This window comes from Pseudochaenichthys georgianus, chromosome 17 (genome assembly GCF_902827115.2).
Source record: "Pseudochaenichthys georgianus chromosome 17, fPseGeo1.2, whole genome shotgun sequence".
Lineage (NCBI taxonomy): Eukaryota > Metazoa > Chordata > Actinopteri > Perciformes > Channichthyidae > Pseudochaenichthys > Pseudochaenichthys georgianus.
Genome location: NC_047519.1, coordinates 15892273 through 15964361, shown reverse-complemented (window position 1 = coordinate 15964361; position 72089 = coordinate 15892273). Strand labels below are relative to the sequence as shown.

At 41.6% G+C, this 72089-nt stretch overlaps 5 protein-coding genes across 5 annotated transcripts in view; 4 read left to right on the top strand and 1 right to left on the bottom strand.

Moving 5' to 3' along the window:
• toe1 (target of EGR1, exonuclease) overlaps positions 1-1264 on the bottom strand; it is a 10486-nt gene extending 9222 nt beyond the window's left edge. Inside the window, exon 1 of the mRNA XM_034104397.2 lies at positions 883-1264. Coding sequence (XP_033960288.1) covers positions 883-996 — 114 coding nt within the window. The 5' untranslated portion in view covers positions 997-1264. The remainder of the gene's footprint in view (positions 1-882) is intronic.
• Positions 1265-1363: 99 nt separating this feature from the next.
• Positions 1364-8678, top strand: LOC117462259 (THAP domain-containing protein 1). Its single transcript, XM_034104398.1, has 4 exons — positions 1364-1945; positions 2719-2878; positions 3349-3524; positions 6272-8678. The coding sequence occupies exons 1-4, from the start codon at positions 1796-1798 to the stop codon at positions 6653-6655; spliced, it is 870 nt and encodes a 289-aa protein (XP_033960289.1). The 5' UTR covers positions 1364-1795; the 3' UTR covers positions 6656-8678.
• Positions 8679-12304: 3626 nt separating this feature from the next.
• On the top strand, positions 12305-24989 carry selenop2 (selenoprotein P2). The gene is made up of 5 exons (XM_034104961.2): positions 12305-12385; positions 20057-20290; positions 22961-23173; positions 23364-23472; positions 23971-24989. The coding sequence occupies exons 2-5, from the start codon at positions 20064-20066 to the stop codon at positions 24322-24324; spliced, it is 903 nt and encodes a 300-aa protein (XP_033960852.1). The 5' UTR covers positions 12305-12385; positions 20057-20063; the 3' UTR covers positions 24325-24989.
• Positions 24990-28730: 3741 nt separating this feature from the next.
• Positions 28731-34644, top strand: elovl8a (ELOVL fatty acid elongase 8a). Its single transcript, XM_034104722.2, has 8 exons — positions 28731-28795; positions 30309-30375; positions 30503-30690; positions 30875-30955; positions 31039-31095; positions 31197-31311; positions 31446-31573; positions 34135-34644. Exons 1-8 carry the CDS (start codon positions 28790-28792, stop codon positions 34303-34305), a joined length of 813 nt encoding a protein of 270 aa, XP_033960613.1. The 5' UTR covers positions 28731-28789; the 3' UTR covers positions 34306-34644.
• A 24589-nt stretch (positions 34645-59233) lies between these two features.
• Positions 59234-62204, top strand: LOC117462914 (gastrotropin-like). Its single transcript, XM_034105281.2, is given in 5 exon segments — positions 59234-59359; positions 59361-59458; positions 59558-59733; positions 59856-59945; positions 62066-62204. Coding segments are annotated over 5 exon segments (510 nt in total). The 5' UTR covers positions 59234-59264; the 3' UTR covers positions 62117-62204.
• The last annotated feature ends 9885 nt before the right edge of the window (positions 62205-72089 follow it).

Genomic DNA, 72089 nt, shown 5'->3' with positions numbered 1-72089 from the left:
ATTGGCCACAGCAAATAATTTATATTAAACATGTAATTTTTACTTTTGAATACTTTAGTACAAAGGATGTCTTGAATAATTTAAGTGATATATGTGTACACATATAAATCATTAGTCAAAACAGCGCTACATTTTATTTAATTAAAAGGTATAATATGTGGTAAACTGAAGAGCCCTTTGGGAGCCGAAAGAGCCGGCTCTTCTTGGTGAGCCAAATGATCCGGCTCAGCAAGAAGAGCCGGAATTCCCATCACTAGAACAATGACTTCTTCTGCGAGGATTTATAAAAGCAGCTGGATAAAAAAAAGTTAGGAAACGCCCCTATAGGAAACGCCTCCTTGCTGCGGTCTGCAGACAGACCCATCTCCCCCGCCCCGCCCCCGTCTAACAGTACAGAAAGCGGCGAGATGCATTTCCTTAGGAATCGACAAGCAGAACCGAAACTAACACTTCTAAACGAACAATGGCGGACACGTACAATTTGCGAATGAGTTCTGCCTTTTGTAAACTGAATTTATCTATAATTTGTCAATAAATCAGGGCGAAAAACGTCACTTGTCCGCCGGACAAGTCAATTGAAAGATCTACTTGTCCGATATTGTAAATAACACGTCCCGGACGGTGGGACGTGTACTTTTTCGCATTTATGTCATTTATGACATGTATACTATTAGTATTCATGTCATACATGATATATTCCACAACAATTTAGCTACTGTCAGCCAATCCCACCTTCTTTTTATAATCTAATCCAGCATAATTTTGGCTTCTCTGTTGCATGGAGACGAATTAATGTTTTTTCATAAATTAAAATGCATAAACGACTGGGACTGAAACATTTTTTCTGTTTAGATATCAGGTTGATAACATGGACAAACTTACCGTGTCCAGTGCAATGAAGGAAGACGTTTTTATGGCCAATATCATGGCAGGCCAAAGCTCGTTGAAGGTATCATTCTGGACATCAATAACGGGAACAACCATAGAGGAAGCCATGTTTACCCCAAAGTAATTTTACAGAAAGCAAAAACAGCTCCTATTCGAGAACGAAAAGTTTCCTGCAGTCACCGACGGATACCTGGAATATTAGCTATCTTAAATTACTACCTTGTAAATATTTCCACTATCAACTGTTCTATGCAGAGCCCTTGATTGTTGTTTGATTATTATATTATCTTTATACATTCGGCATTTGTTTTAGTTAATATATTTGTACTTGTTCTGATAGACAGCTAACCGCGCTTCCACCGTAAACATGTCAACGTGCTTCTCGGGGTCCTGTGACAAAAAGCCCATTGGAGTTGCTGTGTTACCTGAGAGGAAATGTAAAATATTTGCCCGTGAATGTATGCAAAACAATCTTTAGGACAATGAATATACATGTATTAATCGGATGTTCTGTACTTGTTGTTTTATCTTTTAATTATTTCTTGAATGGTGTCTTTTCAATAAACATTTCAAGCAGGCGCCTGCGACAGCTTCACATAAACAATACGTCACTATACCTAACTGTCGGGGTGAAGAGCGCCATTTTGGCTCAAACTAAGTCAGAAACATTTTATCCTCGATAAGATTTTTTTTAAATTGTAACAAATATATACTATCTAAACGCCTGTAAAACACAACTCTGGTTTCCACGAGTTACCGTTTCATTATTGTGTAACTTTCTCTCTTTTATACACCGCATAAGTAGTAAATAAAAGTGATGATAAAAATCCCCAGCTGAGCTTCGTTGGCAGCCAAGCTATCTTGACGTTTGCTATATTTAGATCTGCTGTTTGTTTTAACCGGAGCAATGGGTGGGTGTTCTGCTCCAAACTGCTCTAATTCAACTAGCATAGGAAAACAGCTGTTCAGGTTCCCCAAAGACCCTCTGCGGAAGAAGAAATGGGTGATGAACTGCAGACGGGACTTCGAGCCCACTCCTCACTCCAGACTCTGTCAGGTACATCAATGATCAACAATCATCTCTCTTCAATCAGTCTGTTTTTTGGTTATCTACCAATTTGTTGTTGTTAAACTACATTGAAGTCTTTAAAATGCAACACTGAGTTAATACACTTGCTGTTCTTTAACAACTCAAAAGCATAATATGCCATACATAACATTTGAGTCATCTGATCATGTTAAAGGAGCCTATATTTTGTATTACAGCTATGTTAGGATGGCATGTTTTGTATATATTAATATTAATGTGACAATATATTGTACTGTATGAATAGACAAGTCACATTTATTTACCTGCATTAATACAGCATAGTAATAGTTAAGTCTCAGAGTTCCTATATGTGTGTAACCATCATGTGACAATATCAGGAGTGCTGTTAAAGCAGAGCAGCTTTTACAAGCCGTACAGATATTTAACCTTCATTATAAACCAAAATCGATGTAAGCTACCGAAGTATGTCTAAATCCCAGGGCGATAATGTATCTGAAACAAGTAGCTTTAAAAAGTGACACACTTGATCTTATAGAAATATGTGTGTGCGGAAGTTATAACGTGTTTCCAACATAGTACTTGGCAATGAAAGCAGGTGATAAGTTCAAAAGCAGATTGTTTATAAAGATACATTCTCCTCTGGGTTCACCTGATTGCCACTTCGACAATACTTTTATTCTGGAAGCTCTGAACTTTTCACACACTGTTCTTTTTATTGTGTTTTGGTGTATCATTCATTAAATACAAATGTATGTGTATTTTTATCTTTTTCCCACCAGGACCATTTTGAGCCATGCCAGTTTGAGGAGATAGCGAGGTCTCCGGCGGGGGGGAGGAAGCTGAAGCCCAACGCCATCCCCAGTCTGTTCAAATGTGGAGAGCCTCCTTACCCAGCACTCACTTCTCCTTACATCTTGATGTCAATGAAGCATGAACCAGGTAAGTCGGCAAGGACCAGGGATGAAAATCATTGCATATTTGTATTTATTTTTAAAATAACCGTACAGCCAATACATCAGAAACATATTGCAAGGCATTAGGGCTGCATGATTTTGTGATTATATTGACTGTTGCAATATGATTGACAATATTATTTACATCATCTTTGAAACATTTTTTAAACTGATAATAGTGTGAATCAAAAAGAGATTTTTTCCCTAGATTATCCTTTATAGTCAATTAATTCTCTGTAGCACCACAATATTTAATCAAGATATTTTCACATATTTTGCCTTTACCAAATATTGAGCCTACTGCGATATTTCACTAGTCTATATTGCAATTTTATATATATCATATATCGTTTCTAAGTGTTGCATGAAGTGTAATGCTTGTAAGTTCAGTAACATGTCAAATGCATCAGATTCCAATAAATGCAATACTATTTATATGTTTCTTTGTGTCTGTAGTGGAGAAGGATCTGAATTTTGGAGACCATGGCTATGCCAGACGCACCCCCCTGCCCGGCCTGGAGGGGGAGGATGCAGACGGGACTGGGGAGGACCAGCAGCCCTGCACACAGTGTCAGCTCCTGAAGAAGCAGCTGGAGCAGGAGATGCAGCACACTGCCAGGCTGCAGAAGGAGGTGGGTGGCTGCTGTGTGTCTTTCAAAATCACTCTCCTGTTTGCTTTTCCTTTGAAGAGGCAATGAACAGAGACATTTTAGAGGTTTTAAAAGCGATTAAGGCCAAAGATTCATGAGGGAAGTCTTAGGGGTAGAGGAATGTGAGAATTTGGTTTGGGATATTGCCAAATATCTGGAACAAACTCCCAGAAACCGGCAGGTCCGCTGCAACTCTGACTACTTTTAAATCCAGGCTCAAGACTTTATTTTTGCCGCTGCTTTTAATTGAACTATTCACATCTTACACTGCACCAGAGGTGGGACCAAGTCATTGTTTTGCAAGTCCGAGTCAAGTCTCAAGTCTTTGCGCTCAAGTCCGAGTCAAGTCTCAAGTCTTTGCGCTCAAGTCCGAGTCAAGTCTCAAGTCAGGATGGGCAAGTTCAAGTCAAGTCCAAGTCCTAAACTTTGACAAAACGAGTCTTAAACAAGTCATTATGTGCTTTTCACCAAATGTAATGACATCCATCAACAGAATAATACTTAATAATTAAACTGCTCTTTATTAGTCACATTAATAATTTAATAATCCATTTTCTCTCTGCTGGTAACGTGTTTTTTTCTATTTTAAGAGGGATCAGTAAGGTAAGGCTACCGTGACGGTTTGAGTTTAATGTATAAGATCCCTGATGTTAAGGTGACCAGAATGTTTATTTCCACTGTGTACAACATGTTATAAGGGACCCACAATCTATCTTTATGCAAGGGATAATGTGCAGCGAGGCGGTCTTTATGGGAAAGAGAACACCTGAATCTAGATCCCTCTGCAGGTGGTACTTTAACTATATTTTGATGCTAATACTTTTGTACTTTTACTTGTAACATTTTGAATGCAGGACTTTTTATTGTAACCGAGTATTCCTACACTCTGGTACTTTTACTCAAGTACAAGATCTGAACTTCTCCCACCTCTGACAATAAATCCTGAGTGGTTAGTGGTTACCAAACAAAAACCCTGCTCTGAAGGTTATTTTCATTTTACAAATCCTGCACTCAGCTTTGCTTTCTCCAATATCACTGAAAAGCAGCCAGATGCTGGTTATTTTTTCGGTTTTCACGCATTTCTTGACTTTTTCCGACGCGCTTGCATTTCAATCCGGCTCTCCGTTGCTCTGTGTAGCTGGCCTGTCCCACTACACCTGCTGACTTTGGAGAATCTGCCCCCCACCCTTCTTTCACATAATGGTATGATCCTAGTGTGTCCTCGCATATGATTGGCCGCATGGCAGTGTTGTAGTCATGTCACCAATTCACGAGTCCAAGTCACTCTCGAGTCACCACTCTTCGAGTCAAGTTCGAGTCATCATTACCTGTGTGCAAGTCCGATTCCAAGTCAGAGTCACCCAAGGAGTGTCCGAGCCGAGTCATCATTACCTGTGTTCGAGTCCAAGTCCGAGTCACCTAAGAAGAGTCCAAGTCAAGTCCGAGTCACAAGTCTTCATATATTAATCTTCGTGGATATATGTGTTGAAATGTAGCTGCTCTTCTACATTGCTTTTATCCTGTCATGTTATACTAATCTGTCTATTGAACTGTTGTGAAGCGAGTTTGGCTACAGTTCTTGTAATAGGTGCTATACAAATATAAAGCTTATTACTAATATTAATATTATTATTATATATAAATAAACTATATTTAAAATGAGTTACCTTTTAGAGAAGTGATTATATTTGTATGCCAATATTTTCCTATGGTAAAGTTTTCGTTTTGCACTTTTATTTTGATCGTATAGGGACTCTTATTTTGAAGGAACTTTTATGGTTAAATCAGTTTACTGATAAAGATTTAGCCCCAGAAAGCACATGGCTACTTACCATGCAAAATGACATCATTCTAAATGTTAAGTAGCCATGTGCTTTCGTGTTATCCTGAATCTTTATTTATTGATTAGATCGTTACTCTGATGATAGTGTTCAAGACAGCCTATATGTCTGAACTCGATCCTTAGAGTAATGTGTTACGGAGCCTTCTCTTCAATATTGTTTCCACATAACGAGCATTTTGCGCTGCTCTTTTCCAATGTGGAAGGAGAATGTGTGAAAGCATACAGCAGGATGCGGGGTGTGTCTCTAGACATCTTTAGACTGGAATAGCGGGGCCCAGTACGTGAACTCGCCTCGCAGGTGCACACGCCAGAATAGAGGACATCAGACTCCAGAAAAAATTAGCTCGAGTCCGAGTCATCCTGGGGGGGAAAATTCACGAGTCCAAGTCAGCGTACGCGATAATTCACGAGTCCGAGTTCGAGTCCAAGTCATCGTGCGCGAGAATTCACGAGTCCGAGTTCGAGTCCAAGTCATCCTGTGCGAGAATTCATGAGTCCAAGTCCGAGTCGCGTCAATCAGTGCGCGCGTCCGAGTCGAGTCACGAGTCCCGAAAATCGGCACTCGAGTCCGACTCAGCTAAATAAAGACCCGCCCCTGCCTGCAAGAAATCTCACCAAGAGTAGAAGCGGCTGAAGATTCTTCTCTCCCCGATAGGAGTCTGCTCTTCTAGCGGCATCTCGCGATCGGCGTGTTGGAGACCTCTGAATTAAATTATCAAGTCACCTCAAGCACTTTGAATTGCCTTGTGTTGAAAAGTGCTATATAAATAAACTTGCCTTGCCTAGACATATTTAAAGAGTTGATATTGGGTAAGACCTCTTTCTTTCGTCCTACTGGTCTATTGCCTAATAAACATCCTTAATGAACCGCTTTTCTCTTCGTCAGGCGGAGGAGATGAAGAAGCGCCTTTATCGCCTCGACCGAATCGAGAATGGTCTCCAGAACTTCCTGTACGAGGACCAGATCCGCGCCCTGTCCCTCTCCAAGCGCTCCCGCCGTGCCGTCTGGGCTCCAGAGACCATCATGAAGGCTCGGAAGATCCGCTGCGCTGTCGGCACGAAAGGCTACGAGTACCTGAGAGAGGTGGGGTACCCTCTGCCCTCCTACAGAACTCTGTGTAACCGCCTGGAGACTAAAATCATGGTGACCACGGACATGAGCTGCGAGGAGCTGGCCGAGTTGGGCCTGGGGCTCATGGCCGCCTGCGACAGCCCCACGGAGGGGGGCGGGGACAACGACGAGGAGGAACTCATAGGGGGTCTGTCCTGAGGGGGCAGTTTGCATGACTCTAAACAAGAGAAGAAGCTGCTGTTTCTGTTGATGTGAGTTCAAGTTGAGAACATTGTGCTTCTTTCATGAAAGACTGAAGCATCAGTTGAATGTATGCTTGGCAGTTCGGGACTAAGAATAGGCATGGGATGATATTAGAGCTGCAACGATTTTCAGCCTCTTTAAACTGACTTCCTGTTTTTCTCTGCTTCATAATATTCAAGTGAACATGCCCAGCTTTGAGCCTTCCAAACTAGAAATGTAAAGACCCTTGAATCTGAAAAAGTCGCAGGTGACCAAACCATGAATTGAGGAGAATAAATGGGGGATTTATTGCTAATAAAATAATTGTTAGTTGCAGTCTAGATTATATGAAATTCTCTTGTCACAATTATCCTTGCCCAAAATGAATTACAGATCTACTGAAAGATATTAGAATTAGTTTATATCATCAATTATTTATCAAATATCTTGAAGGCATCACACATTGGACAAACATCATTTTTAGTGGACATCCTTTTAACCCTCCTGTTATCCTTGGGGTCAATTTGACCCCATTCAATGTTTAACGTATCGGAAAAAAGCGTTCACATTATTTTGTTTGCTTATTATTTCATGACGTTTCCTAATTTAGTGAGGACTAATAGGTAAACATAAAATAAACATAAATGTCCTGTATGCACTTTGTACGCATTGGTGTTCCTTGGGGTCAATTTGACCCCAGGCTGTTTTAGTAGTGTAAAACATGTCAATGTCAACATTTTACACATATTTGTGTTGATTGTGTGGGATGATATTGAGGTGACTATTACATGCAAATGTATCATTGTAAAAACAAAACTACCCTCTGCTTTAGTTATTGGTCCTTTAACAACATCAAAAAGATTTTACTTTAACATTTTATTTCAGTACGTGAGATTTTATGGTGATTTATATATTTTTCGATATTCACATAATAGGAATTCTGGATGTATAAAGGGGTCTGTGGGGGGGAAGGTTGGGGTAATGTTTTATTTAAATGGTTATTTAGGTAGTCAACTAGATACCTAAAGCACCAGAGACATACATGTTGGTAAAATGTGGAATTTGATCATTGTCTTGAGTTTTAAACTACTGGGGTCAAATTGACCCCAGAGTATAAAGGGTGTAAAGTAAATCTGAGGATAACAGGAGGGTTTAGTAAACAACAAACATTCTTGCATTGAATTGATGCATGTTTTGAAAAATAGCACAAGCCTGTTTTCTTACATGATAAGTATGTATTTTCATAATCAGGCTCCAATATTCACTTCTCTACCACAACAACTAGCAAGACAGCTTCTTCCTGTCACTGAATATTTCCAGATATATCACTCTCAACCTACCTATCTATCCATCTATCCATCTATCTATCTATCTATCTATCTGCCATACAATGCTATATAAGCCCCGCCCTACTAAGAAGTAATTTGCACAGAGCCTGATGAACTTTGCTTGGTTAATGTGCTTCATGACGGTGTTCACATGCCCAATAATAGCCTGGTATTATTCAGGATACTCAAATGTTCTGAGAGCGGAGGAACTATACTCTGGATTACAGAGTAATGACTAAGGCATGTATATATCTCGCACTATAAACTGTTTCCTGTACATTATGCAAGCTTTACTTTCCCATTGTATGTATCATTTGATGGCCTGTGCATAAGCCGTAAAACACAACTGGGATAACATTGAGTGTCAATGAAGATATTTAGCATTTAAACATAATCAGAGGGGTTTGTTTTCACACTAAGCATACAAATGCTGTCTGCAAAATAAGGGTTAATATCATGTAACCTATTCTGTAAACCATGGCTGTTTTTCCGTTCTTTAATATAGAGCCTGAGAGGTAGGCTACGTATCATCAACAAAGAACATCATGTAAACCCTAGTAGTGCGATTCAATAGCTTGTACTTATCTGACTTGAAGTGTTTGTGAGGAGTTGCAGTGCAGTTGTAGTTACCAAAAAACAATTCACATCAACAACACTGGCGGTGTGAGAAAATAAAGAGCTTGTAAAGAATGATGTGCATTTGTCATTGTTTGTGAGAGAGACATTGTGCATATAGGTCTGCTCTGCATATCAGGCAGCTCACTGTCACAATGTTGACTTGATGGGTTACATTACATCTGACATGAAGGCGCACAACTCTTTATCACAAGTCTTCTGAAATACCCACACTGGCCCATCAAGGAAAGCGTGTAGTTTACCCTGCATAAAACAATGAATGACAACTGACTTTGGCCCAGTTTGGACTTTGAGCCAAGTACTCACAAGAGAGATATTTGTTTTAGCAGTTGGCTTTTTACCTGAGCTGAATTGCAAAATAATGCCAACATGTAAGTAAAAAGATTAATAACGAATGGTGCAATCAGGTTTTGGAAAACTGAGCAATGCAGCATTACAGTTTAATGTACACTCAACAGGTTTATTTCACCAACAATGCAAGTATGCAGTGAGTCTGTCACTGCTGCTGCTCATTGATTTTGGCCGCTTGCTTCTTACAAAAGTGCAACCGTGGTTTTGTTTGTCACATGGAGGCATTCACCTCTACACAGTCAAAAGCCTGAGTCATGAGTAGTAAAGTAAATATACTCAGTAATCAGATCAATATCCCGTACAATGTTCATTTTGACAGAAACAAAAGTGTCAGTAGGTGCCGTGATGCTTTGAGCTAGTGCTAACGTCTGCAGGATGTGCTGTTGATAATGCTAACATGCAAATGTTTAGCAGGTTTACATCTTGGTTAGGTATGTTAGCATGCTAACGTACACAAAACTGTAAGTAGAGCTGATTAGCCAATTACTTCTTCAGATTTCTCATCATGATCCAAAAATTGGTCCAGATAAGATTTTGACCTCAAGTCCTTAGGGTTCATCATCTGGGGTCTGTGTCAATTCATTCATTAGATGCTTCGATATATTTCACTAAAGAACAGAAAAAATGCTGGTAGTCCGATAAATACCTGAACCAAAATGTCATTAATCTCAACAGTTATTTGACCAAGCTGACCAAGCCCACACTCTAAAAACGAATTAAGGCGACCTTTCACCTCCACTTAATTAAATGCATGGTTGCAAGATAAAAATGTGAGTTAATTGATTTCGATAAACATTTGAAGTTGCAAACATTAATTTATAAGTTGTGTGGACGTAATAATGTTGGTAATTACATCAACTTAATATTGTGTGTAATTTGAACTCTGATTTCTGCGTTAATTGACTTAAAACTAAATTCAAGTTGTAGTAAGTATTGCAATTGGCTTGATAACTTAACTGTTCTACACCTTGAGTTAAGGATTTCAAGTCCACTCCCACTTAACATGCCAGCACAAGTTCCAACAGTTAAGACAAATAGAAATATACAAAGGACATTTGCACTTTTGGCCACACCCCAATTATTAATATCTTCAGCATGGATAGCTGTTGACAGCAATGGCATGGGAAAAGGATTGTATAACATTTGGAAAGTGGCTTCTGCTCTTCACTTAACCAGTTCAAGTATTATATGGAACCTGCTAAAAAGATGAGAAGGTACACTAAAACTTGCACGGTTGTGATTGACAAAATCTGTCCACATGCATTTAAACACTAGGCAAAGTACTCAAAAGCACCTCTGTGTGTCTTCAGGACCACATTGCCATGACGACACACACATGCAGACTCAATAGATGAAAACAATACCAGTGTTGCTTTAGCAGCTGGTAATAATGGCTCTGAATTAGCTAAGAGTGACAGTTTAAAAAGTATGCAATTACCTAATTCATTATCTCTTATGCGCTAACCTATTATTTAATGTGCTTCAAAAGGACATGAATATCGCCTTCCACCCCAGGATCTGACCATACGATGGCAACCATCGTGGTCGAGGGAAACAAATGAATGAGCAAGCATTCTGCGTTAAATGTGTTCATACTGTTTGAAATAATGACTGTCGGCAGTGTAAACATCTTTTGTCAAATTGATGTGTGTGATCTGCAGATTGGTGGCCATTGAGAGTTTGTTTCTGTAGTTTTACAAAAACTTTACAGATTTTACACATTTGGCACTGGTTTTAAATATGCAAAGGCCTTTAACTTCATTGTGATGGCAGCATTTATTTGCTGTGCCCCCATGTCCCATGGTAATATGGCTAATGTGTTTATTTATTATTTGTGGGGCAATTTAAATTTGTGTTATTTATCTTTTTTTTCAAGATTGAAATGAAGCTCAGCGCAAGTTCTTTCAGGAAGACTGGGTGTATATACATTCACTCTGCAGCTGCATATAATCAGCTCATCACAGGCGTTCTCTTTAACCTATTACATTTCACCTCATTCTCCAGCAGCCAATCAACGTGCTGCAGCCAAACTATAAAATGGTTCTCCTCTCTCCTGCAGTCAGCTGTGATTTCAGGTGTATCATTGGCATGTGTCAATTAATGTTCAAACTAAATGAATTCTCTCCTGATTGAAACATCATGTGTTGAAATAAACAACTGCAGTTCAAAATAAAAAGTTAATTTCCTAATATTTTTGTTGTGGAATCAATTAATTTCTTTCTTTAAAAGCAAAAACATGAAAAAGCTAAGAAAAAAAACTATTGAATACAATATATTTGGAGCAACTTAATTTATAAATGGTTGTCAACTTAAAAACGTGTGTTCACAATGATGGTAATTAAGTACATACAACTTAAAATTCCTTTTAAATCATGTGGTAAAACTAATCGGAACAACTTCATCTTTTGAGTAATCAACTTCAAAACTTGTGTTTATAATACCAATTATTAAGTAAGTGGTCATTAAAAACACCTCTGATTGTAGAGGTAAAGTATTCTCCCCTAACTCAAATAACTTTGTTGCTTTAAGACAATTTCATTAGAAGTTGTCTTAACTCAATAAACATCGATGCAAACTGTTGCGTTGATTTTCTTTGTTGAGCCAAGGCATTTGTTTTTAGAGTGCAGAGCCAGCTGCTAGCAGGGCTAGAAAAGTGAAAAATTAGGCCTTTACAGCTAAAAGTATGTGATACACTGTTTGTTTAAGAAGTAATAATAATAATAATAATAATAATAATAATAATAATAATAATAATACACTTTATTCAAATAGCAGCTTTCATGCAAGATGCAGCCCAAAGTGCTTTACAGATACACAATAAAGATGGAGGAACATTCTTAAAAACAAGTTATAAACAAAGAGAAAGAGATATATCACCGAACCATAAAACAATAAAACATGAACAGTAATACAACTAAAATGACCCCAAATTAAAACGATAGGTCTTTATTTTACTTTTTAAAACTGAGATGGCTATTCTAAGATCCAAATGTTCCACAGTTTGGGGCCAGAAAAACAGAAAGCAGCCTCCCCAGATTTCTTGTAACAAACTCTAGGTATCAGTCGATAGCATACTTAGTTTGAGCCAATGACAGACCTATACAGGAGGGGGAAACAGCCAATGGGTCATTTTTACTAAATATGATTTAGGTCCTAATTTCATACTGATCACTATTTCCCAGCTCGGGCTGTGTAATATCTATCGATGTGGACTGGATGTGTTTGATATGATGCGTCACTAAGTGCGTGATAGCGAGCAGATACTGGGTCTCTCTCTCTCTTCTCTCTGTCTGTTTCATTTGGGGGAAGTGCTTAGTCAACAGCAGAGGCTTTAAATACAGCAGAGTTCATTTTGCCTGTGTTTATAAGTCACAGGACAGAGTGGACAGAGGTAAGATTGGACAGGGTTTTTTGTTGGGCTTAAGATGAGTATATAACTCTCATTCTTATTTTGAAAGATAAATATTGAAATATGCTAACTATTGTATTTGAGTTTGTAGCATTTGAGGGGAGTTTTGAAAGTAGTTCATTAATTGTAAGGGAGCACTTTTAGCCTCTTAATATAATCTGAATTCAACAGTTAGCCACTGTCTGCAGGACACACACATGTCCTTCATTCATGTTGGTAAAACTGACATTGTAAGGTTATTTTAAAGACTGATATACTCACTGAGATTATACTTGCAATTTAATCACTTTACTTCCATTCACTTTATTTTGACGATGAAAATTCCCATGTATCCATTTCTACAGTTAGTTTGGATGTTTGGATGCCTGTAAATATGTTTGTCCAAGCCTCTCTTTGTATTCTGCTCCCTCTCTCCTATTCTTCTGTGTGTTGGCTGTTTACCCCATAATAAACTCTGTTTGCAGATTATCTCCACATGCGATGAGAGAGACAATGAGGGTTTACTCGTTTAATTATTTGGGGATCAGACTGACTGGACATTTGGTGCAGGGGAAACCTGCCAAAGAATCTGCTTTTATCCCAGCCTGGGCATTGCAGTCTACAGGCTGCTTTCATGTCAACATGATTGCAATATCATATACAGTTTAGAGGCTTTAGCACACAATCTAAGGTTGATTATGACTTTTGTTCAATTATATGCATACCTTCAAATCTAGTTTATGTATGTTTAAGGTGAGACAATAGGCAATACAAAAATATTTCTGCGACTGTAGATTTCTCTTAATTTCACGAAGTTATTGTAATGTTAAAGAATATCTAATTGACAATTACAACAATTATATTATTGACAATGTCACCTACTTTATTTTACCCTATTCCCCTATATTGTCTTGAACATGTATTGTATAACAATACAAACGGTTTTGTTTAATTACTATTTATATTCTGAAGGTTTTTACTGATGGGTTTGTTATCTAATAATTCTTAGCTCTTTCTAAAAAACAAATGGAGGAATCTTTTTTCCGGGGGGGCTTTTTGTTATTGGCTGTATTTTAGGATGTATACGGGGGTTACAAAGAGATATCCAAAATCCCTTTTGTATAGATCCTTTGACCCCATTATGTCAACACATTTAAAGTTTATTTTTCACTTGATTTAATATTCAGATTTCTGTTCAAAAAATGTATGCAAATTGCACGTATCTAATAAGATATTGATGCATTTGTTCAAACAAAACATGTCAGAACACTTGGAACACCAAAAATATTTGTCTGTGATGTAATGAATCCACTTTGGAATGTTTTGAGTCTTTAAAGGTCCCCTAATATGCTCTTTTTCATCAATATATTATAGTTCTCAGTTATATACAAAACATGTCTGAAGTGTTTTGCTCGAAATACCAAACAGATCATGCATTGCAGCATCCCATAATCCCCTCTGTTTCAGCCTTGTTTCAAAAGTGCTGATCCTCTGTCTGTTACTTTAGAGCAGGGGTCTCAGACTCCATTTACCTGGGGGCCGCTGGACGTAGAGTCTGGGCACGTCTGGGCCGCTTCAAGTATTCCACAATTTTTTTTTTTTTTTTTTAAATACAACATTAACAGTTCTTCAACATCTTCTTAATATGAACAGTTCTTCACAACATAACTACTTACAGTTGCTCTTGCCTACTCCTTGCTGGTAGAGACCTGGCAGCGCTTCCTCTCACACAGCTGAGCCACATTTGGTTTGAGGGAGGAAGCAGTTGAAACCCTTAGTATGGCTTGAAGATGTTCATCAGTAAGTCTGGACCTGTACTTTGACTTATTGAAGTTCATGGTGGAGAAGAGCTGTTCACACATATGTGCTCCCAAAAAGGCACATGGTCCGCTTGAACATCCTGGAAAGCTCAGGGAAGGAGGGGGCAATTCTCTCATGAACTGTCCAAGCTTGTCTGCTTTCCCATTCACTTCCCTGAACTTGGCTTTGAGCTCAGAATTGCACTGCAGGTCAATGAGCTCCATTTGAAGCACACCAGGGGCATTTTCCAAAAGGAGAAGGGGTCTGCAAACATTTGGAAAGTGGTTCTGTGTGTCTTGAAGTCTGCAAACCGCTGATCAAATTCCTCCTGTAGCTTTACAATGGCATCAAGATACTTCTCACCACTGAATGCTGTGCCCCTGTCCATGAGAGCTTAACATGCTGGGAAATGGCAGAGGTTTTTCTGAGGGAGCTGGGCTTTCCATAACACCAGTTTTGTAGAGAATGCTTTGACATTGTCATATGCTGCACTGACAAGCTGGCCCTGGCCCGGGCCCTGCAACTTCTTATTCAGTGCATTCATCTCCTGCGTGATGTCAACAAGAAAAGCTACGTCCATGAGCCATTTGGGATCACTCAGCTCGGGAACAGCCATCCAACCCTTCTCCAGCATTAATACTTTCAGTTCTGTTCTCAACTCAAAAAACCTCTTCAGGACGTTTCCCCTGCTGAGCCAACGCACCTCTGTGAAGTAGAGCACATGCTCATATTCTGACTCAATTTCTGGCTGTGATTTAAGCCCCTGGATCTGATATGGTTGATGCATTTCACAACGACAGACATCACATTGTCAAACTTCAAGCATTTGCTGCAAAGGGCCTGCTGATGGATAATGCAGTGCAGAGCAATAGCCTCCTCCACACCCTCCTCCTCCAGTTTTCTTTGAACAAGTGACACCAGCCCATTTTTCCTCCCTGTCATTGATGGCGCTCCGTCGGTCGTAATTCCAACAAACCTCTTCCATGGCAGACCGATATCCACAATGGCATCACACAGTTGCAGGAATATCTCCTGAGCGGTGGTCTGGCCATGCATTGGTTTCACTGTAAGCAACTCCTCTGTCACTTCAAACTTGTCATCAACACTACGGACATACATTGCGAGCTGAGCGGTGTCAGTGATGTCCGTGCTCTCATCAAGAGCCACAGAGTATGCACGGAGAAGTTTGGCTTTGTCGCACAGCTGATCATATATGTCCCTTGATAAGTCAGAAATGCGCTCTGCCACTGTGTTAGCTGTGTTAGCTTTTACAAACTCGCCTTCCGTAAACGGCTTTCCCGCCTTTTCCTCTTACTCACCACATAGTTAGCTTCGACTGCTAAATCAGCCTCATTGCTTCCTTTCTTGAAGAGATTTTGTTGCTTCCATAGAATTTTTTTTAGCTCTGTGACTCTTTTCTCTCTCTCTTCTCCCAGGTATTTTGCATACTCTGCATGTTTAGTTGAGTAGTACTCCTTGTATATTTTCTCTGTGCATATAAGGCACGTTGCGTTTCCCCTGTACACGACAAAAAAATATTCAGTCTCCCACTTCTCCTGAAATTTTCTGTGGTCATCATCGACTTTTCTTTTCCCTGAAAGTTTTGATGTAGACATGACTGGGCGATATATTTTCCTTCCACTCTATCACTCTGTGATTGATTCCGCTGCACATTTGATTGGCGTGTGGCGGAGTTCCCTCGGAGGGGGGAGGGGCAGTTCCCTCGAGTAGTTCCCTGCCAGCAGCGGGATCAATCCAAAAATAACATGTGAAAGTGCAAACGTAAACGCGCAAGCCAGATTAATACTATTACCAGTGGCGACTGGTCATTAGGGGCAGGTGCACAGCCCCACCTAGTGTCAGCAGAAAGTATTAAAAATAATGATTACAAAGAAATGCAAAAAATAAATAAAAAAATATATAAAATATATTTTAAGATGTTTAATCATCTGATTCGTCTGTACATTTCTGTTTTAGTCTGTGCTCTTCTAGTTAGTGTCTACAGTGTGCCTATTGAGCTGTTTAGAGCCATGTGGGACAAAACCCGATCCTGCCCCTCCCTCTCCCTGTTTAAGTCAATGGTGACTGTAAAAACTACACTGCGCATGCTCAGAGTATTGTCCTATTTAATGTGTGTGGCAACAAAATAATGACCAGAGGGGCAGAGAGCTTCCATCCCCACCATACGTCATCTCACATAATTCAGAGCTGATTGGCTGTAAGTACGTGTGCCGCGAAAAGTGTGGTGTGTGAAGAGGAGACGAGAGAGGAGGGCTGAAGTCGAATAGTCCATTTAGCTTAGGAACCTTCCTAAAGGAGTGAAATGACCCGGAAGTCCCTCAGTGGCAGCCATGATAAGTGCCGTTCGAATTCTCTAGAATGATGAGAATGATAGGAAAGGAGGTTTCAAACTTCCTTTATAACCTCCTTTAGCTTAGGAACCACTGGACCTCCCTAACAGACAGGAGAAGCGAAAATGCTGCCCCACAATGCCTTGCAGCCGCAGCATTTGCCGTCACTCAACAGTCGGCCGTTCACGGAAACAACCGATTATGACCGAGAAATGATATCATGAAAGTTACGGTGCTTATTAAGCATTTTAAAACATAGGTGGTAAGTTGCCAAAGTGCTTTGTTTTGAACGTTCATCAGTATTATAATCAAAAAGAGAAATATGAACGTTAGTTTTTACTGAAATGTTCATATAAAGTCAACATTGCAGTCTTTACTGAGCTGTGTGGGGTTTGTTCAACTTTTAAAAGATGTTTGAATGATGATATACACAGTGATGGATGTTAAGGACTAACGTTTATAATAAATACATTTGTATTGATTTTAAGATCTTTAGTGAATACAATCATACGTATTGGGATCATTGGTATTAATGTGGACCGGAGGGAGAGGGGGACGAGCATAAGTTTCACTTTCCTTTTTTATTTCAATTCCAACTTTGGTCATGAAGAATATGTTTCTCTGTTGTCCACGTTCATAAAGCAAAGCAGCAGCATCAGAGCAAGTGCAGAGTCTCCAGATGAGTTCACAGTAGTCCCTTGTTCTTATTGAACATCCATGTTGTAGTCCGCTGTATAGAAAACTGTGGTTTCCATAGTTTCCCCACAGCCGCAGACGCACACAATGACGTCCGCTGGCGCATCATAAACACGTCGGATAGTGAAAGTGCATTCGGATTCTCTAAAGTACCGCAGTCTCTTCTCTCTTCCTTTTGAATTCTCCTATCCACTATCCCTTAACCCCGTGACGTTTCACTCAGAGGTCAAGGTATAGACGATAGGGTTAGAACTTAGGAGCTGATTTTTGGACTATTCGACTGCAGCCCTGCAGTGAGGCGTCCTAAAACCCGGAAGTAAACTGCGCATGGCTTCCCTCGACCTAAAAGCAATGAGATTTCTCCATAGGATTTTAGAAAATAGCTCAAAATAAGATCTGTGGGAAACAAACCTGTTAGATAAATGCACGTTTTGTTCAGCCGGTTAATATCCACATGTCTACCCTACTTTTATAATTTTCGAATCATAAATCTATTGATTAGATTAGATTTATGATAGACTTTTGAAACTACAAGAAGATAAGGAGGACTTTTACAAAAAAGTAATAGAGATTTTTGTCCAGAGGGATAGGCAAATGGACTTCATCTTCATGTCAAGGTAAGACTGCAATTTTATTGAAAATGGGATCTTACTAAGAGAGAACAATTCAATATTTAAATGATAAAATTACATTTTTTGGGTATCCTTTTGTTGAACTGTCTGTTTAAAATTAATTGAAGCATCAGACAAAAAAAGCTTTTGAAAATAATATTATATTTTGATTTAGGTCAAAATATAATATTTGTAAACCTGAAGAGTCAGAGCCAGTGCCTCACCAGCCATGAACCTCACTGCAGAAGCTATAGACATCTAAGTTGTTTGTGCCCCACCACTTTTGTACATATAGAAACGCCACTGACTATTACATGATATCAACAACGGGGCCATGAGAAACTGTCTCGCGGGCCGCGTCTGGCCCGCTGCTTTAGATGAAAATAAGGAGCCACGCCCCTATGAGAGATATTTGGTTAAAAAGAACACACTGGTGCTCTGGGAGGAGATTCAGGTGATAAGGTGGGCTTAAAACTTAAAACTTAATGACATCATAAAGTCACCAAAATCTGATCAGCTGCAGATATACACGCTTTACAACATCAGGAGGATACGTCCCCAGCTGTCCCAGAAAGCAACTCAGGTTCTGGTCCAGGCTCTCGTCATCTCACGCCTAGACTACTGCACCTCCCTCCTGGCTGGTCTACCTGCATGTGCCATCCGACCTCTGCAGCTCATCCAGAATGCAGCGGCTCGTCTGGTCTTCAACCTTCCTAAATTCTCCCACACCACACCGCTCCTCCGCTCCCTTCACTGGCTTCCGGTAACTGCTAGAATCCACTTCAAGACAATGGTACTTGCATACCATGCTTCGAATGGATCTGGCCCTTCCTACATCCAGGACATGGTTAAACCGTACACCCCAGCACGTGCACTCTGCTCTGCATCAGCCAAACGACTCGCTGCACCCACACTGTGAGGGGGACCCAAGTTCCCATCAGCAAAAACACGTGGGTTTGCTATCCAGGCTCCAAAATGGTGGAATGAAATCCACCATTTCCCATTGAAATCAGGACAGCAGAAGGCCTACACATCTTCCAGCGCAGACTGAAAACTCATCTCTTTCGACTCCACTTCGAGCGATAGAACTATTAACAAAGCACTTATATACTAATAAAGGACTGGCTTATCTAAAGCCAGTTGAGTAGCACTTGGAATGTTTGGCTCTATGAAACCTGATGTACTTATATAGCCGCTTTCACACCGCAGGACTTGCGGTACTTTAGTGCCGGCACTAAAGTACCACTAAAGTACCACGGCACTAAATCTGCCAGGGGGCTAGTGCCAATCGCATTCACACCGCAGTACTTTCCCTGAGGCACGATTATGCTGACGTCACTTCGTCTTCTTCTTCTCTGGGTTTACTGGCAGGCCGCAAAACCACTTCACGGCTGCTTTCTGTAGAAGCTGCTGCATCCCGTCCTTGGAGTAAATTGCCAGAAGCGCCGACACTTCCTCATCATTCCACCGCTCCGGTGTTGTAGTACGTGTGGTCATAACTGCTTTAAAGTACAAAAAAAACACTCGCTCAGGTGTGGATGTGGTTTTGTAGCGAGGAAAAAAATGGCTGCCTAACAAAACAAATTCTGAGTCTAACGGGGCGTGGTTTGCAATTCGCCCAGCCAATAGAAATAGAATAGAAATTGGCACTCTTTTGTCACCAGGTTCGTACCACCTCTCTAGCAGGGACTAAAAAGTACCAAAAGAGTTCCAAAAGAGTTCCCGGCACTGAGTAGTCCCGGCGGTGTGAACGCGACATTATTGGTACTAACGGCACTAAAGAACTAAAGTACCAGGGAAAGTCCTGCGGTGTGAACGCGGCTATTGATTCTGTTTTCTTCAAGGTTGTATCTTCCTGGTCGAATGTACTTATTGTAAATCGCTTTGGATAAAAGCGTCAGCTAAATGCAATGTAATTGTAATGTAATGATCAGCTCATTTTCAGACAGGTTTTTATATAAATAGATCAGGACAAAAAGAGTGAATCTTTTTTTCTGAAACTTTCTGAATCTCTTTACAGAGGGGACACATGTTGATGTATAAAATATGTGAAAAAGTGGATTTTGCATAGGTGACCTTTAAATTCATTGTTTTTTATTCCGGTTCACAGTGTCTCCCCTCAAAGGGCTGTATGTAGCACCTGTATTACAGTGTACAAAGTCGCTTTTGGTCAAAATAACAGTTAATACCTCGTGCTTTTCTCGTCTTCTGTCCAGAAGGACAATGAGCGGTGTCTCGTCGCTGTGGCTGTATGCCGCCCTCTCCGGGCTGCTGTGGGCCGCACATGTCAGTCTGCTGGTTGAGGGGGACAATGACGCCTCCAGGATCTGCAAACCTCCCCCCCGCTGGACCATTAAGGGACAGGAGCACATGCAAGAGCTGCTGGGAAATGTGGTTGTTGTGGCGCTACTGAAGGCTAGCTGACAGTTCTGTCTCACTCAGGCCTCCAAGTAAGAAAGAAGAGAACAACTGCCATTTAAAATGAGGAGGTTATTTTTATTAACACATTTGCAGAAATCATGAAACATGTTGGGACAAAGTAAACTCATACAGTCTTGTTTCATACATTGTGCTCTTATAGTAGGAAAAGCACAGCAGTAATAAAATAATGACATCCGTATTATGGCTACTGTTATTAGAAACACCTGTTCTTTCATTAATACGGCAAGTTAAAATGTCTTCTCTCTATCAAAATAATCTATATTAAGGTTTACCGCATGTCATAAGTGAATTCAAGAATATGCTTTTTTTCCGATGAAATTCATTTTGTTGTTGTTGCTTTTCTAAAATTGTTGATGGATGTGATTTAATTAATGATCATTTACATTACTCGTTACTTGGACTTGTTTGTTTTTTCAACAAAAAGAAGGGACTATAAAGCATAAAAAACATGTCAAAGATTGTTCTGGTTTGTCACTGTATTAGGTTAGTTGAAAGCAATAATATGAAGTTATTACACACTGACCTCCTGTTCCCCTCTCTCTCCAAGTGAGGTTCTTACCCTCATTACCTCTGCCCGCCCTACCACCTGTCCTCTGGACCCTATCCCTTCAAACCTCCTTCAGACTATCGCTCCTGATATTCTACCATTTCTCACCCATTTCATCAACACTTCTCTAACTTCTGGTCACTTTCCAAACAGTCTCAAGGAGGCAAGAGTAAACCCTCTCCTGAAGAAACCCACTCTCAACCCGTCTGATGTTATAAACTACAGGCCTGTCTCTCTCCTCCCGTTCCTGTCTAAAACACTTGAACGCGCTGTCTTTAAACAACTCTCCTGTTATCTCCATCAGAACAACCTTCTGGATCCGCACCAGTCTGGTTTCAAGGCAGGTCACTCCACAGAAACTGCCCTCCTTGCTGTCACTGAGGAACTGTACTCGGCTAAAGGAGCCTCCCTCTCCTCTGTCATCATCCTGTTCGACCTGTCTGCTGCATTCGACATGGTGAACCATCAGATCCTCCTTCACACTCTCCAAGAACTTGGAGTTTCAGGCTCTGCACTTTCCCTCCTCACCTCATACCTCAAAGACCGCACCTACAGGGTTACTTGGAGAGGGTCGGAGTCCGACCCTTGTCAATTAACTACAGGGGTCCCTCAGGGCTCTGTTCTTGGTCCCCTCCTCTTCTCCTTGTACACAAACTCGCTCGGATCTGTCATTAGCCCGCATGATTTTTCATACCACTGCTACGCTGACGACACCCAATTAATTCTGTCCTTTCCCCGCTCAGAGACCCAGGTCGTCGCACGCATCTCTGCTTGTCTAGCTGACATCTCTCAGTGGATGTCTGCTCATCACCTCAAGCTCAACCTTGACAAGACTGAACTGCTTTTCCTTCCGGGAAAAGATTGTCCCACTCTTGACCTAACAATCATCATCGGCACCTCTGTTGTTTCCCGACTCAGACTGCAAGGAATCTGGGCGTGATCCTAGATAACAACCTGTCCTTCACTGCAAACATCGCTGCTACAACCCGCTGCTGCAGATACACGCTTTACAACATCAGGAGGATACGTCCCCAGCTGACCCAGAAAGCGATGCAGGTTCTGGTCCAGGCCTAGACTACTACAACTCCCTCCTGGCTGGTCTACCTGCATGTGCCATCCGACCTCTGCAGCTCATCCAGAATGCAGCGGCTCGTCTGGTCTTCAACCTTCCTAAATTCTCCCACACCACACCGCTCCTCCGCTCCCTTCACTGGCTTCTGGTAACTGCTAGAATCCACTTCAAGACAATGGTACTTGCGTACCATGCTGCGAATGGATCTGGCCCTTCCTACATCCAGGACATGGTTAAACCGTACACCCCAGCACGTGCACTCCGCTCTGCATCAACAAAACGGCTCCCTGCACCCTCGCTGCGAAGGGGACCCAAGTTCCCATCAGCAAAAACACGTGGGTTTGCTATCCTGGCTCCTAAATGGTGGAATGAGCTCCCCATTGACATCAGGACAGCAGATAGCTTACACACCTTCCGGCGCAGACTGAAAACTCATCTCTTTCGACTCCACTTCGAGCGATAGAACTATTAACAAAGCACTTATGGACTGGCTTACCTAAAGCCAGTTGAGTAGCACTTGAAATGTTTTTGCTCTATGAAACCTGATGTACTTATATGATTCTGTTTTCTTCAAGTTTGTATTTTGTTGGTCGAACGCACTTATTGTAAGTCGCTTTGGATAAAAGCATCAGCTAAATGCAATGTAATAATGTAATGAAGTTAAACTTAATATTACTGCTTTCAACTAACATAATACAGTTATGTGAATTCTGTTGACATAATACATTTAATTAAAGTCAACGGTTCAGTTTTTTCAGTGTGGATGACAATAAAAGCAAGGACTTTGATTGTTAAAGACCTCCTCAATTTTTAAGTTGTATTACTGCGTTCATGTGCATTCCTAACTTTGATATTATGTTTTACACCATGCACCATATTTGCTAAATGCCTCTTACGTAATTACATTGAGCTGCTGTACATTTAATGCAAGAACGGAGTATGTCAATTGTGGCATTTTAAGTTTTCATTTGAAATTACTATCAATGTCACGCAGATGCTTACAGACCCTTTTAATTTCATCAACAGTGAAGTGAAATTTCTCTAACCGTCCCTTTGTAGAATTGGAGGCCTGCGTGACAAGCTGAACCGCAGCAACCTGACAGACGTGTCTTTTATGATCGTGAATGAGCGCGATGCGATGTCCAGAGCCATGTACTGGGAGCTGAAGAGAAAAGCGGCCCTTGGAGTTCCTGTCTACCAGCAGGGCCCCCTTCAGGATGACGTGTGGGAGGCCCTGGATGGAGACAAAGATGACTTCCTGATCTATGATAGGTAGGCATCCTCAAGACAATATGTATCAAATTAAAACCTTTTATTTATTTCACATTTGTTTAAGCTTTTTGATGTGTGAACATTTTGTACTGGGCTAAGCACCTTTGATTCGAAGGGTTTTTAAGAATCTCGTGCCATGATTTTGATGTTCCTTATTACATTTTGATTAGCTCTTTCCCTTTTTCTCCAGGTGTGGTCTGCTCACCTTCCACATAGTGCTGCCTTACAGTTTCCTGCACAAAGTCTACGTAGAGGCTGCAATCAGAGCCACTTATCTTAAAAACATCTGTAACTGCACTGTGAGTAATAACCAAACACACACTCTACAAACACTACAAACTACATCAGGTTACATTTCTAGTCTCCTCAACTGGATCTAGATGCGACACAAAAACAGAACTCCCTTCTTCTCGTTCCTTGCTTTTAAAACTAGATTCCTCACAGTAAAAAAGGCATCCCAGAATATTGTGCCAAGAATGTTTTGGATGAAAATGTAGGCAAACAGAAAGATAATATTAGGCGCTTTCACACCGAAGTACTTTTCCCACTTTAGTTCCGATATAGTTCCGAAATGTTGCGTTCACACAAAAATATCCGGAACTAAAATGAGTAAATCAGAACCTTTTTACCCCCTTTCTGCCTATTGGTGGGAAACACAACATGAGTGTTAATGCACCATCATGTTTGCTGGGTGTGTAAAAAGGAATACATATTTGAAAATGTTTTGTTTGTTCTGCTGCCTCCAAGTGGCCAACAAATGCTATTACTGCAGTTTTAACATGCTATATCTTCCTTAGGCTAATCATACTTTATCCAGTGGCAAGAACACCCTCATGAAGAACGAGACAACGCAGTTTAATGTCAGCCAGACAACTACAATACCCACAAGTCCTCTGGACACTGATGATCCTCCTCCTCCTCCTCCTCCTCATCATCATCATAATGGTCCTCATCATCATCACCACCAACACGATCACACCAGTCCCGAGAACCTGTCCAAACATCAGCATAGTCAGAATAATACTCTGCACCCTCCTCACCATCATCCTGAGCATCATCATCACCATCCTCATTATCCTGACCATCATCATCAACATTATCATCAGCAACCTGGCAACCACAGTCACAACGAGACTGTGGTTGCCAGATGACTAGGATGCCATCTTACGAGTGTTTTACTTGCTTTTTTCTTAGTATTTTACTTTTGATAACATGTTTTACTTTGGTGGCAGAACAGCTGTTCCCTTAGCAGTTGAATCTGTTTTAGCAGTGATCAGATTTTGGTTTCTCTGCCAGCATGTCCACACCTAGGTCCTCTGTGTGTATGACGTAGCCAATGCCAGCCTATCTTCTCCCATTAATGAAATCTATGGTGTTAAACCTGCCTGCAGGGAGTTATAGACGGAGGTGTGCGGAGAGATTGGATGTGCTGATGGTTATCTATTCTAGGCCACACAGAGTCAGAGGATGTTGGGCACTGCTATAGAGCAAACCTCAGTGTGATTTCTGCCCAAACATTTTCCTTCTGGGTTCAGTTTCTGCTTGTATGCTATGCTATTACGTCACTATGTACGTGTGTCAAGAGTGCGGTCCTTTATTCATTGTAAAGGCATTTTCTTAATACATTAGATTAGAATAATAATCCAATTAATCATTATAAACCACACCTGCAAATGCATTATTGTCACTTTTACCATTTAATCATATTTGCTGTGGATTTGAAGTATTTTTGTGTACTTCCACCTAATTAACTGGGTGTAGAAGGATCCTTAAGATTTGTGTTCTCCATTAAAAAATAAGTACATATCTAAAGTGTTTGTCTACGTGTCTTAAACTATTTTAATTTAGCCAGTGCAGCTACCAACAACGACAAAATGACCAAATAATTTAAGAACACAAAACAACTTAAAAGAGACAAAAAATCCCAACAAAATAATGCAAAATAAAAAATGCAAATGTGAATTATGCATGCCCATTGCCAATGTTCTCATAATGCCCAACACCATAGGTAGCAGGAAAACAAATGCTATCCCCAACCAAACTAAAAAGCTGGAAACTGTGTTTCTTTCCTAGGATGAGATGATAACATGGTTACAACTCGTTTATCTGGCATATCAGCTTGGAGCAGTAAAAGTCTGAAGTTCGTAATCTCATGGTAAAACTCCAAGATATACAGTGTATATTATGTATACCTGTTGTTTAACCCAAACTCGGCCATACACTTTGGGTTATGCTTCAAATGCGTTTTAAACTGGGACTGTATCAAGGAGAAAATACTTTTTCCTAAGGATGGGGACATGGAGAACAAAAAAAAATTATTTGAAAAAAAAAAATGTTTTGCGAGATATCGCAAAACCCCGTTGCAGTTTGTAGACGGTCCCTAAGCACTCCTCTCCCTCCTACAGCTGCAGATTGTGACCAATTCTTGATGTTTAGCTCGGATGACCGCGCTTATCGAACTGTTCTGATCAAAACGACTCTGTAGCTCGTTGTCTACCTTGCTATGATTGTAAAGTCATGTTGTTTGTATTTTTACAACGTTATGTTCATGAGTTATTGATCCGCGAAATTCGAATCTGTCAATAACTCAGCTCAGAGGGACGTGCATGCAGTGGCGTTTCTATATGTACAAAAGTGGTGGGGCACAAAAAACTCAGATGTCTATATATAAGCTTCTGCAGAGAGGTTCATGGCTGGTGAGGCACTGGCACTGACTCTTCAGGTTTACAAATATATTAAATCAAAATATAATATTATTTTCAAAAGCTTTTTTTGTCTGATGCTTCAATTACTTTTAAACAGACAGTTCAACAGAAGGATACCCAAAAAAATGTAATTTTATCATTTAAATATTGAATTGTTCTCTCTTAGTAAGATCTCATTTTCAATAACATTGCGGTCTTACCTTGACTTGAAGATTAAGTCCATTTGCCTATCCTTCTGGACAAACATCTCTATTACTTTTTTGTAAAAGTCCTCCTTATCTTCTTGTAGTTTCAAAAGTCTATCATAAATCTAATCTAATCAATAGATTTTTGATTCGAAAATGATAAAAGTAGGGAAGACATGTGGATATTATCCGGCTGAACAAAACGTACATTTATCTAACAGCTACGTTTCCCACAGATCTTACTTTGAGCTATTTTCTAAAATCCTATGGAGAAATCTCATTGCTTTTTTGTGGAGGGAAGCCATGCGCAGCTTACTTCCTGGTTTTAGGACGCCTCACGACAGCTCTCTCGTCTTCACACACCACACTTTTCGCGGCACACGTACTTACAGCCAATCAGCTCTGAATTATGTGAGATGAGGTATGGTGGGGATGGCAGCACTTTGCCCCTATGGTCATTATTTTTTGCCACACACATTAAATAGGAAAATACTCTGAGCATGCGCAGTGTAGTTTTTGCAGTCACCGTTCACTTAGACAGTCAGAGGGAGGGGCAGGATCAGGTGTTGTCCCACATGGCTCTAAACAGCACAATAGGCACACACTGTATACACTAATTAGAAGAACACATACTAAAACAGCAATGTACAGACGAATCAGATGATTAAACATGATCTTAAAATATATTTTATATATTTTTTAATTTATTTTTTGCATTTTGTTGTAATCATTATTTTAATACTTTCTGCTGACACTAGGTGGGGCTGTGCCCCACCTGCCCCTAATGACCAGTCGCCACTGCGTGCATGTCCCCTCGCTCTGATGCGGCTTTCACACCAGCGCTTTTCAGTTTCTAGCTCCGAGCGGGAGCTTTTCTGGTTCAGCTCCGGTTTCCCTTTTCAGCTCCCGCTCTGTGCACACCGCCCACTGGCGCCCCAGAGCTGCCCTTGCTGCGTCATGACGTCACCGTTTACATCGCTGATTTCCCCCCCAACGGCAGCCATTACGGCAGCTCACAACAACAACAACAACTGCGTCGGATCGATGATCGTGTTGCTTTTAATCACACGAAGCCAGAATAAATTGAATAACGACTTCTCCAACCTTATACTTTGCTCCAGAGTGCCGTGGTTCATTGTTTATTAATGTGTTTCTGCAGCATTTACCGACCGCTGCAGTGCTGCTCTTCCACAGGAGTGTATTCTCCCGTTAGCTCCCGGTTAGCTCACACTGCAGCGGCCGCTCTAAAGTATTCACTGTCCGACTCACACAAGCAGCTGATGCATATCCCCAGTTCCCTTAGCCTAAGTGAATGTGTGTCAGTCTGAATTGACACTGTTTGGTATCACAACGCTGTTATGAAAGTTCCTCTGGTATAAAACGGGTGATGTTAGCATAGCAACCGAAGCTAAACTGACTACTTGCATCCGATAGCTGCAATAATACAAAACAACACGTCTGCCTCTCTCCACAATGATCGATAACAGTGAACGGATGGTCAAAGTAAGGCACAAATAAACAGAATCACACGAAGCCTGGTTAGTGCTGCCTGACTTTATAAAGTGTGTTTATAGGCACTACTGCTTGTAGGCAGGCATAACAGTCGACCCATGGGAGGTGGGTTTAGTTTCCTGCACGCCTCGACGTAAGAGAGACGTAAGCGACGTCACCTCTTAGCTCCAAAGCTCTTGCCTCTGGACCGACAATTTTTTGGAGCTGGAAATGAAGCGGATTCCGGAGCTAAGAGCCGGCGCAGCTCCGGTGTGAACTGGAAAACCCGGCGCTTTTCAGGCTCTAGCTCCGAGCCGGAGCTGAAAAGGCGCTGGTGTGAAAGGGGCTTGTGTGTTCTCTTGAGGTGTCTTCACTTATGTGAAACCCTTTATATATACAGTCTATGTGTGAAACCCGTGCCTATTGCCAAGCACTGATGTTATGTAAGGGATAATGTGCTGCGACGCGCTGATCTAGATCCCTCCACTTCGCGTCGGGCTCCTGATCAGCCTGTCGGTGTTCTTTTCCCCATAATGACCGCGTCGCAGCACATTATCCCTTACAAGGCCAAGCTCAAAGTAAAATCGATGAACCACTCCATTGTTGTGGTTTCTGTGTTGCCGTAGCAGCCGAACTGACCAGGAAGGACTAAATGAAAAGTATTGCGAGATCTCGCAAAGGTTTTGCGATATCTCGCAAAACATTATTATTTTTTTTTTTTCCACATTTTTTTTTTCTTCTTCTCCATGTCCCCTAGGGGGCTCCGTGGAATCCAGTCTTGTATTATGCAATCAGCATTTGCATGATACAAGGGCCAAACTGTGCCCAATTGTTCTATAATATATATAAAAATATCACCTTTTTTGAAATCTTAGGAAGAAAAATAAGATCCATTGTTTAACCAAGAGGTTCACATAATGTTATAATTACAATAAGTCATTCAAAATCATGTTCCCATTTCAAACACACACACACACACACACACACACACACACACACACACACACACACACACACACACACACACACACACACACACACACACACACACACACACACACACACACACACACACACACACACACACACACACACACACACACACACACACACACACACACACACACACACACACACACACACACACACACACACACACAGGATTACCTGCTTAACGGCGGCTGAGATGCAGCATGACTGAGAGAGACTGAGGACAGCAAACAGCCGGCATCAGAATGAAGGTAAGGCTTTTTCAAAGCTCTACTAAACTAAAGAAAGTCTCTTGCAACAAATATTGTAACTATATGGTGATTCTTGTGATTCTCGATCATAAATAATTCAAGCAAAAGTCATCATTTCCAATGATAACCTGCATGTAGGGTCACTGTCTTAACCACAGATTGTATAAGCAGTATTAGCTCTGTACATGGCGTGGCTGTTTAATATGATGATTGAACCCCTTTTGTTTATATTCTTCTACAATTCCCATTCCTTTATATTGTCTTGATATTATTTTCCTGAGATTTAACAACGCCGAAGTTCTAAAACCTGTTGGATAAACCTCAGCAGGTTGTACACGCCTGGCCATGTCAGGGATTTCCCTCTCGAAATCCCTAAGATAAGGCACCTGGAGAAGATAAACTACTTATCCCTGTCTACACAACATGCTGCTTCTACCAATACAGTACTAAGTGCTGGGATTCACAGGTGTAGTATTTAGCATGAAGAGGAAAGATATCTGCTGATGCATGCTCTTTCCAATGAAATCATCATCATCTCAAATCATCAAGCTTTTGAAATGTTATAATTACTTATTTATAAGTACACTTATTTAATTACTTCAACAAAAATTACAAAAGTACTGTAATGTTCTTTTATATCCCCAAATGCTGTATCTAAGCCTCTTCCACAGAATACAATTTTATGGGGCAATAGTACACATTTTTGATATACCGTATTCAATTACATTTGTGTTCAAAATAAAATTAAAATAACCTTCAAAACATATCAAGTGTAATTTGAGTGTAGTTTTATAATGTTAATACCACTATAATTCCCAGAAACAATAACAAAGACTGACTGAATTTCTATATCCATAGGCAACACAAACCTAATCTCAGCTGATTTAGGTAACAAAACCAAGAGGGGAAGCTTAACTCCAGACACGAAACCCCAAACAAATCCACATTTTTAAATAAAGGAAGATGAAGAGCGGAAGATTGTTTGTCGACTTCCCATCTGACAACACTAGATGGCAGCACTATTGTATGTTAATAATCATAAATGAAAAATGAATCACCCTGTCGTCCACATTAGGCAGTCATTCATCAAGGGGATTATTAGTTATTATCCATTATCAAGAGATGAATTTGGATTAGTGAACATAATCCTTGAATTATAATCCAGTGCTTTAATCAAATTTACAGAGGGGTGCTATTGTTGTCAGTCGTTTTTGAGATAATATGTTTTGTGCCTACACTTGTATTTTTTCAACAGACCGTTACAAGTTGTTTTGTGATTTGTATCAAGATTTATAGGGGACCTTTTTTCCCACTTTTTTATGAAGTTTGCGCAGACTGAAGCCTTGATTCAGTCAATACATTATTTGACTAAAATGTAAATTAAATAAAAATACAATCTTATGTTTTCAATTACTGGCTTTAAAGGAATATCCTAAATGTTATTATCAACAGTGTTTTAGTTTTGTACCTACTGTACTAGCTAAAGACTCTTGCTCATGTGTGTCCATCTCAGGGTTTCCATGCTCTCGCCATTTGGCAGAAATTACAATTATTATACCAAGGGATTCTGGGAAATGGAGGTAAGTATTTAATTTCACAATTTTAATTGCTCACATATTTTAATGAAATATCTTCAAATCTTTATATAAGACATTGTACGTGTTTGCTTGATCCATGCTTTCCTCTTGTTTTCTCTATTTTGTCTAGACAAGAGGACAGACAGTTGGCCTCTGGTCTATTCTCCTGTGCCTATCAGCTCCATCTTTCTGTGCTACCTGCTCATTATATGGTTGGGGCCGAAGCTGATGAAGAACAGGCAGCCAGTCAACCTAAAACCCATCCTGATAGTGTACAACCTTTCCATGGTCTGCCTGTCTGCCTACATGTTCTATGAGGTACATCTGTAAACTAATGTTATGAATACGAGGACCGTGTCCGCCTGTCAGCACTCTCAGACACATGTTAATCTTAAGGGATACCACAGTATTTATGTGCCCTGTACTTATTTCAACATGGGATAAAATGTTTTTCGGCTGATAGCAAGGAAGCAGAGATGTGAAGCAGCTTTTGTGTTTACAGTTTACAGCCTCTTCCTGGTTGGCCAAATACAGTCTCCTGTGCCAGCCAGTCGACTACAGTGACAGCCCACAGGCCACGAGGGTACATCTTTTTAGTTCATGATACTTTATTCAACAAAAAATCCAGTGCAAAAGACTGCTAACATATTTTATTCTGTTTGGCAGATGGCCAGGGTATGCTGGTGGTTCTACTTCTCAAAAGTAATAGAGCTCAGTGACACTGTGAGTATAAAGAAGTGAAAATAATTCCCAAATAAATTGACGTATATATTCTTGTCCTTCCATCTATAACCATTAAAACCATTTATGTTTGCATGGTTCAGATCTTTTTTATCCTGAGAAAGAAGAACAGTCAGCTGACCTTCCTTCATGTCTACCATCACACCACAATGATCTTCAACTGGTGGGCTGGGGTTAAATATGTGGCTGGTGGCCAGTGTGAGTACACGCCAACCAACAAGCCCAGTCTCACAGAAAAGTCATACAATTTTTTGCAAATTCAAGACAATTTACAAGAGAAAACATACTCAAGGACATTATATGTAACACTCTTCCTGTGTATCCATCCACAGCTTTCCTGATTGGTCTGATCAACTCCCTGGTCCATGTAGTGATGTATCTGTACTACGGATTGGCAGCTTTTGGACCAAGCATGACCAAATACCTCTGGTGGAAGCGCTACCTCACCTCTCTGCAACTGGTCAGTATGTTCCTTAGTTAGCATGTGTGTGACATTGAGTCTTACATTCACTTTGCCTCAGCCTTCCTTCTCTTTTTTCTTTCTACATTTATTTATAGCTTCTATCAATCGCTATAAATCACCCACTTTAATATGTTAATGTGGCCAAATGCTTCTCGGAATACCACTTGGGTGATTTTAGTGATCAGTTCTCTTTTATGTTTTGGCATAATAGCGTCCGATCATTTGAGGTGCTTTTTGGGTTTGAGCGTTACACCTGTAGCTCAAGGACAGTTTGAAGTCTCAATAAAATCTAGCATTTTTAGCAGCTGGTATGTTAAATGGTGTTGCTTGTAATGTGAAAAGTTGTTCCCTCCATATACTTCTGGTTGCATGTATGTCCAAGAAAGCTTATTGATTCAACTTTGACAAGCCCTACCCCTGCTTGGTTTGTCATTGTTCTGATTGCATATTTAGACATATTAACTAACTACTGGACCATCTGTTTTCTTCTTATAGCGTTGATAAGGAGAACATGCATCCTTTAGGTTCTTTCTCCCTTCTATAGCTGCAGCATATATAGGTCAGTATGGTGACTGACCGCCATTATATAACAATAATTGTACTGACCTTAGAGGTGACCCCCCAAGCCTAATATTACAGTTGGCTTCACAATTTGGTAAGCTGAAGCTGAGATATTTGAGTAAATTGGGTCTTTTGTATTTATGAGTGGTAATTATGATTACATTTTAAGGGGAGGTGTGTGTGTTAGGGTTGGATGGATGCGTTCAAGATATTAATTTATAAACAGACTCTTGGCAAGGACCAGAACCCTATAGAGGCCCCATACTATGTAACATATGGATATAGATTAGTCTACAGCAGGGGTGGGGAACCTCCGGCCCCCGGGCCGTATACGGCCCTCGAGGTAATTTATAAACACACGCAAAAAAGAAAAAATGAAAGAAATCTAGACCGCAAAAAAATTAAACAAGCGAGGGTCTGTTTTTCCTGGCCAAGATCAGGGTCCTTGAACACAACACGAGCTAACGTGTCATCACGTGGTATATGTCTAGTCTGACAGGGGTGTAATGTAGTGTTGACGGAGAGCACCAGAACACCGCTCCGGCAGTTCCAACAATTGCAGTAGCCTACCCATAAGGAGCCGTACACATGCCGCAGTTTTTGTGTGTCTGTGTCTTTAGTTGAAAGCCCAGTGGCGATCTGTTCATCTGTCATACTGATCATACAGTCAATAACTTTGTTGTTATTAGCATCTGGTTAGCTAGCTATGCTGACGAATATAAGAAGCTGTTTCTACAACCAGTGAGGTTAAGGCACATCTTTATATGATCATTATTATAAAAAAACAAGATAATAAAGTAAACAGGTATAAAATACTATATGACAGTAAAAAAAAGTTGTTATTAATAAACAAGAATACAGTTTGAAAGGGAAGTGATTTGTAAAAAAATAAAAATAAATCTGCTTACAGTTCTGTTTCATATAGGTGTTGAGAGATGTATCCATAGAGCTCCTAATTTTGCTCTCAAAGTGCACCAGATTGATGCTTTTAACTTCAACATTTAAAAGAAATGTCCACATGGATTTACACACGGCATCTATTGCACGTCTGTCCGTCCTGGGAGAGGGATCCCTCCTCTGTTGCTCTCCCTGAGGTTTCTCCCATTTTTCCCTTTAAACTGGGTTTTCTTCTGAAGTTTTTCCTTGTACGATGTGAGGGTCTAAGGACAGAGGGTCTAAGGACAGAGGGTGTCGTATTGTCATACTGATATTCTGTACACACTGTGAAGACCACTGAGACAAATGTAACATTTGTGATATTGGGCTATATAAATAAACATTGATTGATTGATAGGAAACTAAATACATTTGCACACATCTTGTGTCCATATCTTTCTGTTTTGGTGGTCATGCCACAACCGTGCACGTGCATGCATGCGCGAGTCATGGTGAGATATCTGGATTAAGAGGTTGCTTTTTCTTTGCACAGCATGAAAGAAAGGCCAAATGAATGGGCTGTGATTTTAGTTTTTTCAAGCAGAGGTCAATAATTTGTACAGCCCTCGGAGGATGTTGAAAACATTTAAATGGCCCTTGAGAGGAAAAAGGTTCCCCACCCCTGGTCTACAGTATATATTACGATAATAACAGACAAATAGTAGTGGCTGGCTGTTGTCTTTTTCCAACAAAATCAGATTCGTTCAAGTCTTTTTTAGTGATTATTGCCTCGCCAAAACTCTTGGTGTGTGTTACAAATATTCAGAAAATAGATATTTTTTAATTATGTTGTCAGGTTTTCCTCAGTACAGTTTTCCTCAGTACAGTTTTCTGTGGCGTTGTTTGGCTTTTTCTGATCAAAGAACTTAGTTTTATGTCTCTATACAGGCGGAATTGAATGAGGTCACCCTATTCTTCTAGGTTGCCAGGTTTGTCCGTATCCACCAGTCTCAATGGCCTTATTAAAGTCACTCCCTTTGTATTTAGTCATGTCTTTCTCATATTTTGGTAACGCAAATGGTTTTTTCTCACTCTTTGTCTGTCTGCTTGTCTTTTCTCAGCTCCAGTTTTTCATCGTGACCATCCACACCACCTACAACCTGTTTGCTGACTGTGACTTCCCCGACTCCATGAACATGGCTGTGTTCGCCTACTCCCTCAGCCTCATCGCTCTCTTCAGTAACTTCTACTACAAAAGCTACATCACCAAGACCAAGACAAAGGAGACGTAAGAGAAACAGAGGAAAGAAAGAAAAGAGCTGATATTAAACATTTGGAAATACATCAAGAGGAAGGAATACAAAAAGTTAATTCATTATTATAATGACTTAATATTAATTACGGCATGATTTCTTACATACATTAATATTTATGGTAAATATTTGTCTGTGTTATGAATCATACAATTGTGCCTTAAACAGACATACACGTGTAGATTTATGAGGGTCTTTCATACCACATTCATTGATTGCTTCTGTTCATTCATCCAGTACAAAACCACCAACACACTCAACACACATTAACCCTTGTTTTATGGCTCCCTTCCCCCATGCTCCTAATAGATGAGACTTTTTAATCACCAGTGGAGTCGCTTTATTCTTCTCCAACACCCATTGGCTGGCGTTCACAGCCAATCAACTGTTGGTTGCCATTAGCTCTATATCCATCTATTCCTCCCCTTCTATAGATAAGGGTCCCCTTCCCCTAGTTTCTAGCATTTAATCCCTCTTACCAACGGGGAAACCACAGACCGCCCCACAACCCCCGCAGCTCCATCTGTCCTGGTGTAGAAGTATAATTGAGTCCAATGCGCCCATCCACTCCCCCGTGTGGACAGAAATAAAAGGACAAACTGAATTAACCATCTCTGTTTCTCTTACATTTGATTTCCTCTGCCATCATCAGGTATTCCCAATGTGTTCACTTCCTATATCTATAATTTGATCTCCATCAGCATATTGTTTTTGACTGTAATCGGTTCGAAACTCAACAGGGAGCCGACAAAATAACAGAATCCCACCTAAAAAAGCCCTTTGAAGGGACCAAATCAAAAGATTTTTAATACCAATCAGCACAACTTGATACTTTTCAGATAATCACCACTTTACACACAACCACAAAACAAAACAAAAAAAACGAGAAAAACAATAAAAACAAAAGCCAGAGAAGTGCTTTGATGCTTTGAGGCCACAAATTATATAAAGTGCTATTTTTATAAGTGGGGAGTGGACCGAACACCCTCTAGGGGGGTCCTCACCCATATTTTTTTTAAATATTGAAGTTAAAAGCATCAATCTGGGGCACTTTGAGAGCAAAATGAAGAGATCTACAGTATGGATCTATGTGCTCTTTGCTTGATTCATGCCTTCCCAGTCCCTTATCACGTAGCCTAGCATGGCGCCAGTTATTGTAGCCAGTTGTGGTGAAGGCATCTGACTTACTTGAACCGAAATGTCTACATGCATAGCAGAAGATGGCATCTTTTTACATGAATATTCCAGCTAATCTCTGTTTTGAAACCATGAGCTGCAAAATGAGCGCCAGAGATGGGGTCGTTACTAAAAAAAAGTAATATATTACATATTACATATTACTTTTAAAAAAAGTAATATATTACACTACTTCGTTACTCTCTACATAAAGTAACTCGTTACTTTACTCGTTACTTTACTCGCAGGGCCGGCCCGCCCCTCCCTGCAGGCAGATCACGCAGACTGCTAAAGTTTCAAATGGTCTCTTTAGTTCAGTTTCCATTGTCGCATAAGACTGATCCAGATCCTGAATGTTTTCCTATCTGACCATGGCTGTCCTCTGTCTCCTGCTATCTGTATATTTTGCGCAGTCTATCTCTGCTCACGCTGTTGCGTCGGCGTGTTCTCCTGCGTGTTGGCCATGTGTTGCACTGGAACCAGACACCGCAAAGCCGAGCACGTACGAACTGCGCATGCGTGAGTGGCAATAACTCTCCTTACCAGCAGGCGGCGGTAGTGTGTATTCGTCATTCAAAACAGGCAACAACCGGAAAACAGAGAAGAAGAACAGACTACGTGATATAAACAAACAACAAATAGCTGTGCGTTAGCTTCACCTTAGCATGTGTTCTTTGCAGGTGTTTGTTGAGGTTTGATTATGACTGATTTTAGTAAGTAACGAAGTAACGCATGTCGGGGCAATGTTAGTAACTGTAGTGTAATTACTGAATTATAAAAGTAGCGCGTTACAATACTCCGTTACCGACAAAAGTAATAATACCCAACTCTGGCCGCGGGTAACGTAATGTCCCCATGATCTGAACTGTTATTATCTGCAGTAGATGCAGTGTTACTGCTGGCGATAAGGGCTGGTTGTTTTAACCATTTTCTGATGTCCATCACTGACTGCTGTGTAAGCACCTTGCAGATGACGAACGTGCAGCCAGAGACACAGGTCACGCACACCTGACATAATAACGTTACTTACCATTTAAATTGACCAAATAAATGCAGCAGACAATGTTATTTAGCCACAATTACAATTTTATTTCAACTAAATTCATCTTCTTCTTCTACTTCGTCTTATTATTATTATTATTATTATTATTACTACTATTATTATTACATTATTGTATGTAATATTTTTCACTTTTCATTTTTCTTTCACTTTCACATTTTCTTTTCTTTTTCACTTTTCATTTTTCAAATGAGGGTGCATAACGACTCAACTGACCCTTATGCACCCCCGTAGAACCGGGCCTGTCCTTAGCGCACACAGCCGAAGTAAACTTAAACAATAAGTGTGGCTTGATATTGAGTAAGAAAAAGGTTTATAACGCTGTGAGCATGGGTCTGCAGAGAGCATTTCTCCGCAATCCCAACTTAACAGCCCGAAAAACGTGTACCCATTTAAACAGTCGTGGTAGATACCTTGTTTGTTTTAAACATCATAAATACACAAACAACAATGAATACTTACAGGTTGTGTACCAGAGTCTCCCGCTGGTCCAAACAAAGTAGGAACAGCATCGTTCTTCAGTGCCCTACGCTGTACATATCCGGCATGAATCGCTGAAAGGTTTGTGAAGCTTTGTTTTCGTGAAATGCTGGCAGAGGGTGTGGCCTCTGGGTGTTCACACGTCACAGTACCCAGGAAGTAAACAATGGAAAATGGGAAATCTCCAACGAGGCGTTTTGGGGCAGCATAGACTGTGTTAAGGCCCTGACACACCAACCCGATTTTGGGAGTCAGAGGCCGTCAGGCATTCGCTGCGCCGTAGTCAGGTTGGTGTGTCCCGCACCGTCGACCGTGACACGCCTTATTTGGACTGCCAGACCCGATGCATGGCCGATTCAACATGTTGAATCGGCCATGCATCGGGTCTGGCAGTCGGACCAAATAATCACTCTGATTGGCTGTTCAGCTAGCAAATCAGTGCATGAGAAGCGAAGCGGAAGTGAGGGACGTAAACAAACGATTTAAGAAGGCACACACAGACTGCTATTCATTTTCATCTCATCATGGCGATCTGGAATGATGCAAACGAAGACCTGCTCATCACCTTGATCCAGGAGAGGCCAGCTCTGTATGATATTACGGAGAAAAGATACTCTTCTTCTTCTCTGTCTTCCGGTTGTTGCCTCTTTTGAATGACGAATACACACTACCGCCGCCTGCTGGTAAGGAGAGTTATTGCCACTCACGCACTGAAGTCGGTGCGGTGTGTTCCCGTGCGACACATGGCCAAAACGCAGGAGAACACGGCCAGGCAACAGCCGACTTCAGCTTTGGCTAGTCCTCTGGTGACTGCTTGGTGTGTCAGGGCCTTTAGAGTTTTACTCGCTACAGGGTGTACTTTGAGGGTTTTTGACTCTGCAGACCGTTCACATGCATAAAAACCTTCATAACACACAAGGGGACGGGTAATAACCGGAAAAGCATGACATGGGCCCTTTAATGTTGAAGGAATATGAGACTGTTTAAAAGCTGCACACTGGGCTAGTTTAAACAGTTCTAAAAAAATAAGCTGTCAGACTCCATAACACTTCACAATTGTTATTATACTCTGGAAAATTACCACCATCATTCACAAGATGCTGTACATGCGTGACAATCAAACGGATTCCAGGCCATCAGTAAGATATAACCAATGCTTATCTCAAGCAAAACATTACAAGAATGTCTTTATTGCCAGATGTACTGTAAAGATCTTCTGAAGGCTAATAATGATTTTGAACACTGTATTTGCGTGCAACACATCAACTTACAGTATGGCCAGTAATAAGATAAAACAGGAAACCCTTGTGTAGCATAATTTGCTATATTTTGCTGCTGGCAAGTACCTAATCTGCTCTCCATTTCCACACAAGCACAAGCGCGCGCACACACACACACACACACACACACACACACACACACACACACACACACACACACACACACACACACACACACACACACACACACACACACACACACACACACACACACACACACACACACACACACACACACACACACACACACACACACACACACACACACACACACACACACACACACACATTTAAAGAGTGATGTCCCTCGGCCTCGCTGCAGGCACAGTTCCAGGTTGATTACTGTTGAGAGCCCTGCAGCTCAGGCATGACTGACTTTCTGGCATGCACTCCCTTTGATCAACTTATGATTTTGCAACCTGATGATGGGTTTCATCTTTAGTGTTTAGTGGGTTACTTTTGAGATTATGCCAAGCTAGATATCACCTACAAATTTGAACTTCTCACTTACATTTGACGTGATTACCGTTTGATTGGCATTCAGGATAATTGAAATACTTAAATAGCAAGGATAGACAAAGTAACCTAAGATCTGTTTTCTAAGTCTGATCTTAGTTGTTTCCTATCCTGTGTTTTGAATTTAGATGTAGATATATTTTTGCAACGTGAAATAAATATTTGCCAGGATCCTTTTGCTTACATTTTCCATCTTTGAAAAACCTTTTTGTTCTTTAAATCACGATTATTTGTTTGTTATACACCACAAGAGGCAGTGCACCAGGATCCCAAGCACTTTTGCTATAAAAGGTATATCTCTTCTTTTTTTTTTACCAGTTCTTAAATCATAATCTAAACAATTTAAATACATTTCCCAACTTGCAAAAAAACGTGCTTTTCAGGGCTTCTGTGATACGGACACAAATGGACCAAAACATCTGAGCAACCGCTGTGCTGTGCCTTAATCTGTGTATCATGCATGTTGTACGTAAATGACTTTGGGTCTCCTTGGTAACAGTGTTAGACAGTGTTTGGGCTGCGGTCAGAGGCAGACTGTAATTAATAATCAAGTTAGAGGGAGAGGAGATTGAAGCACTCTCTGAGATGCTGCTTCTAACTTCCTAGCTAGTGAGAGGGACAGGGATACACACTCACACTCATATGCGCATACAGACATCATTTTGGTTAGTGAGGGAGGTTTGGGAATAAGAGGCTGATAAGTATGCTTGAAGGTAAGCCACTGGGTTGTTTCATACTATGAGGGTTAACAAGAGGCTACAGCAATCTCATTGTGATGAGAGCACACTCAACCAGAAGGCAAGCTAGTGTTAATCATACCTGCCAGCTAGCAGCTCCCTGTCAAGCAGGGCTGCCAACACTCACGCATTGAGCGTGAGAGTCACGCAATTAACCCATATCTCACGCACTCACGCCACACTTGCCTTTCCTCACGCTAAGTTTCCGTCCAAAATAAATGTATATAAATATAAAAATAAAGTGAAGGAACAGCAAACCGAGCAGTCTACTAAATGAGACGGTCTTCTGGCTTAGTTCAGTAAAGTTGGAACGATATTGGGAGATTCTGATTTCACGGATCAATAACTCATGAACAAAACGTTATTCAGACACAAATGACGTCTCCTAAGTACCGTGGTAAGGTTGACAACGAACTACAATCACATTTTGATAATAAAAAAAGCCAATCCGCGCCGTCCTCTGAGCTGGACACGTTACATTCGTCTCTATCCGCAGCCGGAGAAGAGACGAGTGCGCAGGGACCCAAAGTGCAACTCCGAAAAAAGAGAATACAATAATATTCAATCATTATTATACAGTTTATTTCTACCAAACTCACTACACACATCAATAGTCTCCTGTGTGTCATACAGCAAGGAGTTTGGAAGAATATGCTTTTGAATAATTTTGGGGAATATTTATAATGTAAATCTTCAATAACTATGGCATCATCTTCAATAACTTTACTATTATACAGTATATTTCTACCAAACTCATTATTTGCATTGTTGTTGTTAGCATCTGGTTAGCTTAATGGATATTAAAAGCTGTTTCTAAAACAAGGAAAGGGAGAGCTCTGTCCTGTCAGACTGAGAGATATACAGTAATCTCATCAGAATGTGTGACTCCACCACGACTTCTTAACACCACAATGCGTGGTGGAGTCACGAACTTTGTTACATTTACGTGTCAGCACCACGCAAACAACCCCAATGTAAAGTGAATGAGGCTCCTTTGTCGTGGTGCACACACGCATTTCTACAACGTCCCGCAGTGAGCTTTTATTCTATAAAACGTTTTTTTAAATCTACTTTATAGCTTGTAGTAACTCACGGGAGGCTTCTTTTCTTTTCTTTGTATTCATAATAATTTAAATTTTTCGTCAGAATGTAAAAATTACATTAGTTACGAATTTGTGTTCTCAAAAAACTGTGCATTGTGTGTAATGCAACTGTGATTTTTATTAAATTAGTTAGTTTTTAAGGAAGGCCAGAGCTTCAGCTGTGTCAAATAGATTGTTCCCTTCAGTTAACGTTATTTAAAAGATAATGATCATGTTCCCTTTATTGTATTACGAGCGTCCATTCCCATTGGATAACGGAGAATTTTACACCCGGAAGTACGTTTTCCCCTTACTGACGATTGATTTTACAGTGATATCTGAACTACTCATCGACTAAAAAACACCTTATCCTTGTTAATTACACAACATTGATTGGTTTGAATTGTGTGCAATGCTTTTGTATTTTCCCCCTTCAATTCGGAGAAACAAAGATTTTTTCGGAGTTTTTGGATGGCAGAAGACACTACACTACCCAGAATCCTCAGCTATCGTTTGGGACTACACCATGTGCTTAGCTTGACAAACCCCGTGATCAGTCCTCAAGCTCTTTGATTGGTTGACCTCCAACTGCATTCCATATAAAAAGGTTTCGGAAAAGAGAAAATCATACTTTATTCAGCAGTGCTTGCTTTACTCTTTGAAAGTCATCACATGAATGCATTGTAATAAATGGTTTGGCTGCATTAAATATTACACATCTGTCGTAGTTCTTTATTTATCTACAGATATCGGGCTCAGAATAGACCGGAAACTATTCTTTTACCGTTCTGTTTTAATTTCACAATAAAGTTAGTAGTCATATTTTGTTTTGATATTATTGTTTTTTATTAACTACTAGACCGCTGGGTCATGTTAAGACCATCTTTTCTGTGTTGCTGTGGGGTTTTTCCATCGCTTTTGTGTTACAAATATCAAAACAATAACAAAATAATATTCGTCGTAAACTAAACCAGAAACAGCAGTATATTTTATTTTGTTAACACTGTAAACTTTACAGTTTTTTAACCCAAACCACCTACTGGTTAAAGCACGTTATTGCACGTTTAGAGTAATTGCAATGCAGGAAGATTGTGTTGCTTTTTAACGACTGTTTAAAATGCCTTTTTCTTAATGTCTTTCTTTTTTGTAAAGCACTTTTGAATGTGTTATATGTTATGAAAACATTTAAATATTAAGAGTACATACAAAATTGTGGGAAAGTAGAAGGTCAATGATATAAATATAGAATAGAAAATATCAAGAAGATACTCAATGTGCTAACTAATAAGGCTTTATTTAAACATTAAAGAATACTTTAGGTTAAGGTCTTCTTTTAAATAGGACAAAAGCTTTGGGGGTATCTATCTACAGATAAATATTAAGCCTGACAAAGTCTAAATTGCATGGTTTGTTTTGGAACTTGACAATCAACTTTCCTGCAATGTTAACTATGTTGAAGTACTTATTTTAACTGATATTATACACATTAATTATAATCTTATGTATGTAGATAGTATAAGAAATGTGCAGAATACGACAGTGTAATGGTGGAAGTATACACACATATTGATAGATGTCTTGTAATGCACTGTTGAGGAACCTGTGACCCAAGTTTTTCATTCATTGCATAACTACACTATTGTGTATATGATATGTCAATAAACCTTAGAAAATCTTGAAAGGGATGTGCAAAATAGCCATAATATATAGTCTTTAATTAACTATTATAGAATAACGAGTAATGAATATGCTTTAAACGGATCTGCAGATAAATATTTAGTCTTCTCAAGCACCAACTATCAAATATCTCGCCTGATTGTTGGCACTTGACGATCACCTTCACTGAATTTTACTCAGGTGTAACTAAAGTCTGATTTAAGGGTTGTTTATATTTCACATTATTAATCCAAATCTGTAAAGTAACTAAAATAAATGTCGTGGAGTAAAGATACCAGGTTAACCTTAAAGAAAGCCCTCAGGATTATAAAAGACCCCCATCACCCCAGCCACAAACTGTTCTGTCTGCTGCCGTCTGGCAGGCGGTACCGCAGCATCCGGACTAAAACCACCAGACACAGAGACAGCTTCATCCCACAGGCCATACGATTATTAAACACCTGAACTTAGAAACAACATCCATAACATTCATCTGGCTACTTAGAAATTATTTATCTAATATATCATATTCCAATCACTTGTCGACTCTTATTGCACTATTTCACTATTTTTTCTGTGTAGGCCTATCTGTTTTATTGCGTAGCACTGTTGGAGGAGCCTGTGACCTAAGGGGGGGGGGTAGGACACGTTCGATTCCTGTTTTGAATAGTGTGCCGTCGATGAGTTTCATTCCATTTCAAAGTCCTTTTTGACGCTCTGTGTAAACTTCACACACTGCCACTCCAACATCCAATCACAGAGGTTGAGGACTGATCAGGGGTTTGTCAATCTAAGCACATGGTGTAGTCCCAAACGATAGCTGATGATTCTGGGTAGTGTAGTGTCTTCGGCCATCCTAAAACTCCGAAAAAACATTTGTTTCTCCGAATCGAAGGGGGAAAATACAAAAGCATTGCACACAATTCAAACCAATCAATGTTGTGTAATTAACAAGGATAATCTGGTGTTTTTTAGTCGATGAGTAGTGCAGATATCACTGTAAAATCAATCGACAGTAAGAGGAATACTTACTTCCCAACCCAGTCTCACGGCATTTCGTGTTCACCAACACGATTTTTAATCTATTGATTCGTGTTCACCAACACGATTTGCCCCTTTTTTTCGTGTTGCACAGCACGATTTTAAAAGCAATGTATTTCTACTGGTAACGTGTTTCGTGCCTGCAGGCTGCAGCACGTCTTTTTCTCCGGTTGGGTCGTGGAAGACCGGAAGCTGTGTGGTTCATAAAAACATGTTCTTACTCAATATCAAGCCACAGTTATTGGTTTTATTTTAAATCGTATAATTTCGGACTTTTGTTGCCGTCTGTGAGGAAAATAAATGGGGCTCAGAGCCTCAGGATACTGAAATCTGTATTTTTTAAATCTTTTTTTCCTTCTAATTTGTTATTCTTTTCAAAATAACACACTGTTATTTACTCACCAATAACACACAATTATCCTTGCTTTTATTTATTGGTTTAATTCCATAATCTCGGGCTTTTTTGGCGTCCGTCAGGAACTGAATTTCAAAATAAATATAACCGGAAACAGACGTAGGCATTTCGAGCGATTACCCAAGATCCTCAGCTATGGTTTTAAGCTCGCTGATTGGATGTGTTAGCCGCAATGCATGCTGGGATTTGGTGTTTATATTATATGAAATCCGGAAAACATTTTAAAAGAATAAAATAATACTTAATTCCGAGTGCTCTTGCTTTTCTCTTTGAAAGTCATCACATAACGGCATTGTAATACACGGTTCGGCTGCATTACATATTACAGATCTGCCGTAGTTCTTTATTTAGAGAGCCCTGATGAGAAGACCTTTGGAAAAACTGGAAGAAATGCCGCCGAAAATGAATACTTGACGTGGATCATAAATATATCAACAATTAAACAACATCTTCAATTTCTCTTCACACAATACGTCTCCTTGCAGTATCAACACTAATTCGGCTGACTTTTACATTTGATCTAATTCATAGATAGGTTATATTTACACCATAACGGTGCACAGCTGATAGAAAAGGACTGTAGTTTTTAAAGATATTACTGATTTTCTTTAAATGTAAGAATGTAAATACTGAGTCTGAAATAGTATAGCAATATGCTGTAAAATGATGTGAAAGCATGCATAAAACTATACATCTTCAGATGTTGTACATACACACTAATAATACAAAGTTATTATGGCTGTGTGTACCTTGTGTGCACCTCCTAGTGGTTAAAGCACGTTATTGAATTATTGTTTTTATGTGTTATATTTGATTAAAAAAATATTAAGAGTACATACTTTCATAGGGGGAAAGCATACATATAGAAATATAGAATATAAAAAATCAAGAAGATACTATAAGTGATCTCTACAATAAAACAGTTTAGTGCAGGATGTACAAAGATATTAATAGGAGGAGGTGCAAAACAGAAAAACGGATTAACCTTTGAAAATCTTGAAAGGGATGTGCAAAATAGCCATAATATACAGTCTTTAATTAACTATTAGTAGAGAATAACGAGTAATGAATATACTTTATTACTTGTTTCCATTCATGTCAATTGCAGATACATGTTTAGTCTTCTCAAGCACCAACTATCAAATATCTCTCCTGATTGTTGGCACTTGACAATCACCTTACCTGAATTTTACTCAGGTGTAACTAAAGTCTGATTTAAGGGTTGTTTATATTTCACATCATTAATCAGAATCTGCAAAGTAACTCAAATAAATGCAGTGGAGTACAAATACCAGGTTAACCTCTGTATTGTAGTGGAGTAGAATTACAAAGTAACAATGAGCTGTCATGTGGGTATATATTAATGCTATATATTAATGCTGTGCACTATGGACACAAGCGATTTTCACCCATTTATTAATTATACGTTTTACATTTGATAACACCAATGTGTTTAATACTGGCAACTTCTAATTGTGGGAAAAATGAAAACGTTCAGTAGAGACGTCCCATAGAACATTTTGCGAAACACAATAGCCAGCATGTGTAGTTCTGGGGGGGTGTTCGATTCCAGTTTTGGATAGTCTGGCGTGGTTTCGTTCCATTTCACACAGCTGTTTGACGCTCTGCGTAACCTTACGGGTATTGTAGTCCTAAACGATAGCTGGGGATTATGGGTAGTGTAGTGTCTTCGGCCATCCTAAACTCAGAAATGTTGACAATCGCAATAATGCTCAAAATGTCCCTTATAGGCCTACGTCTGTTTCCGGTTATTTTTATTTTGAAATTCAGTTCCTGACGGACACCAAAAAAAGCCTGAGATTATGGAATTAAACCAATAAATAAAAGCAAGGACAATTGTGTGTTATTGGTGAGTAAATAACAGTGTGTTATTTTGAAAAGAATAACAAATTAGAAGGAAAAAATATTTAAAAATACAGATTTCAGTATCCTGAGGCTCTGAGCCCCATTTATTTTCCTCACAGACGGCAACAAAAGTCCGAAGTTATACGATTTAAAATAAAAGCAATAATTGTGGCTTGATATTGAGTAAGAACATGTTTTTATGAACCACACAGCTTCCGGTCTCCCACGACCCGACCAGAGAAAAAGACGTGCTGCAGGCAGGAGAAATACATTGCTTTTAAAATCGTGCTGTGCAACACGAAAAAAAGGGGCAAATCGTGTTGGTGAACACGAATCAATAGATTAAAAGTCGTGTTGGTGAACACGAAATGCCGTGAGACTGGGTTGTCCTTCCGGGTGTAAAATTCTCCGTTATCCAATGGGAATGGACGCTCGTAATACAATAAAGGGGACATGATCATTATCTTTTAAATAACGTTAACTAAAGGGAACAATCTATTTGACACAGCTGAAGCTCTGGCCTTCCTTAAAAACTAACTAATTTAATAAAAATCACAGATGCATTACACACAATGCACTGTTTTTTGAGAACAAAAAATCGTAACTAATGTAATTTTTACATTCTGACGAAAAATAAAAATGATTATGAATACAAATAAAATAAAAGAAGCCTTCCGTTAGTTACCACAAGCTATAAAGTATATTTTTAAAACGTTTTATAGAATAAAAGCTCACTGCGGGACGTTGTAGAAATGCGTGTGTGCACCACGACAAAAGAGCCTCATTCACTTTACATTGGGGTTGTTTGCGTGGTGCAGACACGTAAATGTAACAAAGTTCGTGACTCCACCACGCAATGCGGTGTTAAGGAGTCGTGGTGGAGTCACGCATTCTGGTGAGATCAGGTTGTGTTTTCTATACAGCGGACTACAACATGGATGTATAATAAGAACGAGGAACCACTGTAAACTCATCTAGAGACTCTGCACCGCGCTCTGATGCTGTTGCTGTATGCTTTATGAACGTGGACAACAGAGAAACATATTCTTCATGACCAAAGTTGGAATTGAAATAAAAAAGGAAAGTAAAACTTATGCTTGTCACCCTCTCCCTCCGGTCCACATTAATACAAATGATCCCAATACGTATGATTGTATGAAAAGATCTTAAAATCAATACAAATGTATTTATTATAAACGTTAGTCCTTAACATCTATCACTGTGTATATCACCATTCAAACATCTTTTAAAAGTTGAACAAACCCCACGGAGCTCAGTAAACAATGTTGACTTTATTTGATCATTTCAGTAAAAACTAACGTTCATATTTCTCTTTTTGATTATAAAACTGAGGAACGTTCAAAACAAAGCACTTTGGCAACTTACCAGCACCGTAACTTTCATGATATAATTTCTCGGTCATAATCGGTTGTTTCCGTGAACGGCCGACTGTTGTGTGACGGCAAATGCTGCGGCTACAAGGCATTGTGGGGCAGCATTTTCTCCTCTCCTTTCGTTGAGGGAGGTCCAGTGGTTCCTAAGCTAAAGGAGGTTATAAAGGAAGTTTGAAACCTTTTTTCCTATCATCTAGGGAATTCGAACGACACTTATCATGGCTGCCACTGAGGGACTTCCGGGTCATTTCACTCCGTTAGGAAGGTTCCTAAGCTAAATGGACTATTCGACTGCAGCCCCAATATCTGCTACGATTTAAGGCGGTTGGACTCCAGGCCAGGAAGCATAACCGTATTGTTGATTTTTCTACAGTAGTTTCAACATTGTTAAGCTACAAGCAGATGTTAAAGTATGCTAACTAACCATTAGGCTAATTAATTCAAAGTTAAATGTCATAGGTGTTGGGGAATATTTTCCAAGGCCCATAACTTTGACCCAGTTTATCAGTTCAAACTGTCCTGACTGAGCACACGCACCTCGTAACCTTGGCTGCTGTGCTCTCAGTGTTCTGTCTCTCTGTTCCTGCCTGTTGGCGTCAGCTGATAGAGGTGTTATGATTTTATCTTGTTTTGCAGCATGTTGATGATGCTCTCGGAACTAGCTAAATACATGGGTCCGGGGTAGAGTTCTTGAGAATTGACGTGGAAACTCTACCGTGCAGTCAGATCGTGGCTGCTGTGACTTGTGATGTGAATTCTCCGGCCGAAGCTCCAAATAAACCATCATTGTTTGACATCAAAGCTCCTGCTCTTCCCGTGTCTCTTTCCTGAGTCGGTGACTCCCACTGCATTGCTGCTACACAGAAGTTTCCCTTACAATAGGTTTATGCTAACGTTAGAATGTTGTGTGTGGTAAAATCTTGATTAGCCAACGACAATTTTTATCTGTGAACATTATAATTGAGCCGAATTGTGTACATCTGTTAAAAGTTGTTGCTGTTAAGCTGTTACTTGACTCAATTATTGAAGTATATCTTACCGCAATTTACAAGTGGGAAATTACGACAAACCCAAATTAACTGTCTATATTCAACCCAGTCTCACGGCATTTCGTGTTATAGTCACGAGTCGTGACTATAACACGAAATGCCGTGAGACTGGGTGTGTTTCTTTGTTTTCAACCATAGAAGCCCCATCTGTTGGTAACAACGTCCTTCTTAATTGACAATAGGATGAACCCAATGCCACCTATATCTGTTTTATCAAAGATATAAGGGGGATGCACCATTTGTCTTGACAGGCTTGATTTATGGCTTTTATTGTTTGCTGTGGGTCAGACAATCTCAGGGATAAAGAGATTTGCTTCAGCGGGGTTCAGGCCCACTGGGTGTTACTTGATTTGATACATCTTGCATTAACACAAATCTGGAAATGTGCCCTGTTGTTAGCCCAAATTGATTTTTTGGTACGGCTGTCACTTAAAGGCCTGTTAGCAATATGGCTCCGGGGATCTCAATGCCAGTCCAATCTGAAAAAATAAAATGCTTTTTGTTCAAGGACAAATCACAATCAGTTCTCTTCATCACTCCCACAAATTGAAAGAAGACATTAAGGCCAGAGGTGTGAGTAGTTTGATGAAATATTAAAAACAATAACAGATGATCACACATTTTCACTGATGCTCTGGGTTGCTGATGTTGCAGTATTACCAGCATACAAAGCAGGTCAAATAACAGACTTCACAATGAAAACTAGTACCACAAACCCAAAATTACACAACACTTTAAAACCTTAAACCAATCACTAAACTGTGATCCTCTTTTCTATCACATCCTATTATTCACAACTACAACGTGAATGAGTTTTCTCTTTGAGAAGCGTGAGTGACACATAATATCATCAGCAAAGTTAACTCAATGTAACTATGGTCCTATCAATAGCCAGGTAAAACAAAGAAGTTTATCTTGCCTCTAAAGCCTTTAACCTTAAATTGAACAAAGAGAACATTAATGCTGATCAAACTGCATCTTGACCACCTACAAAGCAGAGCAGACCTTTGAGATACACTTAACTCTCTTCATGCTTTTTCGCAGTAATTAGGTTTTTAGTTAGCACTTTTAGCTGTATTGCACACACAGTCACTCACAATAGGCTGTCAATATATGAAATGCAGTGGGAAGGACTAAAGCTTAATTTCCTCTCTTTTTTTCCATGTCTATTGGTTAACCTTTTGTTCTTAGTGTTCAGTGAGACTTGGTAGGTCACATTGACAAAGTGTAAAACCCAGACAATGTCTAGGACGGACTGGAAGGGACATCAGACTTTTAAAGGGCACGAGGAAGGAGAAATGGAGCCCCTGAAAGATCCTGTTGGGGATTTAGTTTTCCAAACTACTTTCTAATAACTAATAATCCTTCTGTTTTCCCTCACATTCAGTTTTGGCATTCCCTTTAAATATTTCTTGCATTTTCGTTGATCCATATGAACAGCATAGTCTAATTCAGTTCAATACACTGCCAGACAGTTTAGATGTTTTGTCTAACGTATGTCATCATAATGGCTTTTGATGATCTGTGTTAACATTCAGGTAAATGTGTTACCAATTTGTGTTATTTGTTGTGCATGGCCGGAAGCCAATAGCGTAACAGGTTAAAGGTCATGATGGGTATAAATAAAGCCACGCCTCCAATGGGAGAGTCCGTTGAATTAAATGCCACTGTCTCTGATGTTTCGTTATTCCTCCGCTTATTTGGATGCAAAACAGCAATGAAGTTATGCTTACTCTGCTAACAATCTGTTTCCTGTTTTATTTTTGTTTGATGTCTGCTTTTCACTTCCTGCTTTTGTGTTTTCTCACATTCTTCTTCTACGTTCTAATTGTCTGACTTGGCCTAATTCATTTTACATGTCTAGTCTCATTAGACCTGCAGGTACATGCACATCTGCACTTCGAGGCGGCAGTGGCTCAGTCTGTAGGGACTTGGTCTTGGAACCGAAGGGTCGTCGGTTCACGTCCCGATCGTACCAAAAAAAAGATGGAGTGAGCTGGTAGCTGGAGAGGTGCCAGTTCACCTCCAAGGCCACTGCCGAGGTGCCCTTGTGCTCTCTGCTCTGCCACCTCTCCTATCTGCATGTGGTTGTGTGTACATGTATATCCTCTCCTGTGTGTGTAATGTGTGTAAACACAACAGAGTGGGGAAATAAATGTCCCTGTAAGGGATTAATAAAGTGTATCTTCTTATCTTCTTCTTCCCCTCATCGGATTTGTATTTAAGCCCTAGTTTTCTTTTTGGTTATAGTTAGATCCTTGTGTTTGTATCTGTGTGTTGTGAAATTGAAGTTCTGTTTTGAATGGCCTGCACCAAACAAAAATGTACTTGTTTTTGCTGTTAAAGTTCCTGCCGCCTCCTACTGTACATTAGGGTGCACCTCCTTCAACCTTTGAATCCAGCAGTTAGGCAAACACATCTAATAAAGGGGGAAGGCAGGAAACTCGAGGGCAAAAATCAGAAAGGCAGGGTCCAATCGGGCAGAACAGGTAACTGGTAGTGATGTTACGTATTGCGCCGAGGCTTCGGAGCTTGTGTCGAGTAATCCCGGATTTTTAGGCCAGTGACGTCACCGATGACAAACGAAGCCTCGCTGCACCTCAATACCACGTGACTGCTTCAGAAAGTGCTTTAGAAGGGTTGAACCACAAAGCTCATATTACCCATGGATGTATAATAAGAACGATATTACCCCTCCTGTACCCGGGCCCGGTGACAGGTCGGAACATGTCATAAGTATAAATAAATAAAAACATGAATAAATACAGGAATAAATAGAATACAGTGTTTTCAAGTGGATTCTGTGTGTGGGCTGTGGCTCAGCTGGAAAGCAGTTGACTCCCAACCGCAGGGTCCCTGGATCAACGACTGGTCAATAAGTCTTTTTGTTTTGTTTATAAAAGCTACAGCTAAATGAGATAATGTAGTTAATAATGTAGTCTTTGATATGGTTTAGCCTTTCTGAGAATACAACATGGTTAAAGGTGGGGTATGTAATTTTGGAGAAACCAGCTCGAGTGCGCTAGAATTTGGAAGTACACAACCGGAAAACATCTGCCTCTTCCTTCAGACTTCCTTACAGAGCTCCTCCTCCAACACACAGAAACGCGCACATGACCAATGAGGGCACGAGATAAGTTTGTGCACAGATGGAAGGCTGACAGGCAGGTAGGCCATCCAGTTATTTTAGCCGGGCCGGCTCAGATGATTGGTCGTGCTGTTTACAGTGCTACGGCTTCCACAGATGACATTTTTTTATGTCAATAATTGATTAATTAATTTTAATAAAAATTCAAGTTAGTAGCTAATAAAGGCATAAAAAGACAGAAATGCATACTTTTTTCTATAATAAATACTACTAATATAATATAATAGAAATGTTTCTTCTGCGCGTAAGGTGCCCAAACGCTGGGTTACGTATTGTAACCCTTGTAATATTAACACAGCCGCCCTCTACTGGACTCTATGGGTACTACCTTATCGCAGGATAAGCGAGCATTCTCCCACTGAGACTTCTATAGACGTAGCCGGCCTTGGGGCGGGCTCCGCCTGTGTAAATAACAAGGGTTACAATACATAACCCAGCGTTATATCTCTCACAGGCTCCGCCCTCTACTGGACTCTATGGGTACAGTGGGTGGAGCCCTGATGTATACGCGCACTGTCGTCCAACAATAGCATTCCACCCTACTGCCCCTGACCGGCTTTTCTGGTCAGCAGCTGCTGCCCCACATTCTCCTTTAACCCGGTTGTGACCGAGGAGAAATCTGGGCTGCGGCTGACAGAGCACACCCTGCTGCGCTTACCTCGCAGAAAGTGTGCTCAAAAAACAGTGCCGGGGGCCTCCGTCCATAGGCAGATGGGGAGAACCCCCAGCCCTGTATGGGCTCACTGTGCAGCTGCTTCCCTAAGTCCCTAAGGATCACATGCCCCACACTCAAACACTGACCCCGTGCAGAGTGTGTGTGGGCTAAAGTGTAAGGGCCCAGAACGCACCTCGACCATCCCGGGACCCCTCAGAGGGCCCGGGAAAGACGAAGGCGCATGACGTCCGGGGAGGGGGTCAGATGCCAACTGACCCACAGCCCCACCCCTTCTCACCAGTCCTGTGTTGCCCCAGCAAGCACAGACGAGGAGAAAGAGCCAGACATGTCCAAGAGATAAAACCTTATGAAGGGGCCTGGTGTCGACCAAGACGCCGCTGTGCATATATCCTCCACACTCACACCGTTGAATAAGGCTGTTGACACAGCCACAGCCCGTGTGGAGTGCGCACAAATCCCCGTGGGGCAGGCTCTCCCCGCCTGTCCGTAGGCATGTGCAATGCACTCGCAGAGCCAGCCTGCCAGGCGTTTCTTGGACAGAGCTTTCCCGATCACACCGCCCCCGAAGCACACGAACAGCTGTTCGATGCGTCTAAGGGCAGCCGTGCGCTCCACATAACATGCTAGCGCACGCACCGGCAGAGGAGGTGCAGTTTAGTTTCCCTGGCCCCACCATGGGGGGGAAGACTAAAACCCCTTAACTGAATGGCCCTCGACCTGAACGCACTCCTTAGGTTTTTGGGCACAAAGGAGAGGTTCGGTCTGAGTGTCGTCCACCTCCTCCAGGATCGGGGTCATCTGGCCCCACGGAAGGGAGAACCGGAACGGTGCTTCCTCATCTCCTGGCTCGCCCATCTCGACGACGTTGAGATCCTGATCCTCTGACTCCTCGTGCGGGGCACCCCTCGCCAGGAAATGTTGCCCACGATGCTCACGCGTGAGCCGCGTAATCAGATGGCAGGCTGAGCATGCCGGCACCGGGCCCATACCGCTCACGGCGTGGTCAGGCCCCATACACAAGAAGCAGAAGGGGTGCGGATCAGCCCCCGCGATCAGGTTCGGGCATTTTGGGCAGGTCCTGTGGTCAAGAGTTGACTCCATTGCTCTCTTTTTCTCTTTCGTCTCAAAGCTCCGTGGAATCACTTCCGCTGCTGAAGAGATGTGTAGGATGATAGTCAGGAGGCGAGGCCTCCTTTTATACGGTGAGATGCGCGTGCATTCAGGAGGAAGCCCGGGGTCCCCTTCTGGAGCCAGGCCCAGAAGGAGGACTCGTCAGCGAGCGTCTGGTGGCCACGCTTGCCACGGATCCCGGCCGGGCACAGCCCGAAAAGGCAACGTGGGCAACACCTCCGCTTCTCCGTCCCGCGGGCCCACCACTTACGGGAAACAGCGATGGGGTCGGGTGCGCTGCCAGAAGGGTGGCAGTGACCCGACCACGGATAAGTGGGAGAAGATGGATGGATGGACAGTATCTGAACATATATGAGGAGCTGTGATCTCTGTGTGCTAACAGCTAATGGCTGATGTTTTCCGGTTGAACGTCAGTGACGCAGGCTGAGATCCTCACCGCTGATTGGCTTCCGCGAGAACGCGTCACGTGAATTTGACGCTCGAGTTGAAAAAATTGAACTCTCGCGTTTGACGCGGCACAGTTCAATCGCCTCAATCGCGTGATTCGCGCCACGTCCACCGCTTCATGCTCGCCGTCGGAGCGAATTCGCGTCTGTCCGCGTCTCTGCATTGACTTTACATGTAATCGCGCCGCCCCCAAACATCGCATCGCGTCCGGTGTGAACGCAGCATTAAAGAAAGTACCCATTTTCATTGATAACATTTTAAGAGATACAATATGTTCAACTTGTGTTGCACCGAGCTTAAAAACAGCTACCTCAGCAACATCAAAAATGTCCTTTAACATTTTTAAATTGTCACAAAAACACATTGTATTTTCTGTGTTCACATATGCAGGAGACATTGGAATGAACTGGCCGCTGTGAATTTTATCAGTCATTTAAATGGCCTTTATGAGTTTAAAACTGAAATGTTTTCACAACCGAAGGAAGTATAGTAGTTTCCCCTTTCTGGGGAATTATAACAGTAATGATAAGATTCAAAATGGTTGAATTTAGCATTGGAGCTAAAGAGAGACCTGGGCGACTGTGGCTGTGAGGGAGTGCGGTCATCTTTCAACCAGAAGGTTGTGGGTTCGATCCCAGCCCATGCAGTCAACATGTCGATGTATCCTTGGGCAAGATACTTAACCCTGAGTTGCTCCCGATGGCATGGCCAACGGTGTGTGAATGTGTATGTATGTTAGTGCATGTCCTAACATACACTGCTCAGTATGAATGGGTGAACGACATGTAGTATGTAAAGCGCTTTGAGGGGTCTTAAAGACTGGATAAAGCGCTATATAAGTACAGTCCATTTACCTGCTCTTCTTGTTAGCCTCTGAGTTGATGGGTTATCTCACAGGATGTTTGTTTATTCTTTCAGTTCAATGTTGTGGTTGTTATTCTTCTTTCAGCTCTCTTACTCTACATCTAGCATCTGGCAGTATTATTGCAATGTCTCTTGATAATATATTATGTAGATAAGCTGATCATTAACAGCTAACTAAAATACAACACACATCTCTGTCCTCTGTATGCCTTCACCTCTTTAAATTGTTTAAAGTAGAGCACAAAGGTATTTCCCGACTCCCACTTTATTCTCCTCTCCCCCTTTATTTTCTTCTTTGCTCTACTTACCTTTCATCTACTCTGCTGATCTCTAATCACTTTACTCTCTGCTTCAGATTTGATATCTCCTGACTTTCCAGCCTCCTATTGTCCCATCCACTCACTCATATATTCTCTTTTCCAGATCCCTTTACTAGTCCCACCTGGTACCACCGTTCCTTTTTTCCTCAACTTCCTGTTGTCGTCCCTTGCCATTCTTTCCTTCCCTCTCATCTCCCCCACCCCTTCCTTTCTCCTCCTCCCCTCCTGCCAGTTACCCCTCCTCTCACCCACTCTTCACCCTCTGATGATTGCCAAGCACATTTCATTTGACATGAAGACAAAGGGCTGAGTACACATGTGGTTTCTCTGCAAGTCCTGTGTAATATGAAATATTAATGCAGGCATAATTTGGCTCCCTGGATGAAGTGGGGGTGGTGGCGGCTTTTTAATCACCAGTGACTGCCGTTTCCTTCCCCAAAGGGTGGTAAGGCTGTCAGGATGGATTGAGAAACAGCAAAGATAACAACAACAGAATGCTTACTGTTGGCGGCTACCGTGGCCTATTTCTGTCTCGGTGTTTAATGGTTAGATTGGCTCATTGCCCAAGTTACTGAGGCAGCTCTCCCTGTCAGGCTCTTCAAAGTTAAAGGTGCTCTGTGCAGCATTTTTCGAACATGTCAACAGCCATCGTCAAATTAGTTATGATCGACTGGTACAATTACCATAAACAATAGCTTCTCTGTCGTTTGCTCAGCTGTGCTTTATCTTGTTATATTTTAAAAACCATGCAGCAGTATATAAAGTATAGCACAACCTGACCAGCTATAATATTAGAACGATGCTTTCAATGTAAGCATCTTTACATTACAAAAATATATATATATATATATCAACATGCAAATTGTTCCCACGAAAGAAAATGCTAGTTGCTAACTAGAGAGTCCTCTGTGCATAATACGGTAAGAGAAGTTTAAATTCAACTGCAAATCTAGCCTCTTTTAAACCATCTTTTTACAAACCCTACCTGGACACTAGATTTAACAAGTAGCAAAAACTAGCAAGTTAAACAAGGACCATCTGAGGAATTTTAATGTGCCTAATCCAACCCGGCTAATCTGTAATATCTGAGTGAGCATACAGGAGTTCCTGTCTGTTTGCCTACAAACATAATGTACCATTACCAATGTGTTCATCCTTCCAGTATAGCAAAAAAGTTAAGCATCAAAGCTAAGCAGAAACACACACACACACACACACACACACACACACACACACACACACACACACACACACACACACACACACACACACACACACACACACACACACACACACACACACACACACCCTTCTTTTCCATGGGAACCACTTTTCAGTACGCTATCTTTCCCTCTCTTTAACTACACACAAGCGCGATCACACACTCACGCTGGGTGACATTTTACGTGCTAACACAGACAAGGTCACAATTTGTCTTTCACATGTTTAATTCTCATATGCAATTTAGTTTTCCTTCACTTTTTCTTTCACACAGACACATCTCTTTAACACACACACACATGCACACCCACATGGGCTGCAGTTGCATCACTGGTGAATTACCATGCCGTTCCGCGTTATTAAACATGACACTCGGCCCAGATAATGGAGCCTTTCTTCATCTCAATTTGGAAGGCTAATCTTATTGCTTTGATTAGCAGCAGCTTCATTTGCATATCAAGGCTTCCCTCCTTTAATTCCTGCATCGCAAATCCCCTCTTTATAGCTCTAGATAAAAGGAATCTATCTATATGTATCTTTCTTTAGAATCTTTTCTTCCTCCCCCCCTCCCTCTTTTGTTTTTCATTAACTCCTTGTTCATTTGTTCATATTCTATTTTTTCCATTTCTGTACTCATCATCAGCTCAGCCTCAGCCTCATTTCTCTCCTTGTTCACATGTATGGAAAGATGCCTATAAAACAAGACAACAGGCAGGAGTAAAGCATGACTTCACCGAGATGTGGCTGGGTATATTAGCAAGTTATCCTGGTTACTCATTGGCCAGTAGGATACACACCTGAGGAACTAAGAGATCAGAAAAAAGTAAATGTTTCATTGAAAGTTTCAAATACAGCCTACTATTAAAGTATAACTACAATTTTACAACATGGGCAATTAACTCTTAACAACTGCACTTTGCTATCTATTCTCTACCCTGAATGGATTTGGTTTTACCTTGAGATAAAAAATCTGGTGTTTTTCCATTTCAAGACATTGTGCAAACAATCTAATTATGGTGGCAAAAGTACCTCAACAACTGCACCATTACATTTGACGTATGGAGAATGCTCTGTAAACCATTGAGATGACTCTCACCAACTACTTTGTACTTCTACTCCACTACAATTCAGAGTTAAATTGTGTACTTTTACTCCACTGCATTTATTTACTACCTTTAGTTACTCTAAAGATTTGGATTAATGATGTGAAATATAATCAATTCTTAAATAAGACTTTAGTTACACTTACATTCACAATCTACCCTGCAGTATTTGGTCATTAAAACTAGTTTCACCTTTACCAGCTTGGATAACACTTTAATGATCAATAATTAAAATCAATAAAAATAACCAATCTGCATAATGAGGACTTTTACTTTTGGTATTTGTGTATTCCAATACTTTTGCACTTTTACTTGAGTAACATTTGCAATGCAGGACTTTTACTTGTAACAGAGTATTTCTGCACTCTGGTACTTCTACTTTTACTCAAGTACAAGCAAAAGAGTGGCGGGATAGCATGTTAAATTTGACGAGGTACAGCATTTGTAAACTTCAGCCCCCTGACCCCTGGTGTGAGTTTGTTTGATAAAGAGACAGTAAAAAGAGAGTTTGACAGCGTGAGTCTTTTATGGGATATTGGCCAATATGGTGTTTTATGTATCGATAAAGAGCTTCAAGGCCATGTTGACTGTTGGTGGTTTCGAAACACTGCAAACAGAATTACAGGATAATATTTCTTGGACACACTAGAGGCAGAAAATTGTCCATTAAGATGAAGTGACTACATGACTGAAGCACCTTGGCCTTTCAGTTCTGACAAAGTGTAAAGAGGTAAAAGCTTTATGATGCTGCACTTAACTTCGATTTCACTCGCTGCAGTCATTTTCCCAAACCACCACTCGCTGTTTCTCTTAAAAGAGAGCATTTGTGAATTGCTGTTTTTTGTCTAAAGTTTGCTGTTTTATTCAATTTACTGCAAACATTCCCCCTTGAAAACCTTTAATGATCTGTTCAGAGTATAACTGATGCATATCTTTTGTGGTACTGAATTAAGTCAGTAATATTGAAACATATCTTAGAAATCTAGTATTAGAAGTATTTCTAAAACAAACGTTTTTATTTGGTTTTCTGATTGCACACAGAATTCTCCAAATGTGTATTAAAAGAACATACATGCAAATTATAACTACTATATAAAGCAAATTATATTCTGTAGTACATCTATATAGATATTCAATTATAATAGTTATTATACTCTTTCAATGAAATCTAATTCATTCACACACACCTCACATCTAATAGACCAAAAAAGATCGGAAAAAAGGAACATCAGGTTCTTGTCCACTAAGTAATCATATATATCTCATATTAAACCCTAGTACAGAGCTCCCTGAATGCTTAGCAGGCAGCTTCAGTATATTTTGCACAAAAATGCACAATCGTTTGGTTCTGAAGTTTATTCCAGACAGTTTCTTTATGCCTTAAATACTTACTATAGAAAACATATCCACTGCAAACAGTCCTCAACTCATGCCCTAATATTACCGTTTGGGTAACAGTGGATTATAACTACTATGCACGGCTGTTTTGGAAATGTATTCTTCAAAATGAAGTATATATATATATAAGGATGTGTCTTTGGTAGGAAGACATGGGAATAGTGCTGAATGTGTCAGACAAAATGGGGAAGTCAGACAGTGTAACATTTGGATTTGGTCTTTTCATGGCATTTGTTGACCATTTTAAATGTAAATTATCACACAGTTGTATTTAGGAATACATACAATGTTTACACAACACAGACAAACAATTAAGGTAGAGAAACTTGATTGTGTCACCAGGTCACTCTACCAGACAGGAAAAATTGCCATAATAATGCATAACCTGGTTGAAGTTGACTTTATATGTGCCAATTTCAAAATGCAAATAATCAAGTAAAAAGGACAAAACTATTTTGTATACCAACTTAACAATTATCTGTCACTCCTTATACAATGTTTTAAGTTATAAAACACGGGAATTACTCTTATCACGTCTCATCATATTCTAGAGTTTTCTTTAATGCAAGCTTGTAAAGAAAGACCTTGAACAAGTAAATGGTGATCTCTTTGCAGACCATTCACAATCCAAGACAATAAACTACTTCAAATAAAGGGATTATACTTTCAAACAATAATTTTTATTTGATTTTTGATGAGTCTAGGGCAGTAAAAGGGTAGGGCGCGACTGCAGGGCCGTTGGTGGAGAGTTCGTTGACCTGCTGAGCCGTCAGCATTCTGCTCAGTGCTGGGGAACTCCATAAACGGCCGTTTGCACAGGTTATTGCCCTCCATTGTAGTCATCACATTCAGCTGTAATTACACTCTGGTGTCATCACATGAAGATGAGGGAGGTGGCGAGAGGCGTATGGTATAAAACCAGGGAGCAGTCTTGGTCTCAGTACCTTGCTTTTCCCTCAGCTTACCTCAGCATCTCTCACGCCTCCTCACACCAACACCACCAAAATGGCCTTCGCTGGAAAATGGGAAACTGAGAGCCAGGAGGGATATGACGCTTTCTGCAAGCTTCTTAGTGAGAAAACTTTTCTCAGCCAAACAACTCATGCATTATACTTCACTGTGTGTTTGTGGACTGCCTTGGGCTCACACTTCTCTTATTTTTCCATTCCAGGTATCCCCGATGACGTGATTGCAAAGGGCCGTGACTACAAGATGGTCACAGAGATCACCCAGGACGGCAACACCTTCTCCTGGACCCAGCTGTACCCCGCCAACGCCAAGGTCGCCAACACGTTCAGCGTCGACAAGGAGGCCGACATGGAGACCATCGGAGGAAAGAAATTCAAGGTAGGAGGCAAAGACTCTGGAGCTCTGGAGTTTCTCAATCCTTCTTTAGCTCCAGTTGTTGTTAAAATGGAAGCATGGATGTATCCTGGTTCCCTGACTGATTATAACTTGTGTGTTTTCAGGCTACAGTGCACATGGATGGAGGCAAGCTGAGCGTGAACTTCCCCAACTACCACCACACCTCTGAGATCGTCGGGGGCAAGCTCATCGAGGTAAACACACTTGCTGAGGCTTTGAGTGCTGAGGAGTGACAGCCGTTATTATACTCCCGCACCCCGCAGGGATCATTAGAGTCATTAACCCTGCAGTTCTATAGGTGTTTGCTAATGTGGAAAACTGTCAAGAGTTTTTGCCAAAAAGTTAATTCTGTCATTCAGTGATGGAGGAAGAAGTATTTAGATTCTCTACTCAAGTAAAAGTACTAACAACACACAATTAAAAAACTCCCCTACAGTCCTATTTTCAAAGCCTTACTTGAGGTAAAGTACTCATTGTGCAGTAAAATGTTCTCCGACAGTGGTTTACTATTATATAAGATGTTTTGGAATTGATATTACTGCTGCTTTAATGTGTATGTTGCTCTACTACTCTATATACTGTTGGGTAGTTACAGTGGGGCAAACAAGTATTTAGTCAGCCACCAATTGTGCAAGTTCTCCCACTTAAAAAGATGAGAGAGGCCTGTAATTTTCATCCTAGGTACACTTCAACTATGAGAGACAAATTGAGAAAAAAAAAAAATCCAGAAAATCACATTGTCTGATTTTTAAAGAATTTATTTGCAAATTATGGTGGAAAATAAGTATTTGGTCAATAACAAAAGTTCATCTCAATACTTTGTTATATACCCTTTGTTGGCAATGACAGAGGTCAAACGTTTTCTGTAAGTCTTCACAAGGTTTTCACACACTGTTGCTGGTATTTTGGCCCATTCCTCCATGCAGATCTCCTCTAGAGCAGTGATGTTTTGGGGCTGTCGCTGGGCAACACGGACTTTCAACTCCCTCCAAAGATTTTCTATGGGGTTGAGATCTGGAGACTGGCTAGGCCACTCCAGGACCTTGAAATAATTCTTACGAAGCCACTCCTTCGTTGCCCGGGCGGTGTGTTTGGGATCATTGTCATGCTGAAAGACCCAGCCACGTTTCATCTTCAATGCCCTTGCTGATGGAAGGAGGTTGTCACTCAAAATATCACGATACATGGCCCCATTCATTCTTTCCTTTACACGGATCAGTCGTCCTGGTCCCTTTGCAGACAAACAGCCCAAAAGCATGATGTTTCCACCCCCATGTTTCACAGTAGGTATGGTGTTCTTTGGATGCAACTCAGCATTCTTTCTCCTCCAAACACGTCTAGTTGAGTTTTTACCAAAAAGTTCTATTTTGGTTTCATCTGACCATATGACATTCTCCCAATCCTCTTCTGGATCATCTAAATGCTCTCTAGCAAACTTCAGACGGGCCTGGACATGTACTGGCTTAAGCAGGGGGATACGTCTGGCACTGCAGGATTTGAGTCCCTGGCGGCGTAGTGTGTTACTGATGGTAGCCTTTGTTACTTTGGTCCCAGCTCTCTGCAGGTCATTGACTAGGTCCCCCCGTGTGGTTCTGGGATTTTTGCTCACCGTTCTTGTGATCATTTTGACCCCACGGGGTGAGATCTTGCGTGGAGCCCCAGATCGAGGGAGATTATCAGTGGTCTTGTATGTCTTCCATTTTCTAATAATTGCTCCCACAGTTGATTTCTTCACACCAAGCTGGTTACCTATTGCAGATTCAGTCTTCCCAGCCTGGTGCAGGTCTACAATTTTGTTTCTGGTGTCCTTTGACAGCTCTTTGGTCTCGGCCATAGTGGAGTTTGGAGTGTGACTGTTTGAGGTTGTGGACAGGTGTCTTTTATACTGATAACGAGTTCAAACAGGTTCCATTAATGCAGTTAACGAGTGGAGGACAGAGGAGGCTCTTAAAGAAGAGCCAGAAATCTTGTTTGTTCGTAGGTGACCAAATACTTATTTTACCGAGGAATTTACCAATTAATTCATTAAAAATCCTACAATGTGATTTCCTGGATTCTTTCCCCCCATTCTGTCTCTCATAGTTGAAGTGTACCTAGGATGAAAATTACAGGCCTCTCATCTTTTTAAGTGGGAGAACTTGCACAATTGGTGGCTGACTAAATACTTTTTTGCCCCACTGTATATCTACAGCTCTCAGGTGAAAACATGTGTGTATTTGTGTCGCTTTTGATCATATCCATTGAAAAATAACAAGACAATGCAATAACTTACTCCTTGTTTTATTAATTTTCCTCTTCCTCTGTCTCTCTCTAGACCTCCATATCTGGCGCTGTAGTTTTTAAGAGAACCAGCAAGAAGATCTAACTGACTGGTGACTGACCTATGACCTCTTAAACAGTTACAACGGAGACCTCAGCTACTACTGCGTTCAATAAACTAAGAATATGATACAAACATAAACCTGTGTTTCTTTGCTTTCTTGAGCGTGTGTTTCTGTGTATTCGATTGTATTTCCTTTTTTTAAAGATAGTATCAGACACAAAATACTTTACACATACTCCTTGGAAAGTCTCCAATATACCATAAAGCTGCCTGGAGTTTAATTTCTAGACAGCATATACACAGCCATATTGTGAAGGTTTTAAAAAGTTATTCAAAGAAAGTTCATCCCTCTCTGTTCTTTACATGTGCACACTTTATCTCTTTTAAGAGATAACTGAATCACATATCCTTTAAAAGAGCATATTTCACTTTACAGCAGCAGTAATTACTGTAACATTTTGTATAAAAGCTGACCTGGTTGAACTCTCTTCACGGGTCTGTTTGATAGGATGGTCTTTAATTTCTTTGGTTCACTAAATCAAAAAACTCAATGTGTTCGCACGCCGGAGAATCGGAGCAGTGGGAGCGGTACTGCAGTCGCTTTACCGCACCGTTGTGACGAAAAGGGAGCTGAGCCAGAAGGCAAAGCTCTCTGTCTACCGGGCCATTTTCGTTCCTACCCTCACCTATGGTCATGAAGGATGGGTCATGACTCTATGGACATGACCGAAAAAACGAGATTGCAGATACAAGCGGCCGAGATGGGTTTTCTCCGCAGGGTGGCTGGTGTCTCCCTTACGGCCCGTCCACACTACAGCTTCGACAGCTTCAAAAACGGTTTCCAATGCATCTGCCCATTCACTTGAATGGGGTGACGTCACTTTTTGCCGAACTGCATTGTGGGAAGCAGAGTGGAGCTTTCCTGGTGTTTCAGGCTGCAAAAGTTGAGCAATGTTCAACTTTTGAAGCTTCTGAAGCTTTCGGTGGAAGCGTCAGCCAATCAAATCATATGCCAGTACAAGCTCTAGCCAATCAAACCACTGCTTGTGTGTCAGGGGCGGGAGATTCATGTGATTGGTTGTTGGTCGAGCTTCAGACACGCCCAGCTCCAAGCTTTTTTTGAAGCTGTAGTGTGGACGGGCCGTTAGGGATAAGGTGAGAAGTTCAGTCATCCAGGAGGGACTCAGAGTTGAACCGCTCCTCCTTTGCGTCGAAAGGAGCCAGTTGAGGTGGTTCGGGCACCTAGTTAGGATGCCACCAGGGCGCCACCTGAGGTGTTCCAGGCACGTCCAGCTGGGAAGAGACCAAGGGGTAGACCTAGGACCAGGTGGAGGGATTATATCTCTTCGCTGGCCTGGGAGCGCCTTGGGACCCCCAGTCAGAGCTGGTTGATGTCGCCAGGGAAAAGAAAGTTTGGGGCTCTCTGCTGGAACTGCTACCCCCGCGACCCGACCACGGATAAGCGGGAGAAGATGGATGGATGGATGGTGTTCGCACGCAATATAGAACATGTTGCAAAACAGCGAGTGTACATAATAGTCGACACTCAAACAGTAGCAAAAACGTCAGTGCTCCGTGGCAAAGGATGTGTTTAGACAAATGTTTTGGTTAATACGTTTTGATAAATAATGGTTAGAAACCTAAAGTAGATCCTCCTTCTTTGCTTCCTTCTATGGAAGGAAATATGAGATGTAAGTGTTTGAGTTTGGAAGAAAAATAAAAAAAGGCATCTTTCAGTTGGGATTTTCCAGCTGCTTTCTTGGATCACATGATGGTTGTTCTAATGTCTGACCCTAACCCCACACATTCTCAAGGTCATTTTACAGACCACGAGCATTTCAGATACTGTGTAATCCACTAAATTTGAGGAATAAAGTTAAAATAAAAATGTCTTCTTGGCAACTCTACAAATAGGAAAAGTTTAATCATGAGGAGGATTTCCTACAATCTACCATGTCCATGTGGATGTAAAAATGGCTCTGCTGCTGCTCCTCTGCAGTGCACTCAGTGCTGCCACCAGTGGATGGAAGTCATAATGCAGCAATACTACAGATAACTGAAACGTGTTGATGCCAGATCTTTGCCTACTCTTCTTGACCTAATTTCCTCATTTTAAATCCCAATTTCTTCTCCTTTATTACCCTACCATGCTTTTAATGTTATTTTTTCCTGTCCTCTTTATTTTCTCTCTTCTATGCCTTACCTTTGTCTGCCCCAGTGATCCTGATCTATGGGCTTTTTTACCACTTGCTTTCCATTCTCTTCTGTCCTCTCCCCCCATGTCCTCTTTTTTCCTCTCCTTCCTGTCTCTCTTCGCATTCACCTAATTTCTCCATGGCTTCCAGCCAAGTAAATAATCAGTTAATTAACCAGCTCAGTCCCAGGATCATTGTAGCAGCTCTCAGAGGAGCACTGTAAAGGCTCTCACGTCTTTACATTTACAGCTTCATTAAGTGGACTGGAGTAAGGTACACATCTTTTAAATAAAATTGCCAGAGTAGAGTCATGCATGTGTGTGGTTGTGCATGTGTGCTACTTGAGAGCCCGAGACCCAATAACTCCTTAATGAAAACAAAATCTCTGTTTTTGGCTTCTGAGGTGGCGATTGTTTTGGTGCAATAATGAGACGTCCTCTCTTGCTGCCACCGATGCAATCAAGATCTTACACTCCTGGAAAATTAGAGTTGAGAGATGTTATTTGAGCATGTTTGTGTAGCCAGGCGCTGGTGCAATCACTCTGCAATATCACTTGCTTTGTCCTCACAGACAAACAGGCCTAATTGGCTATTTCCAAGGCTACTGTTTCTGATTGGCCATTCTGCCTCTTTCTGATTGGTCTCCATCTTGGCGACCAGAAGTGGAGAGAAAATGGCTTGTTAACATCTCCATGATGTTTTTGAAATCATGTTCTTTAAAGGCTTGGAGCAAAGTCACAATTTAAACTTGCATTCCAGAGAAACTACATTTTGAGTTCCAGTATGTTGCCATTATGTCAATATTAAGATTATTATTTTCAATAATTATACATCACAACACCTAAGATTGCAACATATTTATCCTACTGATGCCACCTAAAAAATGGCACAGCTTGCTTGGAACCACATTTTCGTTGTTTTGCCAAAAGTTGTGGAAAGTGTTCATTTTATTGGGATTATCTTGGTCAAGGATACGAGCAGAGGGAATCGTCACAGAACATTCCTAACATTTGCCATTATGAAACTGCTTATTTAAAAAAGCTGAAAGTGACGTTAGCTTGCATGATAGTAAAGAAAAAGATACATTTCACCCTCCTTCAAATAAAGACAGAGTAAATGAATTGTTCATACTTATAGATATTACTGGTTGCTATGAAATCATACTTGCTGTTGTGGCTGAAAAGTACACAAATCTTTTAAAATATGTGCTTACTTTTTACTCAGCCAATGCATAAAACCTGTGTTAGGAGTTTCTGTTCATTTCACAAATGGTTGACACCGATTTCCATATCACATTCTAAACTGTGACAAGTCAACTTAATTTGAATTAATGTAATGGACCCAGTCAAGCTCTCTTTTGGCCTCAAATACCTTGAGATCCAAGTACCTATGTATTTCCCAAGCTCCAATTGTCCATCTCCATCTCCATCACAGCAATTTCAATCTCAGTGTTTTGGAGAAACCCTAACCCATACTGAAAAAGAGACACAAGAGGAGCTTTCACACCAAGTACTTTGCGGTACTTAGTTCACTGTACTTATGGCGCGTTTCCACTGCAGCGGGTAGCTCGCTTTAAGCGTGCCGAGCCGTGCGGGCCCCGTTTTTGGTTGCTTTTCCACTTGGCCTAGTTTTGGCCCGGGGCTACTTTTTCACCTTTTTTCTGGCCCGACTAAATCGTGGTTCTAGGGCCAGGAACAACCAGGCTGAGTCGGGCTGAGCATGCTAAACTAGAGAGAGGATCGCTGGCAAGGGGGCTACAACTACAACAAGATGAACATATTTGACCGTGATTTAATTGTAATACACGTTTCAAAATGATGCCGAAGTAACAACATACTGATACCGGTTAGTAAAAACCATGAATTAATGCTTTGACAAGTCTGCAGACAGACGGCAGGCGAAAAACCCTTTTAAAATGCGTGTTTTCTAAATGTAGCTTGGCTAAGCTAACGTTGTATATGCTCCGACCGTCCACACTCACAGCAACGGCCTATACAGACATAAATAAAGCAGCGACTGTATTCACCATGACACAGGCAGTCTGTGGTTTGTACTTGTTTAACTTTTGTCTAGTTTCTGAACAGATATGAAGAGCTGTGAGCTCTGAGTGCTAAGAGCTAACGGCTGTGTTGTTTTTTGGGGCGCTCATTGAAGATGACGTCACGGCTCCGCCTACACTGTGTTACTATAGTTACTGCCCCAGTTCCTAAACTGTAATGGAAACGCAGCATTAAAGTGAGCCGGGCATAATAAGGCCTAACCAAACCGAGCGAGGCCGAGCGAGGCCGAGCGAGGCCGAGCGAGGGCTGCAGTGGAAACGCGCCATAAGTTCCCACGAACTCTTTAGATCCTGGAGCTAAAGAGTAGATTGTGTTCACACCGGAATAAGTCCCTGAGGGAGGATTACCCAAATTAAGCCGCTGACGTCACTTCTTCTTCTTCTTCTTCTTCTTCTTCTTCTTCTTCTTCTTCTTCTTCTTCTTCTTCTTCTTCTTCTTCTTCTTCTTCTTCTTCTTCTTCTTCTTCTTCTTCTTCTTCTTCTTCTTCTTCTTCTTCTTCTTCTTCTTCTTCTTCTTCTTCTGTGGTGGAGGTGTGTCTTTGAAGAGGGAAGAGGGATTTTCACTTTTAGTTCGTTTGTTTCTGTTTCAATCGTTTTCTTTCACTGTATGATCTTACGTGGGGATATTTGTACTCTTTCCAAGTACGGTTAATTTGTTTTTCCGTGCCTCGTTGCTGGGATGGCGTCCTTCGGGGCGCCGCCGGTGTCTCTGAGACACGGAGTGCGTTTGGTGGCTCAGGCCGCAAGCACAGTGGAGCAGGTGCTGCTGGCTGTGGGGGAGCAGGTAGGCCATGTAAACATCTCCTATGCTTCCCGCATGAACAAAGCGGTCGTGGTCTTTTTGAAAGACCAGAAATATGTAACCGAACTTATTGAGAGCGGATTAATGGTAAACGAGGAATATATCCAAGTTTTGCCGTTGGCGACACCGTCCACGCGGATCACTGTGTCTGGCGTGCCTCCATTCATCCCGAATGAGGCGCTGGAACGAGAGCTGAAGCGGTTCGGTAAGTTTGCCAGTAATCTCCGCACTGTTGCTCTGGGGTGTAAAGATGAAAAGTTAAAACATGTCCAATCTCTACGGAGACAGGTGTTCATGTTTCTGACTTGTCCCACTCAGACACTGGATGTGTCTTTCCGGGTGAGGCATGAAGAGGGGTTTTATATGGTTTATGCGAGCTCAGGGAACGTAAAGTGTTTTGAGTGCGGGGAGTCGGGCCACAAACGTGTTGCATGTCCACAGAGACGGCACGCCGCTCCGCCGGGTGCGGCCGAGCCCGAGGCCGCCGAGCCCGAGGCCGCCGAGCCCGGGGCGGCGGAGCCCGGGGCGGTGGAGCCCGGGGCGGCGGAGCCCGTGGCCGCCGAGCCTGTCGCTGGGGCGGCCGGGGCCGCTGGGTCGGCGGCCGCGGAGCCCGGTGTCGCGGGGGCTGCTGTTGCACCCGCCGGGGCCCCAGGGGCTGCGGATGAAGTAGAGATGAATATCGGGAGAGATGAAACGGGGATTGTAGAGAATGTGGTGAGTGTGAGAGGAGAACATGTGGAAACAGGTAAACGGGTGGGAGATGATGTAGCGGGACAGGTGAGGACCGGGGCTGTGGGACAGGTGGAGGCTGTTGGCACGCAGCAGGAGCTGCCGTCTGGTTCTGGGAGGCAAACAGAGCTTCAACAGGCTGCAGACATTAATGAGGTGACAGAGATGGACACAGACGGTGAGGGGGATTCTGACTGTGTTTCAATTGCAGATAGTCTCTCTCATAACGCAGAGATATATTCTTTGGAAGAAATTAATGTCTTTTTAGATGAGTCCTTTGGCAAGGCAGTGGAAGTGAGAGAGTTTTTCCCTGACACTAACAAGTTTCTTCACACGGTGAGCACTCTTCAGAAAGTTGTAGGGTTAGACCTGCTGGATGAAAAGAAACGCTATCGTCTCAGGAAGCATGTGACTAATATGAGAAAAGTTCCGAAAGGAAGCAAAAAAGGGGGGAAACTGAAAAGGTCTAAATAATGTCAACATGATCATGCAACACTGGGTGTCTCCTCTCTGCTGTGTGTACCTGTCTGTTATTTTTCTCTATCTCCTTCCTCTGATGCAGGCTTTAAGGGTTGCTTCTTTAAACATTAACGGGGGTAGAAGTGCACAGAAAAGAGCTTTAGTGCTGGAGGTCTTTAATCAGAAAAAATTAGATGTGATATTTCTGCAGGAAACGCACAGTGATAGCCTGAATGAGACGGACTGGGGGATGTGGTGGGGGGGTCAGTATGTACTCAGTCAGGGCTCAAACCTCAGTGCTGGAGTAGCTGTTTTTTTCTCCCCCTCTCTAAATGTTAAGATTGTATCCAGCACAGAGATAGTGGCAGGTAGAGCCTTGATGGTGAAGGTGGAACTGTTAGAGTTTTTTTTCACTTTTATTAATGTTTATGCACCCTAATCAGGGCCCTGCACGTGTATCTGTGTTTCAGTTATTAAAAGATGAGTTGGACACTAGTGTACAGGGGGAGTGTGTGATACTGGGGGGGAACTGGAACGCTTGCACTAATGTCACTTTAGACAGAATAGGACGGGAGCCGCATCCTCAGTCGTCCCTTTTACTGTCACAGGTGATGAGAGAGGCTGACTTAGTGGATGTGTGGAGGACGAAACACCCCTCTGTTAAACAATACACCTGGATGAGAATGCTAGATGGGGGCGTCAGTGCAGCCAGGCTAGACAGATTTTACATGTCTGCTTCTTCTATTACTCGTGCAGTGAACTGTCACATCCAACCGGTTGGTTTCACAGACCATCAGCAGTTTCTTTAGATTTGGTTTTATCCAACATAGAGAAACCTAGATCCTTCTGGCAGTTTAATGTTAACATTTTACAAGATTTGACTTTTTGTGAGAATTTTAAATAATTTTGGATCAACTGGAAATCAAAGAAAGAGTCTTTTCCCTCCCTGAGTCAGTGGTGGGAGGTAGGAAAGGCTCAGATTAGAGTGTTCTGCCAACAGTATACAGCCTACTCCACTGCAAACATTAGGAGAGCTATAGAGCAGTTAGAGAGGGAGATCAGAGAGTTAGAGAGTGTGTCTGCTCGAAATATAGAACAGTCCCTCCTAAAACAACAACAGCTTAACTGTTTTCTTCAGGAGAAGGCCAAGGGAGCCCTGATCAGAGCCCGTTTCACTTCCATGAGAGACATTGATGCACCAACCACCTTCTTCTTCAACCTGGAGAGGTCTGTGGGCCAAAGGAAGCAGATGGTATGTCTGCGTCTCCCTGATGGACAGGTAACCTCTGAGCCTGCTGAGATGAGGAGGCATGCAGTGTCCTTCTACACGGACCTGTTCAAAGCTGAAGGTTGTGACGTGGAAGCTGCTGATGAACTTCTTCAGGGTCTTCCACAGCTGAGTCCAGCCGAAAGTGACACCCTGGGCTCTGACATTACGCTGGAGGAACTGACCTCTGCGGTGACACAGATGGCCTCCGGCAAGGCTCCCGGCATAGACGGTTTACCTGCAGACTTTTTTAAACATTTCTGGAGTATTCTGGGACATGACTTGCTAGAAGTGTTGATGGAGTCCTTTGGGAAAGGGACTCTTCCAGCTTCCTGTAGGCGTGCAGTGATTTCACTGTTGCCTAAGAAAGGAGATCTAACCCTGCTGAAGAACTGGAGACCTGTGGCTCTCCTATGTACGGACTATAAGATACTGTCAAAGGTCTTAGCTAACAGACTGAAGGTTTTTATCGAACTTCTTATCGGTCCTGATCAGACATATTGCATCCCTGGCAGATCAATTGTGGACAATTTGTTTTTGATGAGAGACACTTTTGATGTTTGTAAACTGTATAATATAAATGTTGGTATTATTTCTATTGACCAGGAGAAGGCGTTTGATCGTGTGGATCACACTTTTCTGGCTGCCACATTGCAGGCTTTTGGTGTTGGGGAGCATTTTGTGTCCTGGGTGAAGTGTTTGTACAGTGATGCATGTTGTGTTGTGAAGGTGGGGGGAGGGCTGAGCAGACCTGTACCAGTTAAAAGGGGGATCAGGCAGGGCTGCCCTATCTCAGGCCTATTGTATAGTATTGCCATCGAGCCGCTTTTGTGCAGACTTAGAAACCGGCTGAGGGGCCTGTGTCTGCCAGAGTCAGCTCAGGCCCCCCCGGTGGTTGTATCAGCTTATGCTGATGATGTCAGTGTTTTTGTCCAGGGTCAGCGAGATATCCAGGAGCTACAGGACAGTCTAGCTTTGTACAGGAAGGCTGCTTCAGCCAAAGTTAATTGGGAGAAGAGTGAGGCAGTTTTGGTAGGTGAGTGGAGTCTTGAAAATAGGCCCAGTCTTCCTGGTAACCTTAGCTGGGGAAACAAGGGTTTAAAGGTCCTGGGAGTTTGGTTGGGGTCCGAGGACATGGTGGCACAGAACTGGGAGGGATTGCTGGAAAAGGTGCAAGCAAAATTAGCCAAATGGAAATGGCTGCTCCCCCAGCTGTCCTACAGGGGAAGAGTTCTTGTCGCCAACAATCTGGTTGCCTCGTCTCTGTGGCACAGACTGCAGGTGTTAACCCCACCGCCGGGCCTCATGAAACAACTGCAGCGGCTCCTCGTGGATTTCTTCTGGTCGGGTCATCACTGGGTGCCAGCATCGGTCCTGTACCTGCCTGTGGCGGAGGGGGGGCAGGGCCTCGTGGACATTACTGCAAGGACTGCTGCTTTTAGACTGCAGGCAGCTCAGCGGCTGCTGTATGGTGCCTCTCCCTGCTGGCTGGCTATGGCCCGGCTGTTGCTCTGGAGGGCGGGGGGCTTTGGTTTTGATAAACACCTGTTTCTGCTGAAGGCCCCTGCGTACAAGATAACTGGACTTACACCTTTTTACTGCTCAGTCATCAATGCCTGGAAGATTCTGAGTTTTACCAGACCACCCGACCCCCGGCCTGGGATGTGGCTGTTTGAGGAGCCACTGTTTGACACTGGTTTTCTTTCTGGAACCCTTTTCTCTTCAGCCACCCTAAAGAACGCGTTCATTGAAGCGGGAGTGGTAAAACTTGGCCATTTGACGGGGGTCTCCATGGAAACACTGGCTGAGGTGACGGGCATTCGATCAACCCGAGTTCTGGAGAACCTGGTAGATGAGGTGTGGCAGTCGCTGTCGCCATCCCACCTGACCTTTGCTCTGGATGCAGATCTGGCTGACCAGTGGAGAAAGGGACATGAGTATGTTTTTCCTGCCTTGAGTGTGGGTCCTGCGGTGGGGGAATGGAGAGAGGAGGAGGGTCTCCTGCTATCACTGGGGACTCTAACACCTGGAACGTTCAGCGCCTGCAATGGGAAGAAGCTATACCTTAGCTGCGTAAAGGTGTTAAACCTCAGCTCGCTTGCAGGCGTCAGAGAGTCGAGGTGGACGGATGTGTTTGGCTTGGGCTCTTCCCCTCAGGGCAGCTGGCGGATCCTGTATAAATCTCCGGTTGAAAAATGGATGGCTGACATCCAATGGAGAATTATACACGGTGCAATAGCCACTAACAAATACAGAGCTCATTTTGACCCAGGCACAAGGGGAGGCTGTCCGTTCTGTTTTATGGCAGAAACATTGGAGCATTTAGTCGTGTCCTGTCCCAGATTGGCTGGTCTTAAAAAAATGTTACAGGGGTGGGTGGAAGGGTTCGGGGAGGTTTTCTCCATACCACTTTTTGTCCATGGCCCCAAATACATCCTGAAAAAGAAGGAAACCCTACTGTTGATGAATTTCTTGTTTGCTAATGCAAAATTAGCAATCTGGAA

Coding starts and splice junctions, on each gene's coding strand:
- LOC117462259 (XM_034104398.1), top strand. CDS start 1,796: ATGGGTGGGTGTTCTGCTCCAAACTGCTCTAATTCAACTAGCATAGGA. Junction 2,879..3,348: donor GTCAATGAAGCATGAACCAG/GTAAGTCGGCAA, acceptor TTGTGTCTGTAG/TGGAGAAGGATCTGAATTTT. Junction 3,525..6,271: donor CTGCCAGGCTGCAGAAGGAG/GTGGGTGGCTGC, acceptor TCTCTTCGTCAG/GCGGAGGAGATGAAGAAGCG.
- elovl8a (XM_034104722.2), top strand. Junction 30,691..30,874: donor CTGCCTACATGTTCTATGAG/GTACATCTGTAA, acceptor TTGTGTTTACAG/TTTACAGCCTCTTCCTGGTT. Junction 31,096..31,196: donor TAATAGAGCTCAGTGACACT/GTGAGTATAAAG, acceptor TGCATGGTTCAG/ATCTTTTTTATCCTGAGAAA.